General features: G+C 36.1%; 9 protein-coding genes and 2 pseudogenes across 11 annotated transcripts; 4 read left to right on the top strand and 7 right to left on the bottom strand.

Moving 5' to 3' along the window:
* Window positions 1–894: 894 nt before the first annotated feature.
* On the bottom strand, window positions 895–5788 carry LOC143588007 (AT-rich interactive domain-containing protein 4-like). The gene is made up of 15 exons (XM_077069128.1): window positions 5614–5788; window positions 5338–5511; window positions 4789–4842; window positions 4605–4693; window positions 3825–4101; window positions 3523–3579; window positions 3334–3365; window positions 3097–3229; window positions 2836–3009; window positions 2171–2749; window positions 1957–2094; window positions 1791–1889; window positions 1600–1700; window positions 1286–1376; window positions 895–1202 (listed from the first exon to the last, which is right to left on the bottom strand). The coding sequence occupies exons 1-15, from the start codon at window positions 5761–5763 to the stop codon at window positions 1104–1106; spliced, it is 2247 nt and encodes a 748-aa protein (XP_076925243.1). The 5' UTR covers window positions 5764–5788; the 3' UTR covers window positions 895–1103.
* A 2746-nt stretch (window positions 5789–8534) lies between these two features.
* LOC143588025 (uncharacterized) lies at window positions 8535–9281 on the bottom strand. The gene is made up of 3 exons (XM_077069146.1): window positions 8985–9281; window positions 8783–8910; window positions 8535–8689 (listed from the first exon to the last, which is right to left on the bottom strand). Exons 1-3 carry the CDS (start codon window positions 9135–9137, stop codon window positions 8617–8619), a joined length of 354 nt encoding a protein of 117 aa, XP_076925261.1. The 5' UTR covers window positions 9138–9281; the 3' UTR covers window positions 8535–8616.
* Window positions 9282–14261: 4980 nt separating this feature from the next.
* LOC143588015 (uncharacterized) lies at window positions 14262–16012 on the top strand. Its single transcript, XM_077069137.1, has 4 exons — window positions 14262–14493; window positions 14571–15006; window positions 15124–15205; window positions 15791–16012. The coding sequence occupies exons 1-4, from the start codon at window positions 14262–14264 to the stop codon at window positions 16010–16012; spliced, it is 972 nt and encodes a 323-aa protein (XP_076925252.1).
* A 1847-nt stretch (window positions 16013–17859) lies between these two features.
* LOC143588026 (proteasome subunit alpha type-5) lies at window positions 17860–20603 on the top strand. Its single transcript, XM_077069147.1, has 9 exons — window positions 17860–17903; window positions 18048–18129; window positions 18222–18302; window positions 19301–19414; window positions 19493–19594; window positions 19704–19762; window positions 19855–19957; window positions 20070–20135; window positions 20262–20603. Exons 1-9 carry the CDS (start codon window positions 17890–17892, stop codon window positions 20352–20354), a joined length of 714 nt encoding a protein of 237 aa, XP_076925262.1. The 5' UTR covers window positions 17860–17889; the 3' UTR covers window positions 20355–20603.
* A 228-nt stretch (window positions 20604–20831) lies between these two features.
* LOC143588028 (alanine aminotransferase 2-like) lies at window positions 20832–22708 on the bottom strand. Its single transcript, XM_077069148.1, has 3 exons — window positions 21543–22708; window positions 21376–21450; window positions 20832–21299 (listed from the first exon to the last, which is right to left on the bottom strand). Exons 1-3 carry the CDS (start codon window positions 21660–21662, stop codon window positions 21087–21089), a joined length of 408 nt encoding a protein of 135 aa, XP_076925263.1. The 5' UTR covers window positions 21663–22708; the 3' UTR covers window positions 20832–21086.
* LOC143588016 (alanine aminotransferase 1, mitochondrial-like) lies at window positions 21737–23322 on the bottom strand. The gene is made up of 8 exons (XM_077069138.1): window positions 23239–23322; window positions 23032–23082; window positions 22904–22954; window positions 22760–22825; window positions 22440–22685; window positions 22259–22369; window positions 21964–22176; window positions 21737–21892 (listed from the first exon to the last, which is right to left on the bottom strand). The coding sequence occupies exons 1-8, from the start codon at window positions 23320–23322 to the stop codon at window positions 21737–21739; spliced, it is 978 nt and encodes a 325-aa protein (XP_076925253.1).
* Window positions 23323–23996: 674 nt separating this feature from the next.
* LOC143588017 (pectinesterase 1 pseudogene) lies at window positions 23997–25835 on the bottom strand (annotated as a pseudogene).
* Window positions 25836–28216: 2381 nt separating this feature from the next.
* LOC143588008 (pectinesterase-like) lies at window positions 28217–31498 on the bottom strand. The gene is made up of 2 exons (XM_077069129.1): window positions 30396–31498; window positions 28217–29071 (listed from the first exon to the last, which is right to left on the bottom strand). The coding sequence occupies exons 1-2, from the start codon at window positions 31426–31428 to the stop codon at window positions 28380–28382; spliced, it is 1725 nt and encodes a 574-aa protein (XP_076925244.1). The 5' UTR covers window positions 31429–31498; the 3' UTR covers window positions 28217–28379.
* Window positions 31499–32485: 987 nt separating this feature from the next.
* Window positions 32486–34081, bottom strand: LOC143588018 (TATA-binding protein-associated factor BTAF1-like). The gene is made up of 6 exons (XM_077069139.1): window positions 33950–34081; window positions 33420–33514; window positions 33095–33312; window positions 32966–33020; window positions 32806–32887; window positions 32486–32712 (listed from the first exon to the last, which is right to left on the bottom strand). The coding sequence occupies exons 1-6, from the start codon at window positions 33999–34001 to the stop codon at window positions 32486–32488; spliced, it is 729 nt and encodes a 242-aa protein (XP_076925254.1). The 5' UTR covers window positions 34002–34081.
* Window positions 34082–53914: 19833 nt separating this feature from the next.
* On the top strand, window positions 53915–56893 carry LOC143588010 (pectinesterase-like; annotated as a pseudogene). Its single transcript, XR_013145015.1, has 2 exons — window positions 53915–55027; window positions 56072–56893. The product of XR_013145015.1 is annotated as a pectinesterase-like (transcript).
* An 8411-nt stretch (window positions 56894–65304) lies between these two features.
* LOC143588011 (putative ubiquitin-conjugating enzyme E2 33) lies at window positions 65305–68339 on the top strand. 2 transcript variants are annotated; one of them, XM_077069130.1, is made up of 10 exons: window positions 65305–65430; window positions 66004–66131; window positions 66280–66334; window positions 66408–66446; window positions 66536–66599; window positions 66671–66732; window positions 66809–66848; window positions 66950–66977; window positions 67149–67240; window positions 67908–68339. In XM_077069130.1, exons 2-10 carry the CDS (start codon window positions 66075–66077, stop codon window positions 68176–68178), a joined length of 708 nt encoding a protein of 235 aa, XP_076925245.1. In that variant the 5' UTR covers window positions 65305–65430; window positions 66004–66074; the 3' UTR covers window positions 68179–68339. The 2 variants fall into 2 exon arrangements, with proteins under 2 accessions (XP_076925245.1, XP_076925246.1); XM_077069131.1 differs by having other exon boundaries at window positions 65311–65430; window positions 66007–66131.
* The last annotated feature ends 1721 nt before the right edge of the window (window positions 68340–70060 follow it).

Raw genomic sequence — 70060 nt, forward strand, 5'->3', positions numbered from 1 at the left:
ATATAATGTCATGACTCAGGAGCTGATATACTGATATAAACCATCGTTGATTCTTTCTAATGCATTTTGAAATTTGAAGTAGTTTTAGTTAGAATTATTGATTTGAGATTTATAAACTTGTAGTAATAATCTGAAAAGCTAAAGGAAACAATGTAATTAATATTATTCGAGGCTGACTCATGATTGCATAATGGGCCAAACTCTTTTTATTTATTTGACTCTATATTTTATATTCACGTGATTACTTTGGTGGACCTAAAAAGTTTTTTTTTCCCTACTGGTTAATCTAAATAAAATAGTTCAAATATGATCTGCTTTTTACTGTTTCTTATTTAGCTTTTTTTATAGATTTAAAAGTGAAAGTATTATAAAATGAAGTCATGCTTTTAATACTATATTTCATTTATATTACTGGATTAAACTTGTGTTCCTTAATTTCTTTTAAAAAAAGCTCATCACGCAGGTGAGTTTTAACTTTTTCTATTGACATTGTTGAAAACATAGTTCTGTTCAACATAGAGTATTTTTTGGTATCATAAATTATACGAGTGCCAGTATCATGCTGGTCCAGTGATGAAGAAATCCAACTGAAGATTGGACCGACTGCATTCTCATCGCATTTCAGAGAGATATCCCCTCCCACCCAGGCCCCAGCTGTTTGAAAACTGAAATGAAGCTAAAAAAGGTCCTCTCAAAAGCTGCTTCGTTTGTAGTTTACTGCAAGGCCCACTTAAAACTACTTTCACTCGTACCAAAAAAATTTAATTTAGACACTTCATTGATTAATAATAGTAGCAAAAAGAAACTTTTGCTAAACAATATCACCATCCATTTATATAATACTATTAATTATTAAGTGGTTTAGGTAAAAAGAAATTTCAAGATTTAAAAAATATTTTTAATTTGTGTTGACCTAGTCAAGGAAGTAAGTCAAGTAACTAGTTACTATATAAGAAATGAAAACATTCTACAAAATGGTAAATATACATATATTACACAAATACCCTCATCTCATTAAACCACTCTTGCTCATAATACAAACAAACTACGGCGATAAGCTAGAAACACGAAAAGCAGAACAAGGTTACATGGTATAAATAACTTTAAGAATATCCGTTGCTGCTTTTGGGCATTTTCTTCGTGAAGTTAGAGATGCTGCATTGAGGACATATGTACTCTAATCCATCTGTTTTCGCATAGTCCTGCAAAAGCATAAACCACCACCTCAATACAAACACTACTTTCTTCTTTCTTTTCTTATGAAGCAAACCAGAACATAACTTACCTTAAACGGTCCAAGACCCTGCCTTCTGTCACAACCAAAATGGGCCCACTCGCCACATATCCCACAGTTCACCCAATCCCCAGCTGCACTACTGTTATACATTTGAGATAAATCACTATGTTAACATAACCAACCACTAATCATTCGGGTGTTTGGGATTGCTTATGCTAATAAGTGCTTGTAGTTTCTTGATATAAGCAAGCACTTAAATAAACCAACTAGCTTCACTTATATAAGAAGTCAGTTTGGATAAGCAATTCCAGACACCCTCAATAAGCATTCTAACAATCAAACGTAGAAGAAATTATAACGACCTGTGACACAACAGGCAGCACTCCCCGTCCACATCATCATGTGCCAATTCGTATTCCAAAAGATAGGTCTCATAATGTCTCTTGAGTGTATTTCCAACACCCTACACCGCCATTTAAGGTGCAACTTTAGAGAGTTTAACAAAATGATAAAAGAGATATTAAATGGCAATTTATAGTTAAAACGAGATTACCGTCATTCTATTTGTAACGGTGTGGTTCCTCATCTTTGAGAACACCTGACCTTTCCAATTAATTCCATTGCCAACATGAAAGCCACCTCTTGAAACCACCTAAAAAGGGCAAAAAGGTAAATTGGTCGTTTTAAAATGAATCAAGGATGAATGTTTGATAACTCACCTCCCTATATAAATTGTAGAGGTCCAAACGCTTTGCATTGAGTATTGCATCAGGAAACTCAGGTAGGCCGCCTTGAGGTATAAGACGATTATGCCCTCGAAGGATTAAGAATTCCATCACATCCGTCAAAAACTCCTCCTGAAAGAGTATTTAGATTAAATGTTTAGAGCATTTTTTAAATATGATATTTTATACGTTCAGAAATGCGACTAACCTCGGAGCAAACATGTATGGGACTTCTGTGGCAAGCATGTTTCTTCAAAGGAAGTGGGTTTATTGAAACATGCTGTTTGGCTTGATACGAGCTTGATAATGACTTGCGATGAGCCACAGGGGCTGATCCTGCATTATTGTGTCTGCTAGAGGGCATAGACGAGACATGGGTCTTCACTTGTCCTCCAAAATCATGTCCGTTTGTCTCTGAAATCCCCGCAAACGGTAGCATTTTCTGGTGGCGAATGTGAGGAATTGGTCTCAGCGCAGCAACTTTCGGTTTCTGCCTAACCACAGCATACCCATTCCCTGATTCCATTCCCGTGTTTTCTTCTTTAAAAGTAGAAATCAAACCGTTATTTCGTTTTCTACTCGGGAGAGGTTGTTTCATCCATACAGGAATTGGGGGATGGGGATTGGTCATGCTGGTGTGGATATTGTTTTCTAGTTTTTTACAGAAGAAAAGCAATCTGGTTGCATCGTCTTTCTCGAATGAAGCAACAGCTAACCCCTGAACACCAGCAACACCAAGTGCAACTAAACTACAGTAAGAAACATCCGGTGCTAGTTGCCTCAAAACCTGAGGATTTTATAAACAAAAAACATTATTGGTGGTGGTGGATAATGACGAGAATGAACTGAAGTGAGAAGATAGGGGAGATGAACCTGTGAAGCCCATAGAGGCACCTTCATAGAAACTTCAAATACTGTGGCTCCACAAGCTATTGAAGCAGATTCTCGAGGCTCGCAAACAGACAGTTTGTTTTCATCAGAGCTGGATACTGCTTGAAATAATCGACTTTTATCAATCACTTCACTTTTTATATGATTTTCTAAAAGCTGAAAACAAACACCTCAAGTTTCAGAAATCAGTGGGAAATAAGTAAAACATAAATAGTAATATGATCACTCATGCTTAGTGAGCACCTGATAATCAAAGCATGCCTGTGCACTTCCTGATACCAAAAGTGATATATATGCGGAACTACAAGTTGAAATATCACATCGCATGGTCACCACGGCTCGAGAAAATGTTCCTGCCTGAAGAGGTGGAGGTGCACTGTAACACAGAAAATGCCACATCAGCAGTGAAATTCCACAAACAGTAATAAATTGCTCATGTAACTGATAATGATTGCGAAGTCTAGAAATGTATCAACACACCTAACACGATTGTGAAGTTTACTCCCACGCATCTGAACATAAATAAGGCCATTAGTACTCAATGTAATCAAAGTAACATGACCGGTGCTGATAATAACAAAAAAACAAGATAACGGCTAAAAATAAATATTTAAAGAGGTATTTTGAGATGGTAGACTATGTGAAATATAGTAAACAGCATATGCTTACTTCAATACTCAAAAGCGCATTCAGTCCATCTTCCAATGGTTCCAATAAAGAAGCATCCTGAACACACATAAACAGATACTCAGCTTAATAGAATCAGTTTATTTCACTGTAACTATAAACTTGTAGTTCTGAATCCAACAAGAATAATCAAATAGAAATACACAATATTTACAATAGCTTATTTCACACCAAAATTAGCAAATAAGAAATATTAAGCATAAGCATCATTTTAACATAAGCTATCCCAATTCCCAAACAATCTAAACTGTTGACTTGAGAAACAAGCAAGAATCTTTGCTTACCAGTGTAGATGTAGATCCACAAACAAGAAACCTGACATTTACATCATCATCGTGTATCTTAATTGCAGGAACGCCCTCGGGATACTTTTCATCGTCAACTTCACCCCCTGCCTCTGGTAGAGGAACAGTGATCTTGGGTGGGTCGCCAAGAAGGGATGGACCCAATGTGTCATGATCATTCTCGGAATTATTAGGAAGCACACGGTTGTTCCTTACACAGTATAGCCTGAAGGATGAATGTGCTAGCTGGAAAGCATCCCAAGTATGACTTGAAGAACTGCAGAATAACAGGAATGTATTATTAGAAAATGTCAACAAAAAGTCAAAGCTACAAAAAAACTGATATGGACTAAATCTATTCACTAAAATTTTTATTATTAGAAAAAAATTGAACAATGTTACCATGATAACAAGAATGTATAATAATATTAGGGTTAATATGATAAAGACCCCTGAACTTGTTAGTATTTGACAAACATGTTAATTTAATTGTTACTTTCACAGTCAGCACATAGGCAACAAAGTAGGATTTTTGTGCTGATCTAGATATCTTTTTTTGATGTTTGAGTTTGAGAAAATGTTAAGGATTCTGCATGCCGTCAGCATTGTGAAAAGATGCCCAGTTGGCGGCAATAAGTGCTGACACGGCAAGACCGGCCTTTACCATTAATTTTACAGGTTTGTATAATCCTAACATGTCAGAATTCAGTTGCAGGATAATTTTCATGCAAAATGAGAGAGTACGTGATATGTTAGCCCTAACGTTAAGTTGATAATTACCTTTGTATCACAGAAAACAGTGCATGTCGAAAATGGCAAGCTGCATAACATGAAAACGAGTTCTTCCAGTATATCACATAAGGAATCCCCTGTTGAGATGAACCCACACAATATTAACTTCCAAATTATCATTTGGCAAACTCAAACTAAAATGAAACATTTTATTTCAAGCGATCTCCCTCACCTTCATGTGCAGCGCCTCTGCTAGTTCTTCACCATCTGGGATTTCCAAATATACCTAAATAAAGAACCAATGAGGGAAAATTAGACCAAACTAAGATAACTATTTTCTCTGGGATAAAAACTAGTTATGCATGTTTAAAACATTACTAAGAAGACCTAACTCACTTAAAGATGCATCCTTTCAATAATTTTTTTCCATATTTAGCAACCAAGTTAAATTATACACAAACAAAATTACAATTTATTACAGCTTTTAACAACCAACCACATGTTAACAAATATTACATATAGATTGTTGGCTGCCACATATGCAAAAAAATGGTAACAAGAAAAAAAATCAATAAACCTATCCACAAGTATAAAAGCATCAATTTTTTTCTTTCTAATGAAGCAAAAATAAGTATCAAGTGTCTAAAAACTACGCTGTATATGTAAATACATAAACTTTGGTCATTTAAGTGGTATATGATATACATATGCATATAAACCTAATGCAGTAGTGAACAGGGAGGATATAAATGCATATATATAACAGATGATAGAGGCATACAGTTGTGGGCAAAGTGGAAGCAAATAAGGCTGGTAAATCCTGTGCAGCTTCCCAGAGAAGAGATCCAACTTGATCATTTATAAGCCTTTCTCCTTGCAGGTACACAATGTTTGGTTGTAGAGAGTCTATAGCCTTACGAAAGTCATCGGCAGTAGGACTAATTAGAGTCTGAACCTGCATTAAGGAAGTGAAGTTGTTAGTTGAGTGATTAGGTAGGTAGCTAGGGTATATGAATTGGATTAGAGCATATATATATGTATGTATGTATGTATGTACCTCTAAACGTCCAGAAGAAGTGATATCAGGAAAGGGGAATCTGAGGGCAGTGGCATCATCATCATCATCTTTGTTATTATTATTGGTTTGAGATAACACAGCAAGCATGCAACAGGAGTGTTTAGCAGGTCCTTGAGCATGAAACATCATCTTCTTCTTCAATTCAATTCAATACATCAACTCTACAATATCATGAAATCGAAATCATTACAAAAGAGAGGAAAGAAGGATTAAATCAATATCCAGGAGGAGATGAGAAATTAGAGAAGCTAATTACCGAATTGTTGACGGAGGATCGTGCCCTAAATCGAGAAAGGGGGCTAATGGATGAATGAAAGAGTAAAGTAATAATAATAATAATAATAATAATATGAATGAAACCCTAGTCCTTAAAAAATCAACTCTTTCCTCACCACCCACCCAAAATTAAAATTATAATTATTTGGAAAATTAATAGAAAGAAAAAACTAAAAAGAAAGAGAAAATCAATCGTGTCTAGTAGTAAAGAATCTCCTCTACATCTTTCTATGACTACTGACTATTAAATTACACAAAAAAAAAAAAAAAGATTTAAAAATCCTCTTCCTTTTAATCAAACACACATCAAACAAATGAAATAATAAATATTATTAATTCCTTGTTTAAAAATAGTCATCACTCAAATTTACATTATTATTATTATTATTATACTTTATATCCAATCCAATCATTTATGATCACACACCTACCAACTCAAACTCAAACCAAAATGATTCATTCACGCAACACAGATGCAATGACTCATCCAGATTTCTATAAAGGATAAATTGTAGTAGATTTGAGTGAAAACAAACAACAGCAGCATCCGATCATTTGCTGTCTCGTCTTCTTTGATTTCTTTCTGTAAAATAAATATATAAATTATCACTAGGTAATAATTGTTTCTCAAAATTCCGGTTTTCCTTCTTGCCTTCCGACGTCTTCTCCAACCGCAGTGATGGCGTTTGCACCGGTGCACCAATTTTATTATTTTTACCTTTTCTATATTACCTTTTTCTATACTCATAACTAAATTTTTTTTTTAAAAAGTGAGATTTTTTTATAAAAAGGCCCGTCACGTTGCGACAGTCGTAAATTTAGTCGTATTGATAAGGTTTGTAGCGGTAACGACATTAAGCCTGATAAAGTAAACGTATAAAATAGTATGGACAATCATATATGTTATGATACAAAAACACATTTAAAACAAAGTGTAGTCGGTTAGCAAAACAAAGTCCAGATAAGACACCGAAAGATAAATTTATCAACGTCCAAATACAACATATTAACATATTTAGAACAAAAACTCGAGTTTTGATTTGTTTTATGTTTGTATTGTTCTCACCTAAACACTTGGTTGCGATTTGCTACTTCCGTTATGTTGTGTGTTTTTCATTCTAATAAGGTTTGTAAGGATGATTTGTTATTTCTAATTCCAAAACGTGACATGTGATGTTGATTGCAAAAGTTTTTAGTTTTTTATTTCACAACTATTACATCATTGATTTCCATTCTTTGATAAAAGATTTATAGCTTGAAAAGTAACGACTTTATAGGGTCAAATGGATTAATGTGTTCAATTCATTAAATCTGTTAAACTACATTATCGAAAAATAATAGGTATGGTTATATGATCCTACATCCGATCCTTATTAGCCGATAACTGTTACAGTTAAAAAAAAAATGCCATAAGGTTTTATAATTAAGGGACTATTTGGGAGTCTCTTAATAGCCATTAAGTCTGGATCGTTAAAAGGTAACTATTAACATATAACCTTTTAAAAATTCAGACTTAATTATCTCTTAACCATTAAAAAGTTATTAACTAAAAAGTAGTCTCTTGATAAACAGCCCCTAAATGTATTATTCCTGCATGGCTGCATTCACATATTTTAGGCCAATCTTATTTCCATGGCTTTGCCCAAAAGGAATTCAGCCCATCAATAATTAAAGCCCAAAAAGATTTAACCCATCAAGAACTATAACCCAAAAGAAATTCAACCCACCAGAAATTATGTCCTACCCAAATCGGGTGTTGCTTAGATGACCCGACTTGAGAATATCAAGTAACCCGAGACCGACCCACAATCTAATGGTCCATTCGTCCGGTTCCATTTCCAAGGATTTACCCGATGCATAAATGCGTATATGTAACTACCTAAGTAAGTACATATTCAACAAATTTATGTTTCTTAGATATATCGTATCTCATAAACTTGTGAAAATAATTACAACAATGTGCGCATGTACAAGTAGTGTATATGAAAATGTTCATTTAGGTAAAATGTTATCAAAGCAATATTTTTTAAAATAAATCTCGAACATTTTGAAATCCACATACATTCTAGTTACATAAATAGCATAATGGTCACAACGATTCTCATAATTCTAAATATATTATTAGTTTTGTAAAATAAGTGTTATCTTAGTGGTATAATCCATTTATAAATATTTTATTTATACCCTTAATTTGTTCATTTAAATATTAAATTCCATACCCTTAATCTGTTAATTTAAATATATCAAACAAAAATGAGTGTTTCATTCATCTTTCTAGTATTGATTGACGCCATTAAATCAAATCAAATCATCATATAGTTTATTTGAGGGGATGTGTTATTCAACACCCTTTATAGGGTGTATATAGAGATAATCTATGTATTAAGAGAGTGTGTGAATATCCAAAAAAGGTGTATGAATAGCCATTGTCTATTTGAGTGCCAAGCTAGTTGAATCACGGGAAAGGAAACTTAAATAGGTAGAACTCATGATTCCTTTATAATAACTTTCTTATTCTTGACAGAGACTATATATACAGAATTAACATCCACCAAAGCACTAAGATTCAACGAAGAATGATTTGAGATCAATTAAAAAAGAAAAGACGGTTGATCTATATATACTAAACTGAAAGCAACTATATACATATTGGGATATTAGAATCGATCGATGTTAGAACATATGAACATTGTTTGCCTTCCTTCGTCAACCATGACTAGCACCTTTTGTAACTAGAAGCAAGCTTCTTTTAAGGCGATCAACAATAGCTTCTCCATCTCTGAGATTCAAAAATTCAATTAAGATTTATGAGTGTATATATATCTTAAGTTAATAAAGCTTCATAAATAAATAATAATGTATATTTTGATACCTTGGATGACTTGAACATCCAGAAAGTGATTGTTGATGTAGCCTTGGGCCTTCATCATATCCTTCACATATTATCTCTCCTTTCTCATCTTTGTAACACACTAGACCGCTCGATTCGTCTTCAAAAACCTGTTACATAATTAATTTCCAATTAAACATCATATGAATACAAATAAATAGATTAATTTGATCTTGTTGCATACCTTTTGTAGCTTGATATTGGCTTTAATCTGAATGGGATGAGATGAAGGTCCTTTTTGTGAGCCTGCTTGTGCAAGCATGAAGACCATGTTGGAAGTTGATTTAGGCTTGTTATGATTAACTGCCAAGGGCATATATGGAATTCTAACTTCCATGGAATTAGCCCAAAAGGTATAGACTATAGATTGGAATAAAACTATGTGATTTATTTACTTCACCACCATTGCTATAGGTAGGAGTAGAAGAATATATATAAACTTCAAGTGGCTACTAAATTACTAAATGGTCCATTTGAATGGGTCCAAATGACATTAGATTATAATATCTACACACAATAGGAGTTAAAAAGATTAAACAAAGCTCACGCATAAACAACTAATGGAGGCTTGTTAAAAGATTAATAAAACAAAACTAATTAAATAATATGTACTTGTTGTGTGGGCAGGAATGTAGGATTTTACATGGTCGAGATTGATTAGTATTGAATTCTATATTAGTGTGTTTTCTGTTTTCATCTTTGAGGTCTTGAGATGTTGGTTAATTTAGGATGAAATGTACATTTAAAACATCTACTAGACATGATTCATTCACAAAAAATTGAGATACTTTTCCTATTCTTATCGTATCCATTAAGTTGATACATCTTCAGTTTTAATCTCCCTGTGAATATATATAAAAGTTACAACCTGAAATAATAATCTAAATTTAAATATATACAAGGTATAATTTTTTTAGGCCATATTTTGTTTTCTTATATAACAATATCGGAAAAAGTTAGGATTGCTGAATCGTAATAATCTCAATTTGATCTATTGGCCATGATTAATCTCAATTTGGAAAACGTTTAGAGACGGTCTCAACTTTGAACTTATTTTCTTCCCGTGATCCCATTATAACTGAAAGTTAACCCTATTAGTTTTTAATAACAACGGGTGCTTATGTGACAAATAATAATAATAATAATAATAATAATAATAGGTTTTTAGCAACCTCTTCTATTTCCTTTCCCGCTCTTTAATAATCAAAATGGGGTTAATTTTCAATTAATATGGGATTGATGGTGGAAAATACGTTCAAGTTTAGAATTGTTATTAAACATTTCGTGACTTAGGATTAATATCGACCAATAAATCAAAGTTGAAATTATTAAAATTCAATTTTTCTAAAAATAATAAAATTTTAAAACAAACAAGTCGGGTCCAATCTCATACAGACTCAGATCATAGATTAATAAATAATTACTTTACTTGATTTTCAATTTTAGCACGTTAATTTCATTTGTACGTTAAACTTTCCCAAATATAGATATATATGATGAGGCTATAAAACCACTATACCCCTAAAATAAAAATCGTCTCCCTGCTAACATGACGCCACGTATCGAAATCGCCTTAGTTTGTAACCATCCACTACACATTTCCTAAAAGACAAAAGTCTCATTCTCAGCTCACAAATAGCTTTAAGTATCTATCAATGACTCATGCTTTGCCACACATACACTCCATTATTCGTTACATAAGCAAATTGTGAATGTGATTGGTGGATTAACACATCACGACCAGCTTTGTGTTTATTTATTAAGTACTAGTTTGAGGCCCTGTATTATACGGGTAATTAATGAAAAGTTTAAACTTTAACCATTAAGTGAAATACTATCAAGAAAAATGATCATATATTGTTAATACAATTACAATTTACATTAAAATTACATAATTAAAATTGCACAAATATATTTAAATGTGTAAAAAAGTATAAATCAAGTCATAAATATATATGTTTCTAAAGCATTTTGGTCTGAGTTATGAAAGAAATATTGAAAACTAAATATTGATCTTGTTATTGCTAAAACCCTTTATACTACGCACAAAAAAAAAGTCATATAAATAAATGACAGATAATTCATATAGTAAATCGTTATATATATGAATTATAATTATAATATTCAATTTCAATGATTTAATGCTAAGCACCAAGATATGTATATATAATAAGTATTCTTCATGTTTGCAAAATTTATACAAAATTTTTGGGGAAATTAAGAAAATACACATTTTTCTTTGTTTAAACGCATATGAGAAAATTTTAATACCAAATTTGAAACCAATCTTATATAAAAAGTCATATTAATGAATGAATCGGTTAGGCTTTATATTCAATTAAAATATTAAATTCATATATTAAAATAACTTAAAAGATAAAGGACCATATATTGAAATTGTTTGAAAAAAATGTGAGAAAGGCTATAAGATTGACAAGTGACAAAAGTGGTAGTCTTTTATTATAAGAGATAGATACTAAAATAATTCGAATGTGTTAAAACAAGCTTAATGACTTTTGTAAAAAACTGTTATAGAAGAAACGCAATAAAAAGTTAAAATAACAAAAATCAATTATTGAAGGAAGAATACACGTTGCCTCTTTTCTTTGTTCACCTAAGTCTTGACTTTTGGAGTTTGACATCTTTAGTGCACCCGAAAGGCCAAACATAACTCAATATAAAATCATCACTAAACATGTTATTGCATGTTTAATAGGAAGAATTAGTAAAATACACGCTTCATCAATTTCTTAATCAAGTAATTAATGATTAGCTAACTAGTTATTTTTATATCATTAAGAGTATGATTAATTACATATAAAAGTAATATTTCATCTAGTTCATGTCTTGATCATAAACATTAATAGAATCAAAATCACTTACAGTCATTCAGTGCTTGTTTGAAAATGATCATCTTTAGATTTAAATCAAATTTGCTTATAATCCCGGGTTGCTTGCTATGTCATACCACGGAAGTGATTAAAGACATAAAACAATCTAAGAGTCTAAGACCAAATAAGCACCCAAACTATCTGATAGTTTGTTTGTACATGTAGTTGTGTGAACTCAAGTTGTGTTTGTTAATAGCTTTGTAGTGTTAGTTCTTTGAGTTGTATTTGCTTTTCATCCTTGGTGTTTACGCAGTTTAACTTATTGAGTATGAGTTCTTGTTTTTTTCCTTAAATCATGGTTTTAGTTTTTTAAAGGACTTAAATGACCAAAAACTTAAGAATTTAAACCATGGTTTAAGAAAAAAAAAAACAATAACTCATAGTTAAATTGGTTTTTCGTTAACTTTAAGAATGAAAAACGAAATTAACTCTATTTTTTATGTTTTTTTTAAATGGGGGTTTTGTAGCTTTTATTATATTATAGAAAAAGGTGTGTGCACACAATTCCTCATCGTGACCATAAAACATTAACACTGGTATATGCTAAAAACTTAAAATTTAAAATAGTTAAGTGAGTTCGCGTTAACTAGAATGCACCGATATGTCTCATCATGTATTATTGCATATCCATAATCACAACATCATCTAATATTGTATTTACATCTTGTGAATGCTCTTGTTGTCTTTATAAGAGCATTTTGATGTAGCATCACCATTCTAAATCTTCATGTGAATATTAAGCTTGAACATTAACCTCGCTCAACACCTTTTTGTGCTGCCTCTTACAACCTCTTAAAACTTTATTTTCATTTTCTGTGATTGCCATGCATTATGCATACGACTTCACTACAACAAACCAAGACGGGTAGATCCCATCAAGTAGAATACATCCACGAATGTAGTATCGCATGCTAACCTGAATGGACACTATGTCACGGCTCCATGCATTTCATCATTAAATAATGGCGATTGACGGAGAAAAACATTGTCGTTTGATCAAACATGAGCAAAGTATGTATGCCAAAACCATAATGCATTTGGCACCACTGCTTCGAGAGAGATCATCGGGTATTAGTGATTACTTTTCATATATTGGCCTCGTAAATCGTTGAACATATCCTTCAAACGATATGTGTACGGTCTTTTGAACTTATTTGATCAAGTGAATCAAGAACACGAACTGGATTTGCATAACCTTATGCGTTTCTCTTTATTAATAATAAACAAGAGCGGAATACAACAAAAACATTTGATGGATTTATATTACTCTCAATACTATACTACTACTCAAACAAGCAAATGTAATCAAACTAAAATTATAATTTATTTAATAACAAAAAAAAAAAGACAACTTTGAACATTTATTCAACTTGGTCAATGAATTATAGATCTCATCCAAACAAATATCCCGTACCACTCGTATGCTTTTCATACTAACCATTCGGGTCCTTCAAATTGGTATTGCACCAGTTTTACATAGTTGATGCTACGTTGTAAAAGATTGCAACGTCCTGGATAGTTGACCTACGTAAGAACTCTTTCCGTATAACTTAATAATCGAATTGCAAAAGTATTTTAGGCAATCCTTTTGGACATGGCTAAATATTCATCGTATTGATCATGAGGATTACCGGTTGCGCGCTACCAAACCGTCGATATGTATTTTTGTAACGCTATGAAACTCTAGTTAGACCTCATGTCGTAAGCTTTTTGAAACCATTCAAAGTTGGTCTTGATTTCCCCAACAATTTGTAAAAATAATCTTTTCTAGGCAAATGAAATCTCATTCTGAACATCTCGGCATCTTACTTTGGGTCTTTGATTAAATAATCATTCAAAGAACTTGATGTGCCAATTCACGATGTGGTACATATCTTTTCTTGGATCATGCCATATGTTCAAGTTCGACCGCAACAAACAAACACTTTGGACGTAAATTCAATACCGCTAGAATCGAATAAGTCGGAAGATAGGGGCATACCACTTGAGTCGGTCGGGTTGCGCGGACTTCTCGAGCTGACTCGGGTGGTCCCCGCACTTTGAAAAGGAAGTTTAGTAGACTCGATAGAAACAATTAAATTTTGTTGGCTTCCTCACCGGTCACTTCCATCTCCAATTGTAAGTGGTAGAGAGAGCATAGGGTAGAGTCTAGTTTTGTTTTCTTGACGAAGGTGTCTGTCTGTCATGTGTGTTTTTATAGATACACGATGTGTGTTCCATTGACCCGTGGACCATATTATTATTATTATTATTATCCAATTTCAAACATAAAAAGAGCACCTTCAATGCCATATTATATATAGCTAGAACAGATTCCTTTCCTTGTTTGTTTTCCAGCACAACAGTATCCTCTGAAGTCTATACTATACTCAACTCTGTTCACCACGCCTACTAACCTGTCCTAACCTCTTCTCTTCATTATTTATTGTTATTAATTATTCATCTCAAAACACATATATATCCAATCCAACCAACCACCTTCATTCAATTCACCATCTTTCCCTTCTTGAGAAGAGGAGGTAAAGGTAAAGGTAAAGGTAAAGGTAATATATTACCATCACAAATTTTCTATGGCAAAGACTAATAATAATGTGGTTGAAGCTCCAGCCACACCGGGTCGACCCGTTTTTAGCTTTAGTGTTGGTGCTGGTTCAAGAAAGAACTTCCCTTCGAAATGGGATGATGCCCAGAAGTGGCTTATTAGTGGCCCACCTGCTCATGTCTCCAAACACCAACATCACCATAAACCAATATTCACCGAGGACCAACCTTTCAATGATCCGCCTGACATACTTCTAAAAGGTTGCCACTAATTCATCTTACTTAGATATGTTATATTATGGTCATATATAATTCTTGAAATATGTCTTTGTTGGCAGATAAATTAACAAATGCTGAAGAAGCACAAGACAACCAGTTTTCAAGATTCAAATGTGTGGTGCCAATAAACCAAGGATTCGTATTGAAAGATGTATCCACGGAAATGGTTGTTGATGAAGAAGTTAAAGAGGGGTCATGTCCCACGCCGTACAAGAGTGTGTCTCCGCCACGACACACCACACCTGCAAGCATGTCAGGTCCATTAGCATTATTAACGAATACCTCCTTGGAGTTACAAGAATGCCATTTAGCTAAGTTACAACCGGGTACTGGTCATTGCAACTGGACCTCTAGGGAGGAGGAGGAAGAAGATGTGTCCAAGAGTTTGAGACATTTTGAGATTAATAATAATAATAATAATAATAATGATGAATGTCCAAAAACCATTCCACCTTGTGCTTGGAAACAAGAACAAACAGCTAGATCCCACCAAAGGTAACATGTTTTCTTTTTTCCCTAACTTAGTTTGTTTTTGGAATTGTAATATTATTATTTGAAGATGGAAACTAAAAAATTAAACTGAATTAATTAGTGTTCTCATGTGTAATGTAGGTACCAAAGAGAAGAAGCAAAAATTGAAGCTTGGGTAAACCTCCAAAATGCTAAAGCAGAAGCCGAGTCAAAAAAGCTAGAGGTACCTAAAATTAAACATCACTTTAGGGGTGCTTATAATTCCTTAACGATAAAATAAGCAATCTCAAAGACCCTATTTATTTAATCAACGTAATATAATTATTATTTTGGTGTTGGTGGCTGGGAAAGTTTGTCTAAATGCACCCACTGTTGACCACAGTTGGAGGGCTTTGTCCCAAGTACATTGAGCCCTTCACCACTTTCTTTCTTGCTTGCTTCTATGGAATATGAATATGCATGCTAGTACAAGATTTTATTTTTTAAACTTTATGCTAGCTACTTTCCAAACCCATGTGAACATGCTTAAAATATTGTATCTTGGGAACTCAAAACTCAAACGTGGATATCAATCCCCAAGCTATTACACTTCCAAAGGTATATGCAAACAAACAAAAGCCACTTTCTTGGTTTCTTGTTTATTGTGTTTTAATGTAATAATAATAATAGCAACCATGTCCTTATTTGGTACTTTAAAGAAACTTATTCTTAGTTGCTGTTTAGATGATTAAAGCTGTTTGACTGAATTTAAACTAGTATTTTAAATATGTAATTGATATGGGTTAGTGGATTTGAACTTTACTTATAGGTAAAGATTCAGAAAATGAGATCAAAATTTGAGGAGAAGATGATGAAGAGGATGACAAGTGTTCATAGAAAAGCTGAAGAAATGAGAGCAGCAGCCCAATATGAGCACAACATGCAACCTCCAAAGTCAACAAAGAAGTCAAAGGACCTCAATGAAAGCTTGCATTTTTCTACCTCTTGTACTTGCTTTCCATGTAGCCAAACGGTTAAAAGAAAATTTTAACTAGTTTTATATTTGTACCTTTTGGATGCCATGAATTAATATTCAAGTTCAAAGAAAAACAAGTGTTCAAAGTTAGTGAAATTGCAATAAAAGTAGGGGAAAATTCCCATAATAGTCCATTTAAAGAATGTGTTTCCAAGATTATCTCCAATAATTGAAGTTTTCAACTTTGTCCATTTGTTATCTCGTCGCCGACGACATGATAGCGAACACCGACGATGCGATACTGAAACAAATAGGATAACGACACATGGCCGGAATAGGTCGTCGACGATGCGTTATGTTGTTGCTACCTTGTTACACAAGGGTTACACGATGCGTTAGTGATAACGCATCGCCGCTACCCTACGTTAGCAACATAACGCATCGCCGCTACCCTACGTTAGCAACATAACGCATCATCAACACAGATTCCGGCCACGTGTCGTTATCCTATTTGTTTAGGTAACGCATCGTCGGTTTTCGCTATCATGTCGTTGGTGTTCGCTATCATGTCGTCGGCGACAAGATTTCAAAGGAATAAAATTGAAAACTTGAATTATGAGAGATAAACTTGGAAACATTAACTATAATTGGGCTATTTTGGGAATTTGTGTGGAAACCCAATAAAAGTAAGATGTGTAGTGTAGTCAATTCATGTACAGGTATTGGTGCAGAATGTATAAGTAGTTGAAATCCTTATTCTTTATATATGTGTCAGATTAGATTAGTACATGTGTCCTGGACTGTACTGTAGTGTACTAGACTAGATAAGAAGTTAATTGAGTTCAAAGTTTTACCCATAAAATACATGGTGAAACCCATGATCTTGTAGCACAGTCTGGGACTGAGCTGGTAAATAATAATAGTCTCCTAACTATTATTACACTGCCACTGTGTAGTGTAGCACATGGTTTCTCTCTGTTCAAATAACAAGATTCACGGGTTTCTGACTTACACAACGAAATAGTATAAAATAATAATCTTTATACTTGTCATACGTGAGTAGTGTTATGCAATAGTTATTGACTAGTTTCAAATTGAACAAATATACCAGTAAGTTTATTATTAGTTACATTTGTAAATAAATAAATCCAATAACAACCAAACATATCAATCATGCCATTAAAATCAAAGAAAATTTTAAGCATAAACGTATTCGAAGCTTCAAGAATTAGCACCTCAGAGGTTACTAGATTCAATCGGTTTTGCGTATAGACAATCTGGCTAGCGAAACTTGTTAACATACAAAACATAACACTGATTAGGCTCGTCTGAGAGAGAGAGGAATGTCTTTTCTCTGACTACCATTTGACGTGAAAATAAGCGATTGTTATTGAGAGAATAAAAGGAACGTGAGAATTTAATGAATAGATTGTGGTTACCCCGTTCTAGTTTCCACACATAGGATGAGTTGCTAGTAGAGACACATGCCGTTGGCATATGGGACCTGTTTATTATGTCTGCACTACTGATAGGTTTCTTATTCCGCCTTGAACGTGATTCAGGCTCAGCCCTGGCAAATAAAAAAAATTGTAATGAAGTGAATCGTGGGCCCACAAGCTTATTTCTTAAATGAAATTGATTAAATGGGCTAATCCAACCCAGTTTAGTTTGGTTTGGTTTGGTTTGGTTCGGGTAAAAAAAGCTGATCCGAATTTGGACCCGGTCTAATTAACGAAAAAGAACGAACCCAGTGGTGGCTTGTTTTGCAAGAAGGTTGCATAAAGCCAAGCCATAAATACTAATAATAATCTAATCGGAGCTAACAAATTCATCATCATCAATTGGCAATTGGTACGTGTTCATTAATTCAGTTATGTTATGCTTCTAGTTATCAATTTAAACCCTAATTATGTGTGTATGCTATCTGTTAAATTCAATCAAATCGAAGGAAGATGTTTCTAACGAGGTAAGTAAATGCATTTGATTAGAATCTGTGTTGATTGATTGATTGATTCAGTCAGTGTGTATTGATAAAGGTGATGTATTATATATATATATATATATATATATATATATATATATATATATATATATATATATGTATGTATAGGACTGAGTATGATAGGGGTGTGAACACCTTCTCTCCAGAAGGAAGGTTGTTTCAGGTTGAATATGCTATTGAGGCCATCAAGGTCAGCTGCTTTCTATTCTATGTTATTTTCAAAACAAAATTACTTTTTATCTTATCCATCAAATGACCATTGTATGTGTCTGTGTGCTGCAGTTGGGTTCTACGGCCATCGGGTTGAAGACCAAGGAAGGAGTTGTTCTTGCTGTCGAGAAACGTATTACCTCGCCACTCTTGGTATGTTGTTTATGTGTCTTTGAGCTTCATCACTAGTGTTGTAGGCTTTTAATCATTTTGGCACATCTATCTTTGTTCATACTATATGTTTTCGGTCATTTTTGTAATTAGTTTCTTTGTGGTTATTTCGTGAATTTATCTAATCATGTATCTTGGGCGTAGTGGTTGATGGAAATTTGTGCTTTATTATCACTAATAGTATTTTAGAATGATCAAACAGTTATATACACCGTCTCCTCACAACCATAGTGTGGGGTTGTGTTCAAACCTCATAAAATTGTATTTGTGCGGGTTATTTGTCCTCATGAGCTTACCTAGTATTCTTTACACAGAACAAATTTCTTTTCTACATTGTTGCTGCTGTCCGCTTGATGTGGCTATTCTGAAATGTTTTTTTTAATATGCTAGGGAATATTTTTTAATATGCTAGGGAATATCATTTTTTCAAGTGGATACGGTTTTTTTGTATTTACATTTTAGTATTAATCAGATCCACACTTTAAGTAGGATATTGCCTGCTATATTCTACTCTGCCTGTGGGTTGTGGTTAGTACTTTTACTTTCCAGAATGTGGAGGTATGGAGAGCAATACTTCAATTAGGGAATAATAATTCACAACAATTTGGTTCGCTCCTTAGTTTCTGGTGCTTTTTGAAAGTGGAAGACAATAGATCGTATTAGCAAAAGACTTGCTTTTCAACTCTACAATGAATTGTGGTGAAAGTTTTTGATAGAAAATACATAGAATAGTTGAAAGGAAACATACCACATTTTGCAGCCAGACTTTAGTCTTTTGTGTTTATGAAAAATCAACAGGATCTAATTTTGAATTTATTAAGGGTCCATCGGGTCATGGATTGGTATTACTGTTGGATACAAACCAAAACGTTAATACTGCATTTGTAATGGGAATGTGGCATTTTTTTCATATGGTCACTGTAGAAACTTATTCCTAGTGAGCCAATAATGGACATTGATGAGAAAATCACTCATTGCAGGAGCCTAGCAGTGTTGAGAAAATCATGGAAATTGACGAGCACATTGGCTGTGCCATGAGTGGATTAATTGCAGATGCCCGTACACTCGTTGAACATGCACGAGTTGAGACTCAGGTGACACTAACATCATCCACAATTTTATTTACGTGGAATAAGTTTTTCATTAATAATGATTTTGTTCTCTCATTATAGAATCATAGGTTTTCATATGGTGAGCCGATGACTGTGGAGTCCACTACCCAAGCTCTGTGTGATCTGGCACTGCGCTTTGGTGAGGGAGATGAAGAATCTATGGTTAGCTACTAACTATACCATCTTTAAACTATTGTTTGTATACGGTTATGATTATTGAAATACTCCAATTCTGTAAGTATCAATCTTTAAAATTTCTATCTTTTTGCAGTCTCGACCATTTGGTGTCTCTCTTCTTATTGCGGGCCATGATGAAAATGGTCCTAGTCTGTAAGTATCAACATTATATCTTCATGTTAGTAATCTATAATAACATGAAAGAAAAGAGAAGAGTATAAGTTTTTTTTTTAAATTATATACAGATACTACACGGATCCATCAGGCACATTTTGGCAATGCAATGCAAAAGCTATTGGCTCAGGATCTGAAGGTGCTGACAGTTCTCTGCAGGAGCAATTTAACAAGGTCTTATACAATGTTCATTTCTATCAGCACGTCTACGCAAAATGAATTTTTTTTGGTTAGTAATTAAGAAGTATTAATTGCTTATGGTGTTTGCATTTATGGATGTTTTCAGGACCTGACTCTGAAAGAAGCTGAAACAATTGCTCTTTCCATCTTGAAACAAGTTATGGAAGAAAAGGTCAGTTTTTAGCCTAGCTTAGAACCTTATATATTTTTTTATCAGTGATTTGTTAATATTCATTATTCAATTTGATTATGATTATATTGTGTTAGCACTGAACATTTTCTGTGTTCCTGAGCTCAGGTGACTCCCAATAATGTGGATATTGCGAAGGTTGCACCTACTTATCACTTGTACACCCCAGCTGAGGTTGAAGCTGTTATCAGTCGCCTATAAAACAAGAGTCTTATTTGATCAATCGTAGACGGTCTCTGTTTGTTTTGTACTAAATTGTTGAAATTTTATCCTGCTTCCCTTTGGTATTTGAACACAAGGCCCTTGTTATGCTTATTGGTGGAGGCCTGGGCCCTAGAACTTATGTTTCAACAAGCCAAGTAGTTTCTATGAGATTATGTCCAACTTTTATAGACCCTTGTTTCGTTGCCATCACCCACTTCATTATCTATTTTGTCTCCCGTCTAGCGTGTAATATATCTATCTGTATATAGTGTAGATATGGGTGTTTGATGAGAAAATTAGTACTCTGGTGAAAATGTTGCCTTTTGAAGTTAATTGCTTGAAAAAAAATTGCAGAATAACAAGAATATGTCCAAATAGTAAGAAGGATGGAATGTTATTGGATTCATCAAAAAATATTTTTGGATATATCTTAACACTTAACAGTATGTTGCCATCTGGTCCGAAACATGTAAATCATTCAAGAAATAGATTAGTAAAACACAACGTTCCTCTTGAGTAACTTATTCGCAAAGGCAACCATCTTCTCTCGACTCTAATCACGGAACTCATTCATGAACTTCGAGTGGAAGTCTGACAACCGTGAAACTATGGCTGGAATCTTGTCCTCCTGAGGCAATATTGTGCACCTAAAATGCCACGTTCCCGGGACCTGAACACCCACCATTAGTAGCATGAAATAACAACCAACTAAAAGACGGATTTGTGTAACTATCTAACCTGACCGAAACCACTTCCTGGAACCACAACAATCCCAGTGGCATTAAGTAGACGGATAGCGTAGTAAGCGTCTGGTGCTTTGTTAGCATCTTCTGCTGCTTTTATGGCTTTCTTTGGCAGATCAATCCGTGGAAAAAGGTACATTGCTCCCTCTGCTTTGTTGCAAGTAACACCCTTCAAGTTGTTAAATGCATCTTCCAACGTCTATCAACAGTTAAAAAAAACAACTTAATTCAAGCTTCAACTATTTCCAAATCCAAGTTTCGTAATTTCAACTGACCTTCGCACGTCTCGCCAGTGATTTCAGGATTCCATCTCTCTCAGACAAATATCCATCATAGGATTTATCTCCAACCTGCAAGCATGCATATATTAATATATTATCATTACATAAACCTCAAAATATGCCACTGAATCTTTTCATGTATTGGCAATAAGTATGTATACCTTAGGAGGGCTCATGACAAGGCTTGAAAGAATTTGACCAGAAATATTTGAACAAAGATTCACAGATGCCACCTTGTAAAATTGTCCCCTAACATCGGAATCAAAACCGGTTATCTCCATGTAACCACCTCTTTTCCCACACTCACCATGATATCCTGAAAATTACAAGACATTGTTTATTTTATATTTTACTTCTAGTTCCAACAATTTAAAGAACTAGCTAGTATACCTTTAGACACCGACTGAAAAGAAACCAAGGGGATATCCTTGTCACCATATCCCATAGAACGGCATACCTTTTTAAACGAATGAAATTTCTTGTCCGGTGCGTAAACGTTCTCCTGGTATACCTGTGTTTATGTATATCATATTAGTAACAGTGTCCATGATATGATATGCAATGCAAGGATAGATTGTTTACCTCATCTGCTAAAAGAACCAGACCTTCTTTCTTGCAGAATTCGACGATCTGTCGTTGGTTTTCCTCAGCAAGAACCTGCCCCGTTGGGTTCCCGGGATTAATTACAACCAACGCTCTAACGGTAATACCATTTTGTCTGGCAGCTTCCAACTGCTTCTTCAGTTCAGAGATCTCAAGTCCCCACCCTGTTGCTTCATCGAGATAATAACGAACCTGAAACATCCGCAAAGCAAGTTAGAATAATAACATTTATGATATAACTTTTAGTAAAGTGATAAATAATAACTAGACATACAAGGGTGCCACCATGAAGGGCAATGGAAGCCGAGTAAAGCGGATACTGAGGAATGGGACATAATATTCCATCATTATCTGATCTTATTAACAACTGCATCATCATATGGACCTGGTAAAAAGGAAAATGATCAAATTTACTGTTTTAAAATGACATTTTACATCAAACACTACAATTTTACCCCTGGACTTGCACCGTCTGTCAAGAAGATATCATTTGGATCGGCAGGAAAACCATCACGTTCTTCAATACCAGCGGCTATGGTGTCGCGCAATCCTTTAATTCCCTGACTGTGACTATATGCACCAGTAGCTCTTCCAGGCATTTGATCCAAGATCATTAATGCTCGTTTTATGGAATCTGCACTAAACAAAGTGTTTGTTTCCTTCTTGTCCATTAAGGCAGGGTGATCACATAATGCGAGAACCTGGGATAACATAACATAACACACATGAGTAGTGCCGATTACTTATCATGACAGTAAAGTTGCAGCATCCCAACCTCTCGGAAGAAAGTTATCGGCTTTTGACCAAGTGACTGTGGATTTCCAATATTACAGTAAAGTATCTGCCAAAGATGAGGAATAGGTAGGTAATATTGCCATCAATGTAAATAATAATATATAAAGCATGCGTCAAGTTATACCTCCTGAAAAGGATGATCACCTGGATTTGCTTGCAAGTCTTGTTGTAATTTCTGCGGGAATCAAACATAACAAGATTTATTCATAGACTGAACACTCATTGTATCAATATTTTAGCTGATGCAATTACCTGAGCCAAAGAGACGATCTCACCACGAACAGCATATTCACATTTTAATACCTATAAATATGAGCAAGATCTCATCTGTAAGTTACAACGTACTCAAAATTCTACCAAGTACTAGTTACTATTAACCATCTAATATTATATGCCTTGTGATCTTAAATGTATCTTTCTTAAATCGTTAAACAAAACGACAATAAGACAGAAAAAAACAGACTTAACAGCTAACAAAATGCATGCAACCTTAGGATTGAGGGAATCAACGGTAACAGGTGGTGTTGCAACATTTGAAGCCATGATTGTGTAAGAACGAAAGGACGAACGCCGCGATTTAGTATTTGAAGAGGAAAATGTTGTTGTATGATAAGGATTCAATTTCACAACGGTAGGGATCAACCTTTTTGCTCTTTCACCCACGAATTTCCGCATTTGGAGACACCAACAATCCAATGCGTGCTTTTGCTTTCGCTTTCAAACACCACCCCAATTCAAACTCTGATTCGCTCTTCGTTATTTCAATTTCTACCCTTAACCTTTCTCACATTTAACAAGATATCCCTTTGCACTTTTACCTTTTCAATATTAAGAAATAATGGTTACTAAAAACTCAATGTTAGACTATGAATCTCTTAATTTTAGTTGACATTATGATGCTTTAAAACTTTAAATGAATATTGTTGAAAGAAAAGGGTGATGACTATAATAGATGCATAACATGAAGGGTGATCAATTTAAATTATGCATGTGGTTGGGCTTGGTCATTCAGTTTAAGTTGATTCCGTTATATATGTATGCCCTTCACAATTTGCCATCAATTTTCTAACCTTTTTAACAAATTTTTAAAGAAAAAACTAAAATTATTCTTCCAGCAAATAAAGTTCATATGTTTCTTTCTTTTAAACACACATATTGCTATAAACAGAAACATGTAGCATTCCTCACAAAATAAAATTAACAAGAAAATAAATACAACATTAAAAGGATTGTTTAGTTAACAGTTATCTTGAACATCAATCAAGTGGAATCAAATGTCACTTGTGTTTTAGGTAACCAAGTTGATCCATCAATGAAAGATCCAACATTGAATTTAGCCGCTTGGGCACTCGTTAACGTTGGCTTATAACCCGGCCAGTTAACCCGTTCATCAGTCGTGGACCCAGGGCCAGTGTTCCGGTACTCACCATAGAATATAGTCGAAGGTGGTTCCACACCCTGGTCCCATTCTGCCCAACCCAACGGATGCAAAAACCCGCCGATACTCGACTGCATGACCACAGTCGTCGAGTAGTCCTTCCACGGCCTGCCCAGGTACGTCAGGGCTGTAAGATTGTCATTGTCTAGAGGCGTTATCTCACAGTTCTGAATCGAAATGCCAGTGTTTTCATTAGGATCTTTTTTCCCTTGAGCTGTGATGGTTACAAACTGCTTAGGTAATGGTTGCCGAGGCATAATCTTGCAGTTTTGCAAGACCACTGAGGAGTCCCCGAAGATGAAGTCCACGGTGCCAGTGATGGTGCAGTCGCGGTAAAACTGACGGTTACTGTGTGGATAAAGGGTGTCTTGGAAGGCATCAAAGGAACATCTGTAGAAGACTGAAAAATCTGAACTTGATCTCATTGCAACTGCTTGTTCTTTGATTCCACCTGCTGTGTTCTTGAATCCTATGTCCATTGCTATGAACCCTTTTCCTGATACACCTATTCATTTATTCATTCGGAAAATAAGTATTTTGCTTCATTTCAATTTAGTTAATTTGCTTTATGTATGTATCGATGTAAACACTATCTTTAAACAAAGGAATGAAAAATCATCATTTATTTAAGTGTAGTTATGAGATGGAAGATTGTTGGTTATATACCGAACGTTGCAGACTTGAAGGTGGCGACTCCATCGACTTTATTTAAGCTACCAGAAACAATGGTTTTATTCATGCCATCGCCGTAAACCATGACATTCCAATACGACTTGCTCAAGACAACATTCTCTAGATACTCTCCTTCCTTGATGTATATAACGAACCTGTCCTTGCTCTTCATTGGGATCATCTCAATCGCATCGTTGATCGTCATCACATCTCCACTTCCGTCCTTAGCCACCGTCACATTCGGCCTAGGCTTGTCTTCTTGAAGCAGCAGCCTCCTGTGCGGAAACTCTACTTTAATTTCCGTTAATAACTTACGAAATATTTTGGACACTATAGCCAAACTGTTGCTTGTGTACTCGGTCGAATTACGCATTTGAGACTTCATTTGTGTTAGAAACTTTGAATCCATTTCTTCTAGAGAATCCAGACATGTTTCCTGGTTGGTTAAGGCCGCGCTCAGCCACGTTTGCAAGTCGTTGAGTTTCAACAACTTGTCATTGTCTTGTGTTGAGGAAATGGAATCTTGGAGATTCTCAACGGCTTCGTCTAGCACGGTCGTGCATACCTTTAACGCCTCCTTATCATTGGCATTATTAGTAGTCTTGATCAAAGTTTCGGGCAAGGAAGACAGAGCGGAGAGTGAATTCAATGCGACTTGTAACGAGAGCTTAAACAGGTCTTTGGGGTCGGTGGAGTTGGATTTGGAAAGGCTAGAGTAACAGGATTCTGGATACTGAGTCTGGGTACAAACGGCCTTGATGGACTGAGCGGGTGAGCTAGGTGTTTGTGTTTGTATATTATTATTGTTATTGCGTTTGTGAATGACGGTTCCAGCGACGGCTCCAATGATTACGGCAAGGAGGAGGACGGTTGAAACGAGGATAATGACTATGCGCTTACGTGATTTGCGATGGAAAGCTGCCTGATGGAACTTTTCGTAAGCCATTGGTACGTAATGGTGGAAGTGATGAAACAATGAAATTTATTTAGTTAGTTAGTTAGTATGGGTTTTTAAGCGTTACGATTGCTCATTTATATATGTGTCCGGAATTGTTCAACGAGGCTACTGTGAATAGACAATTTTTGTCCTTTGACCTTGTATGCAAATTAAGTTGTAAGGTGATATATTATTATAATAAATATATATAAATTATGTGCGAGTGGAAAACCGGCCGATTATATTATCTTCTGACAGTTTGTAAATATGGTATCCAAATGCAACCGCGTAATGCGTTTTCATATCAATTCTTAGAGGATGTTTGAGATTGCTTTTTTTAAATGTTTATTGCTTTTTGGAGAGATAAAATGTTCAAAATGCCCCTTCAAAAGCATCTAAAAGCACCAAAGCACCAATTTGGTATTTTTAGGTGCTTTTGAATGGGCATTTTGAACATTTTGCCTTCTCAAAAACAATAAGCATTTTAAAGAAGCAATCCCAAACATGCCCTTAATAACATGGGACAAATAAGTTGTAGCTACGCTACGTAGGTGAAAATGACCGTAACCAATTGTATATTAATGGCCAAACTCATGTTATGAGTCAAGGAATCATAAAACATTCCAATACAATAAAATGAACTGCGACTGAGAATAATACATGAATAAAAATTTCGTGTCGTTATCTTTTAGTTTATTATAGTTTAAACATATCTAGCATGAGTAACTCCGTCTTTCACACTTACTAAGTGTGTATTGGTCTCACATAGGTTTCATCCGGTACCTATATATACCAACAACTAGATGAATAAATAGCCAAAAAAGACCGACTAGAAACATCTATATAGGTGTTGTTTTCTAATTGTATGTTAAAATATTCAAATAGCTATAAACTTTCTAATTTAAGCTGGGTACAAAAAGACCGCCTCTACAAACTGAGTTTTGTCATATCGAAATTGATTTGGTTTCGGTTCGTGTTTAGAAATTAGAACTTGGTTTGGTTCGCAAATCGTTTCCGATGTTCACCTCTCTATGGCTATATATTAGACTAGAAGCCCAGTTACAATATAAGATGTGGGCGTACCAAGCCCTAAGTAGAAAATACATTGGTTAAGCCCATCAAGTCATAAATACAATATAGCCTTATGAGAAGCTACACTACACCAGAGAAACGGGGCCATAATTTATTGCAACATGAAAACTAAAATTAGCTTATTACTTCACTTTGAAATAATTGTTGAGACTTTTTAGATTTATTTGGATTAACAAAATTTCTTATTATTTAGATTTATTTAAGAACACATAAGTTTTGTGGTCAAGTTTTAATAAATGAAAACTGTATTCATAAGTAGCTTTTTATGAAATAAAAAATCACAAACTTCATAGTAGAAAACTTTTGTGGTCAAACTATAAACTTAAAATTATATACAAAAGTTTTGTGACAAATCTATAAAACTGGAAGTAGTTTTTGGTCGTTCTAGAAATGTTCCAGTTCATATATACAATGTAATGATTCAAAACACTAGCATTTTTTTTCTCACTTATAAATAGCATAGTTGGCTTATACATCATTCATCAATTACTTTAATCTTAATTAGTGTTGAATCACCACTCTTTTGTCACCACTCAACCTTTGTTATGCATGTTAATCACTTTTTACAAAGATTTTTTTTACACAAATAAAAATAAAATGTCCACTTGGTACCACATCATCTAAAACCTTCAAAATGAATGTGCGACGAGCGTGTTGTTGGTCAATCCATCATGCATATTTGCCGACGTTAAAAGAGAAAGGGGGGCGGGGGGGTTGCCACACCACATCACTTGTCATCTCATACACAACGCCTTGTCCCTTCCCAACACACACACACATAATATATTACCTAAGATTTAAAAGGTACATGAAAAGATTGATGCATGATATTGATTGGGATTGGCACCTGCTCCTAGATCAATGATATAAGAAAGACACTACCCTTTGTTAATATCTTAGGTGATCTCTCGATCGGTCACACATATAAAAAAACATGTCACTAACAAACAATAAGTGTATTATCTAAAGTCTAAACCAATTGTAGTTACATTATAACAAACATACTTTAATCAATACCACGCATTTTTGCCAAGATAAAAGGGGCTAGAATGGTGTTCACGTTCACTACACTACTGCACTTGTCATCTCATAGTCATACACCACATCTTCTCCCGACACCCATAACATATGTCCTTAGAGGTAAAAGGTGTACATGAGAAGATTGATTTGTGACATTGATTGGGACTGGCACCTATGCCTATGTCCATGATATATTAAATAAAACATGTGGATCGGTCTCATATATAAAACAAATCATTACAAACAATACGTGTATTGTCTAATCAAATCGTAGCTACATGCTTTATGATAAACATATTTAAATAAATACCCTGGATATACATAGAAAGCAAATACAATACAATACATGAACACATACAAGATGTGATGCTCCTTAAAAGACCTTCACATATTATTCATTCGGTGCACCCAACACTTGACTAATTAATTAATGTAGTCGATCTACAAACCAAGAGAAAATGGAAAGCCTGTGCTTCTCAACCAACTACCTCCACCAATGAAGTTTCCTGGGGTGAACCCTTGAGCCTCTGTAGAACTAGTAATCACCTTGAACCCTTTCCATTTAACTCTACCCGAAGTCCCGGCCCCGGCCCCAGTGTTCTGGTACTCACCATAATATAATGTGTCGAGCGCAAAGTTCCCATCCCACTCGAACCATCCAGCTGGTTGGACCACATTGCTGATTGTGGATTGCATCACCACCTTCCTCGAATACTGCTTCCACGGTCGTCCTAAATACGTTGGAAAACTTGATTGCACCGGTTGGAGGTCAGAAGTGGCGCCTATCCTGCACTTTTGAATCACGATCCCAGTGTTCTGGTTAGGGTCAGTGCGCCCTTGTGCCGTGAACATATTCTTTTGACCTGAATTGGGGCGGCGTGCGTGGATGTCACAATCTTGGAAAACGGCGGCAGCATTCCCAAAAATGAAATCGACAGTACCAACAACCAAGCAGTTGATGTAGAACTGACGGTTTTTGTGAACGTAAAGGGTGTCTTGATACGCTAACATGTCACATTGATAGAATGCTGACAAATCGGACCCTACTCGAAGTGCCACGGCTTGGTGATTTGAAGCACCGGCCGTGTTTTGGAACGTTATACCCCGTGCCAAGAACCCATCACCTACAATTGCTGCAACAACACGAAACACATTTATTGATTGAATAACAATCGAATAAATTAAATTAACTAATTAATCGATATCTAAATCGAATTATAAAACTCAAAGTTAATGCTAATTTAAGGAAATGCTTTTTGCCAGTAGTTTTAAAAGTCAAAAGACACGCTGATTGCGGATCTCCATTCTCCTGTAACCTTCATCCGGATTTTTGTCGTTTTAAATTTCAACAAATCTAAAATCTATTTTATATACTATGATGATTCAGTTTAATTATAAACCAAAATCATGTCATAAGTGCAATGAACCATGTTTTTTCTTTTTTTAAATTAAAATACCGTGTTTTTTTTATTTATCTATCAATCACGGACTTACTTTGTAAATATGAGACGGTACCAATAATGCGAGATGGAGGTAAAAGTTTACGTGGAGTCCATTATAGAGACACATGATACATAAAGACGATATGAGTGGATAATTTTCATTTTCAAATATGCTTTTAGAACATGCATGCGGATATGCTGGTGTGCAAAGAACATACGAGTATAATTTAGCATGTGTTATTCCTTTATATAAGTTAAAAGTTAAAATAAACAAACCTTAAAGTCAGTCAGAATAATAATAATAGAATACATAAAGAAAGGAATACGATCATTTGAAGCATGTATAAAATAATAGTACTTGTATATGTTATAATTTGTCCTCGTCGATGAGGCTTGTAATCATATCTATCGTCTATATATTCGTGTGTTACTTGATTACTTTTGTCCAAAATATTGCTTTTAATTATGTAAAGTCAGCTTAATTATATATATATAACAAACAATTTAAATAGCTGTCAACTTTTTGTACTGCTTACTTGTAGACTTTTTTATTTAAGAAAAGGAAAAAAGAAATGCGAATGTACTTCGTTTTTATTCCCAAGTGTATCATCTATATACAATCATCTTTTTATAATAACTTTTCATAACAATTATAATATTCTCATTTGTAATCACAATAAGCCGTCGTTTCTTTCTAGCTAGAAAACTAGGGGAAAATGAATTAAATAAAGGAAAAATCATTAAATCAACCGATTTTTATCAATGATTTAGGTTTTAACTTTCTTTCTTGAAAACATTATTCTACTTTTTTCTTTTTTTCTTATATAAGTTTTCACGTATCAAAATTTGACATGATGCAATAGATTTATATCACCCGAGAATAATTTTGAAATCTATTGCATCGATATTGGAAACATGTCAAACATTAATTGATTGACAATTTTTAAAGTCAATGCTATTTTGTAAATCTTACAAATTTTTTTTAAATAAAATAAACGAGGTATAAAGAGCTCACCGACGGTGGCGGACTCGAAGGTGGTGCTTCCTCCTTTTACGCTCCGACTACCCATGATGATTGTGTTCTTCCTTCCATCTCCCAAAAACATGATGTTCGTTTTCCCTTTCGGCACGTCCACATTCTCCCGGTACACCCCAGCCTTAATCCTAATCACGTACCTTGAGCTGCTCTTTGACGGTGCGGCCGCCACCGCAGCCGACACCGTCTTGTAGTTCCCACTCCCATCCGCAGCCACCACCACGTTGGGCGTCACCGTCCCCGACTGCAACAACTTCCTATCTCCAATCGATAACCATTCGGGCCATTCCGAATTCTCTTCCTCTTTCAATTTTCTCCCATTCAGCTTCTCCTCATTCGCCAAATCCGTGTTGGTCATATTACAAATCATTGCCAATGCATTACTACACATCTTCTCCACCTTCTTCTGCCCTTTTTCGAGCTCTTTACGAACCTTTTTATCGGCACCGTCGTGAGAGAACCCGTCAAGGCACGTTTCCTGGTCAGTGATCGCCGAGCTCATAAGCGTCTTGAGATCGCTAGCATGCTGCTTCAACGACTTCTTGGTTTGATACTCTTCTAAATCCTTTTCCACCTTTTGAAGCTCGTCCAACGTTTCGGACACCAGTTCCAGACAATCATGAAGAGCGCCAACCTCGCGAGGCGTGAGGCCTTTGCGAGTGGTGAGCTTCTTTATCTGGAAGTAGTTCTTCTCAACAGCAGTTTTAGTTATATTAACCGCAAGCTCGATGACGTCCTTTTGGGATTTAACTTTGTTGGATACATCCGGGTGGCTCGTGATGGTAGAGTAGCATAGCTCTGGGTATAATGTGGCGCTGCATGAGGATTTTACGATGGCGTGAGCTGTGGAGGCAGTGATGCTTCGTGGGCTGGCGTTGTTGGAGTCGGAGTTACGAGATTTGACACCGACGACGATGCCGATTAAAGCCGAGACTAACAGGATCGAAACGAAAGCGATTAAGAAGAGTTTTTTTCTTTTGTTACCGGCGAGCAAATCTTTGATTCGGCTCATGGTTATAATTTTATTAGCTAGGTGTAATTAAGAAATGGATTGGATTGGTTAGGAGGGAGTATGTATGTTTGGCAGAGGTGATATTGATCAAGTGCATGTGTTCCTTTTATTTGCGGATTGCGAATAATTAAAAGCAAGAATTTTCAATTCATGATATATTTATTTATTTATTTTATATTATTGCTTTAGTTCATTTCTTATATTAGAATACCGACAATAATTCTTAGAGGGTGTTTGGTACAGAGAATGGAATTGTAGAGAAATGGAATTGCAGAGAAAGAGAATTGGTCTGGAGAATGAGAATTGACTGTTCTGTTTGGTAGTACAGAGATTTCAGTAGAGAAATATAGCTGAGAACCATTTCTCTTGTTTGGTACATAGAAAATAAACAGAGAATTTATATCAACTTTATCATTAGCACAAGTATTTTTTTCATAACAAATATTTATTAAAAATAAAAAACATATAAAAAGATGCATAAATTCCAACCAAAATATGCATTGATCAAACCAATTCACATACAAAACATAGTTTTTAAGCAAAAAACATCAACCATAGTTAAAACCAATTCACATACAAAATATACTTCAACCATACACAACTATCCCATTGAACCATCGGTATACAACTCGACCATCTCAATTTTCTCTTCTATTGTCAACGCAAGAAAAGAACATCCTAGATCCACATCTTTACCAATCAAATGAGCTGCTTTGAACCGTTTTTTCATAGTGATACCTGGTAAAGCTTTCAACTCATCACTAACCTTTTCATAGATTTCACGAGCCTCCATACCTTCTTTGCTAAGTTGTTCACCCACCATCTCCCCAAATCGAAGCAAAACTTCCTTGATATCTTTGCAAGACTCTCGATATATCTCATCTACATCCGTGCTTCTACCTCCTTACCGAATATGGTACACAATTTGTCATAGAAAGGAAATGACTTGTCACGAAAATTCACAGCACCTTTGTGAGACTACAAGACAATTACAAATAAATTAGACTAAAATTTTAAAATCTAAAAAATATATTTTTTAGAATATACCTTCACGTATTCATTCCAAACACTTAAGTTTTGAGGAGTTTCTTTGACGAGCACTTTCCCCCTCTGATCTGTAACCAGGAACCACATCTACAACAAACTGCTGGACATTACGCCCCGGTCTTTGTAGGTAAAAATCAGATGGTACACTGCTTCCAGCGGGATTAGGTTTATGCATCACAAGATCTTCGTCTCCAATCAAACCTTGTACATCCGTAAACAGCTCACACACATCCAAACCTGCTATCAGACATACAAGTTTAAAGCAATTCAATAAAGAAATTATTTCACGATGCAAATATAGCCAAGGGTAATAGCACATTTACAACTCACCCATCCGCCGCTTTAGGTTTTGCCTTTGTTTGGCTAGTCTTTCTTTCGAGTTGCTGCCAGAATCACTTGCAAGGTCATACTCCTAAAACAGAATAATCAATATATCAAGATTAACTATATCCACAAGACTCTAAGCTAAAAGTTCAAAAAAATACAGTACCTGTCCTCTGGAAGCCAAAAGAGCCCCATGTCCCAACACTTTAGAGAGTTCAAAGCTGTCAATAAAAAATGTCAGATCAATAGCTGAAACAGAGCAAAAAATGGGCGTACGTAAGGGACCAAGAAAAACCTCTGGAATGAAGTGCTAGCACTTATTTTGGGGAGAGATGTTGGCCAAAAAACAACCTCTTCAACAGAACAGTTTATGCAAGCCTCCTTCATCTTTGTCTCAACAAGATTAAAGAGATCAGTCATAGATAAATGCTTGAAACATCCAGCAATTGCTCCAATGGCATGAGCCGCCGCAACTCTGGTATCCCAGTTTTTGCTATGAAGATATTGTGATACCTGAAAAATGCATTAAGCAATAATCAAACCAATTTGAATGCACAACCGCCATAATATGTCCCAAACTAAAAAACAATACTAAAATAAATCAATGCAGTAATACATACCTTACGTAGCAAAGAGCTTAAATCTTGAGGATGTAATTTTGCAATCTCCCCTATCTGGCGAGCTGCAGTGAATCGTGTGGCTTGTGTCGAGCCAGCTTAACAACGGTCAAGAAATACAAGTAGCCAGCATGAACATGAAAAAGTACACATTTTCACTCTACCTTATTTCAAGCTAATATTAACCTAACTCTAGATTAAGCTGCTTCTCTCATACCAAATCCAAATTGTGACATTCAAGTTCCAACCGTTAATTATGTCAATCTGCTGCATCAGATAGTATCACCACTCTAAATCCATCTAAACTATATATATTAATGATTTTTCAACTAAACTCCCATATTGCATGATTAGGCATACATGCATGGCACCTAATCACTTTTTAAACAATTCAAAGGCAAGTCGGTTATGAAACCAAACTATAAACTTATTGCTAAAAACTCATCCGTTTTCCCACAAAATATGCATTTACAATATAATAATGATAATAACAACAATAAGCCTAGAAAAGAAAGATTGCAATAAAAAGATACTCTCGAGTAAAGTCAGCAACCGTTGGAGGCGAGAAGATTGTTGCTGTGCCATATCTCTTAATAATTATACCACTCACAACATTTCTCATTCTACCAAAAACAATAATCTTTCACAATCCTGTCAAATGATTTCATTCCTCTCACCAATACACAATCCTACACCAACCAAAAATTATAAAAAAATATACAAATCAACATCCAAACCTAAATAATAATAATAAATACATTCCAATCGAATTACACTAGCAATACACAGCATTATCCAATAACTATTAACAATTTCGTTATTATAACGATCGAATCGTTAGCAGTGATGGTAATATACAGAAATAAGAGAAATTGAACGTACCTTAGGGTTTTTTCGTGAATGGAATTGAGAAACCTAATAATAATTAATAATAATAATAATAATATTAAGTGTGAAGCATTCGATTCAATTGACGGTTATCGGCGTGGTGACGTGGCGGATGTGTGTTACGGTGATGGTGTGTGTGTGTGTTGTACGGTGAAGATGAAGAACGAATGAGGGTTTCGGGTTATTATTATTATGATGATGATAACTGAGATCGGTTCTTGGATTGGAGATGATTTGTGGGTGATTACAGGCTGCAAGTCGATCGGGCAGGGAGAGGCGTGAGAGAGTGAGGCTGAGAAATGAAACCTGGAAATCCAATTCTCCGCTTTTTGTAGAGAAACAAATTCAGAGAAATGGAAATGGTTTATTTCCATTTCTCACCTCTTTCTTTCATAAACAAACAAGAGAATTCTTTCCAATTCCATTTCTCACCCCTCAATTCCCTCTACCAAACACCCCCTTATATTAATGCCTAGGGTTTATTAATATTAAGAGGGTTAATATATATTTTTTAAAAGAAATAAAACAAAAAAATACTAATTAGTATTGTATTTATTAAAAAAATATGAATTCTTAACTTCGTTATCGTTATTAATATGCTAATGATCCTCAGTCTAAGCGGTTGAGATGAGATACTCAAATACTTTATTTAAAAATAGAAGGATCTCACTTGTTACAAAATAAGAGTTCCAAGTTAATACAATGGTCAGTGAATGATCCAAATAACTGTTAAAATAATCACGAATAATAAAGTTCTCTTATTTTAAAAGACATATGATGATTAATTATCAATGTGGTCATTAAGTTGTATATTTGTTTAAGCATTTGAGATGTTTTGAAGTATGTTATTGACGAGTAGTTTGACAGGAAATTAGGGTGGCAATTATGAGTCAAATATATTTATTAAAATCTTCTAGTATTAAAGACAACGGTCCATTAATTGAGCCAAAATATGGTAGGGGTACTCATTTCATATTTATCCCTTTGTTTGATTCGCTTCTTTTTCTTGTCGGCCCATGTGATTTTTAGGTGAAGCTTTTGAAATCAAAAAAATAGCCAATTAGATAGATAGGTAGATCATTTATCCGAATTAAATACAATAATAATGGTCCCTCCACTACATTTCGAAGATCTGGAATCATATGATCGTTATTCGGCTTTTCGCTAGCTAGCTAGACGATGTTTTCGGCTGCTTTTCCCATTGTGACATGCAAATGACTACGCGCTTTGTTCTTGTAATCCATTGCTTAAAATAAATTCATAACCAAAATTTAAAACGAGCATTTTTGTTTTTATACTTATTTGGATGAAAGTACAATTGTGGCCAAACGTTAGCGACGAAAAAAAATCTTTTGATAAACTATTAAACAACCCCACCCTAGTCTTCAACATTCAATCGCTTCCACTCCTGAAATTCCAGTTGTCTTTTTCTTTTAGAAACTTTATTTTATATAACACAAACCGAGTTACATCTGGATAATGGGTAAGCAAGCAACAAGCTACGCCGTTATCCCCTTTTGAATCGCAAAGCCTATTCTACTAAATATAAATCCTTGGTTTTTCGGGCTCTGCGAGTCACTGTGGACCACCTTCTGCACCCGCTCCAAGAAGCGAACCGCCTCGGGAGCTAGGGATCCAAATATGTCGAAGGCAAATGGAATGAACACGTGCTGATTCTCCAAACACGCTGCCTCATGCTTAGCAACCTTCCTTGTTGTCTTTTCAAAAGTAGGGGATGATAATGGGTCGGGTTTAGACATTCCTAAACCCACACATGGTATATGGGGTGGACCCGACAAAAAACCCATCAGGTGTCTATCGGGTTTTGACAATTTACAAATAGTTAATTAAATCGGGAAAGTAACTATTAATCAATTGCAAAAAATAATTATCTTAAAATGTTGCCAATAACTAATGAATTACAACAAAATTGTTATAAACAAGTTTTGACGAAGAGTGAACTGTGATTTTCGTCCATGTGGTTTATCCAAATCTGCGATATTAGTCCAATAGTTTCAAATTTGCAATTTTCGTTCTTGTGGTTTCGTTTCACTTGCAATTAAACTAAATCATGTAACCACGTTAAGTATGGTCGTTAAACAATCAGCGTACTCCTCACATGAGGGGCAATTTTGTCATTTTCCCCCCCAAATAAACCCTAGACCGAATTCACAAGCCCCTTCACGTGAAGGGTTGGGGTATATTTTGAAAAAAAAAAGACAAAAGTGCACCTTGTGTTAGAGGGGCATGCTAATGGGTTTAACTGCCAGACTTAACGGGGTTAGTGAGATCGGATTTAATTGCAAGTGAAATTAAATCATAGAGATGAAAATCACAAATTTCAAACTATTGGACTAAAAATCGCAGTTTTGGACAAACCACATGGACGAAAACCGCAGTTTACTCTTTGACGAATATGCAATTCTTCAAATTTCATTTGATACATTCAATTCTACCAAAAGATATAAAAAAATCCACCACAAAATAAATAATAACTTTGAAGGTATATTATATGTGAAGTTACTCGGTTATATAATCGAATAAGTAGCGCTATGTTATCTGATAATCGGGTCGGGTAATCTGGCATATCACAATTCCTAAACTCGTCCCAAACTCATGAAAATTTTTAAAGTAATCTTAAACTTGTCCCATACTCTAACGAGATGGGTATTACATGTCCCAAATGTTTCAGATTTCGGGTTTTTTCATCGGGTTCAGGTTTTATTGACATCTCTATCCAAAAGGTTAGGGACCAAATGTTAGGGACGACTGAATGTTTGAATGATGAATGCTAGGGTGGGCTTTATGATGGATCCATGTAGCAGACATGTCACGAGGTCACAATACAATCATAAGCAGAACTTGCATGATACATATGAGATGTTTTAAATCCATAAAACAGAAATACATTAATCTGACCATAATTTCAATAATTTGACAAATGATTGCGATTACAAATTAGATAAAAGATTTACAAAAGAATAAAGGTCAAGTCGTGGGACAAGATGCCTTTAAATTGTCGTCAATCACTCCCCCTTACCAAACTAAATACTATTATAAGTCTCGTTCATCACATGTACGTTGTCAATATACTTAAATTATATTGAGACTAAAAAAATATTATAAGAATTTAATAAAAATCAGTGCCAACCAATCAACGATATTAGTTTGGTGGCAACATGAATTACTGAGTATGAATCTAAACACAGTTAAGAAAAATTAGTTTATTCTCGATTTTAATTGAAACTCATATAGTAGGGCATCTATTATGGGTGGTGTGTGTGGAAGCTAAACTCCTCCGCGTGAAATTCACATTACATGAATATATGTAAAGAAAATATACGTTAGTTAATAACCGGAAATATTTTTTTTACCCCGATCCTAAATATATCATATTTATTTCAGGTTCATCATGTTTATCATTTTTTTCTCTCTAAAAAAAACAACTCACTTAGTGAATTTTGTCTCACAATTTACATCAGTTTTCAAAGCTTCCACATCTAAAATCTAAATAAGCCGACACCATTTAACAAACACCAAATTACCATTTCAACGATTTAAAGATGAATATTATTACATTGTAACTCTCTTGTGATCATACCGTTGAACAAATATTTAATGATTTAATTGAAGCACCTCCACATGGAAGCCAATAATATAATGGATCATCCCAAGCATAATACGGAAAAAAACAAAATTTTCAACTTTAAAATCATTTCTTTGAATTGAAAGTGATCACGGCTGATCTTAAACTAATATAAAAATGCATAAATTACAATTCTTAAAACAAGCTTATGTGATCAATTTTTTTTTTAACCAAAATTTACACCCTATTGTATTTCATAGAAACATCCAAACGATTTACAATGAAGTGGCAAGTGATCAATTGACATAGACATTGATAGGAAATCCATATTTGAATAATATACCTACCATGGAATTTTAGTGTTTTAAAATTAAAAAAAAAACAAAATGTTAAATTAGGGAATTAAATTTACAAAATATTGATTAAACTGTTTGCAGTGGAGCAATTTTGATTTTTGAGACGTCAAAACCTTGCTACGTCATACTTTGACGCCCCAAGCAATGCTATAGGTGTTCACATAGGGTACCAAAGTTTGTTTCGCTAAAGCTTTAACAAAAATGAGGTGCGTGGGAGATGGGGTCCATCCCCAAACAGCATAACACAATGTTTATATTTTATTATTTAATTTAATTTTAGTTAAAGCCACTACACCAAAGTAAAATGATGATTTAGTGAAGCCTCGACGAGTACGTCAAAGTGACATAATAACACTTTTAACATATATCATATGTTAAAACCACTACATAGCCTTATAGTTAATATATATACTTTCAAAAGCTACTAAAACCCACATTTTCTAATTATATCGCTACATCTACATAATTATCCGCCATCATAATCAAACCAACGGTTAGACAATAAGCTTTTTTATCAATAAAATAAATATTTCTTGGATCTGTATGTGGTAAATTGTACACCTCTCTTTAATTTTGACATCTTTTAAAAGACCATAAACATTAATTAATTAATTAATTATATGAATACAAAAGAATGAAATACCTACAAATAGAATGACGAAAATCGTGGCGAAGAAGATGCCATCCGGAAAGAAGAAAAAGAAAGGATATAATTGATTCAAAGAGTCTTTGTTCAAAGTAATGTTCTTTTGTGTATGCTATTCACTTTTATTTCTTCTTTAAGCCTACAAGCTATTTGAAATATTTAACACCACTATTTTTTTCTTTGAAGTAAAACTTTTGTGATGACAAACTAATTTTATCTTGTAGAAAAATAATTAATATGGATAATTAGGAAACTAATTATTAAAGGTTTTCATTTTGGTATTTTAAATGAACTCAAGCATCACCCAGCTAATGTTTCATGCCTGCCTTGTATTTTTAACTTGTATCTAAATTAATTTGGTTTTTCTTACAATACTTATTTATTTCTTTCCTATAGTTTCAATTAGTTAATGGCATTTCTCATTCCGCCTATAACTACATTACATATATTATAAATATTTCTTGGTAAGAAAATTCGTAATGACATCACTAAAAAGTGAAAAAAACACATTGCATCAATATGACGTAGACATGAATACTTTCCCTAAATTTGTAAGTGTATAATGGTTTTATTACACTTCATTGTTACTTTATTTGTTTTAAAAAGAAATATGAGATGCAGGGTTATTATTGGTCCATTAAATTAAATACACAAACAAACACTCCCCGCACACCACCATTTGCCCGCCCAAAAACGCCCACCCTAGCGGTGTGTGGGATGTTATTTGGCGGAGTTGGCAAGGGGTGTTCCGTTTACGGATGACTAGATTGATTGTTTCATATTGGAGTGAACATTTTTAAAACTTGCATATGGTGACATGGTGTGAAGAAAATACTCAAATAGTAAAGTTGCATTTCAAAAGGAAATAATATCTGTTTGCACCGACGGTTGTGAATTAGGCAGTTAAAGTGACTGGGCTGGTATGAAGTTGGGCTTAAGTTGAAGATTATAGCGGGCTTGTGTATAAGGATGCAGACCAAATATAGAACACTTTACATAACAAAATCATGAAAAATGAAGTGTTTTTGTAACAACACGTTTTTCTTAACAAAATTTAGCTACACATTCATGATTGGTCGCTAGCTCCTGAAAATTTTAATTTTATATAAAGGTCAGTGGGTTCAATTTTTTGTTCTCATAAAACCAGTGGGTTCAACCGTTAAAAAAGACTGGGTTCGTTCGAAATTATCTTGTTATACATTCTGTGTGAAACGCGAAAATGAATATGGCGCTTGAACCCAATGGCCAATACCATATATGTAGCTTCTCCCATGGTCTATAGTCTCTTGACCAGGTGGCATCGAGTGTTATCGTTACCAAAGTGGTGTCGATTCGAGTCATACAAATTAAGTATGGAATTCAAATGTAAACTTTGTTGTATTAAGGATATTTTACATGAAAAATAGTGGAGCAAAGTATAGATTTATAAAGTAAAATCATTATTTATAAGAAAAGATAAGATTATAAAGTTTTCAAAGTCAAATATGATAAACTGGAAAGGTTTCAAATAATGGATACTGATAGTTGGCTAGTTGCCTTTATTGCAAATTTTTTGTTCAGTTTACAAAAAAGGAAAAAAAGAAATAAAAAAATCTTTACAGCTAAATTAACCATATGAAATAGGATCATTTTCATATTAATTAGCTAGGTTTGATGAACCATAACTGATGGCTCGGTCCCAGTAAAAATAGTTGATGTTTGATTCAATAAATAAATACGCATTTTACTAGAAATAAAATTTGTTCTTAGTTATTATTTAATATATAAAAGCATAATTAACATTAACAAGATACCGACAACAACAAATGAGCCAGGCTTTACAGCTAAGAAACGAACTACAAAGTTCACATCAAAAGTATAATATATTTTATAAATGCCATTTTAGATATATTGTATCTTTATTTCTAACTCCGAATGCAAGTTGGTGATAAAGTGCCAAATAAAAAGACGCTCTTTGTTTATTTAATCAATTATTTACTGAAGAACGGTATCAATTATCAAAGGAAAAGTAATTTATTTATCGATAATGACACAGGATAATATACTAATTAATTGTACAACAGTACTATAGGTTTTAGTCTTAACTTTTATTCATTTTTTTTGGAACGACATCTTAACTTTTATTCTACAAATTAAAGTTATTAATTGTACAACAGTACTAGAGGTTTTATTTTTGACATTATTAAAGGTCAATCGTATAATAGTACAGCTAGTACGAGGTGATGATAGTGGAATACAATAGGTAAGATAAAAGATAGATCGTTATTATTTTATTGACTAGTTTGGTTACCTATTGGATTTCTTATCGTACACGTGATTCATTTTCATTTATCAAATGATTATATTTTTTTCATTAACTCATAATGGTACATTGTATTCCGTCTGTAATTTTGAGTACTTGTGCCACTAAAGTTACGAATAAAATGTTTTAGATATTTTCCGGAAATATAAGTTTGAATTGTAATGTATAGAAGAGAATAACTAAAATGAGAATAAAAATGTGTGGATTTGAAAGGCTAGGTGTAGGGTCCATTAGAGGGACGTGCTCTTGCCCTAAGACTAAACGTAGTGGGCGAGAAAAGTGAAAGTTTTGGGACGATTTTTTGGAGGAACACCGCCCGCCCCCCCACCCGCGATAATTGGGCGAAAATGGGCGGGGGGCGGCATATATTTGTCGCCTGTGAGTGTTTGAATATAATAATAAATTAATAAATGGACCGTTTGTAACACCCCGACCGATGGCGGATTATACATCGGGGCGCCACGTATTGTTTCATTACTCGCGACACTATTTGGGTGTCAATATTTAATAAATACAGTTTCATTGCGCACGCGCAGAACATGAATCATAAAGTAACATAAATCATATCATAACTTAAAATATTCAAATAACATAACTTGTCTTGTTATATTTTAATCTAGGTCCAAACAAAAAGAAAACATCCTACGCGTCCAAGAGATTCCCAAAAGCAGCTACAGCAAACCTGAACATGTGTTAAAATAAAACGTCAACACTTGCGTGTCGGTGAGAAATCAAGTTTAATAGATATAAATAGATAATAATAATAAACACTGCGCGCAACATGTGCTTAACTGGGGTTTAACATAGGGTGTAATCAGATTGTGATCAAGCCTTAGATCATAGCTCATAGTTCAATCCGTGCTCCCAATTGAGCACAAAAACAAGAAAACATACGTGCATGTGTAACAAAACAAGAAAACCGTAAACGATAGGTCTCCCGTGTTCATCTAATGGATCCATGAAAACTTCGGAATAGGCCGTCAAAGCGGTTAATGAGTCACACATACAAATAAACAGCCAAGTAAACGTCCATAACACATGGGGTTTTGCGCACATAAATTTCATAAACAAGTTTAAGACTCAAGTTGTACGAACACATGAACATCCCAAAACGTTAAAAATAAAAGGGGATTAAGTACGAGATTACTCACCTGAAAAAGGTATGTTGAAAGATGATGCAAGAAACTAGCACAAGTTAACCTATAAATAAGAGGTTATTGGTTTAACGATTGGTTTTTATGTCTTGAATATATGCAGTAAGTGTCGATTTTTGTTAGTTAAACAAATTAAAATAGAATATATATTTATATTTACCGAGATTCTGGGCAGAACAGAAGAGAAGACGGAGGCAAAGAGAGGCGCTGAGGATCTTCGGCAGAGAGCAAAGGGAGAAAGGTTTGGGGAGTGTTTAAGTGTAGTGTGTGTAGTGTTAAAAACAAGAAAATAGCTTAATTTATAGGAAAACCCTAGGGAACACAATCCCTTAAAAGGAGGAAAAGATCTTATCAAATCAAGCAAAAGATATAAAAAGCACAAGAAAACAAAAGCAAAAGATATCAAAAGATATGCCGGCAGCTGCAGGGGATGGGGAAAAGCTGACAGGTTACAGGTCAAAGCATGGGAGGTGACAGGGAAAACACTGTTCAAGACATGCAAAAGAAGATTTCAAAAGATTATGTCAGTCACTTTTTCTGTCAACCAATAGGATTGGTGCGCATGCTGCGCCGAAAGTGGCTTTTCGGACAGATGTCGGAACTGACCTAAAGAGCTCAAACAAAAGATAAGATATCTCAAAAGAATACAGGCTGACCTAAACAGAAGAAAAGACTTAAGGTCTAGCGCGAGAAGATTCGAGCGCACGCGCGAGGGCGAAGGCAGACAGAACAAACCTTAGCGCGCCGCGGGAAGAACTATAATCCTTAGCGCGTCGCGGGAAGAACTACTATTCTTAGCGCGCCGCGGGAAGAACTATAATCCTTAGCGCGCCGCGGGAAGAACTACAATCCTTAGCGCGCTGCGAGAAGAACTACAATTCTTAGCGCGCTGCAGGAACAGTTCGCCTCGCGTATCGCAGGAACAACTGGTCTTCACGCAGGCTTCCTTGTAAGGAGTCGGGCGCGTGGAGCTGCGCGGACATCCTTAGGCGGGAAGAACCAAAGGACAAGCAAAGGGTAGAGAAAAAGGGGTTCCGGTCTCAAGGGTTAAGCAGAGGGGCGGGACGGCGACAAGAGAGAAAAGGAGGCGGGACGGCGACAAGAGAGAAAAGGAGGCGGGACGGCGACAAGAGAGAGAAAGAGAGGCGGGACGGCGGAAAGGGAATTATTATTATTAGTAAGTAATATAAAAATATATATATATATATATATATAATTTATTTAATGTTAAATTTTACAAAGATTAATAATCAAGTTTTAAATCATAAAAAGAATCGGATTCGAAAACGGGTACCTGGGTCGGGTCGGATTGGGCAGTTGTCACAGTCTCCCCTACTTTAAGAAATTTCGTCCCGAAATTTATCTCGGAGTAGGTTGCGCAGAGAAAAGGTGCGGGTGCTTGATCTTCATCTGATCTTCCCTTTCCCAAGTGAACTCGGCTCCGCGCTTGGACTGCCAACGAACTTTAACAATAGGGATGCGACTGCGCTTGGTTTGCTTTACCTCGCGATCCATAATCTCAACAGGCTTCTCAACGAAATGCATAGACTCATCAACTTGAACTTCATCAAGTGGTATGTGGAGGTTCTCGTCAGCTAAACATTTCTTGAGATTGGATACATGGAACGTTGGATGCACATTGCTGAGCGCGGGCGGCAGGTCAAGCTTGTAGGCAACTTTTCCCACCCTCGCAAGAATCTTGAATGGACCAACATAACGAGGTGCAAGCTTACCTTTCTTCCCAAAGCGGACAACACCCTTCCAGGGCGACACTTTGAGGAGAACAAGATCACCAACTAGAAATTCGAGAGGCTTTCGCCTGCGATCTGCGTAACTCTTCTGTCGGCTTCTGGCAGTCAGCAGATGATCACGGATCTTGGCGATTTTATCGGTTGTCTCTTGAACTAGTTCGGGTCCTGTGATTTGAACTTCACCCACTTCGTTCCAACAAATCGGTGAACGGCACTTTCGACCATAAAGTGCTTCAAATGGGGCCATACCGATGCTGGAATGATAGCTGTTATTATAAGAGAACTCGATCAGAGGTAGGTGTGAATCCCAATTACCTCCAAAATCAAGAACACAAGATCGAAGCATATCCTCAAGGGTTTGGATGGTTCGCTCAGACTGTCCGTCAGTCTGAGGATGATATGCAGTACTCATGTCCAAACGAGTTCCTAACGCATATTGGAGAGATTTCCAAAAGCGAGATATAAAACGGCCATCGCGATCGGATATGATGCTCAAGGGAGTACCATGACGGCAGACAATTTCCTTGACATAAAGATGCGCAAGTTGTTCAACACGGTAGGTTTCACGAATGGGCAGAAAGTGGGCAGACTTCGTCAATCGATCCACTATTACCCAAATGCTATCATGTTTGCTTGCGGTCAAGGGTAACTTGGTGATAAAGTCCATTGCTATACTTTCCCACTTCCACGTAGGAATTTCAGGTTGTTCGAGCAAACCAGATGGGCGTTGATGTTCAGCTTTTACCTTAGAACAAGTTAGGCATTTAGCTACGAACACAGCAATATCCTTTTTCATACCAGGCCACCAATAAGAAAGGCGCAAATCTTTGTACATTTTGTCAGCACCAGGATGAACGGAATACCGGGTTTTGTGCGCTTCACTCAGTATGACAGAGCGAAGATTCTCATCATTGGGGATCCAGATGCGATTAAGATAACAGAGAATTCCATTCAGGTTAGGGACTAGATGTACTTCTGCACCACACGCTAACTCGGCGCGTAGGTTGCCTTTGCTGATCGATGCGCGCTGCGCGTCGCGAATGCGCGATTCAAGATCGTTTTGGATCGGCGCGAAGCGAAGCTGCGTGCGCGGCAAGATACAGCTAAGTTGGCTGGGTTTCCGGCTGAGCGCATCGGCTACCACATTAGCCTTTCCAGGGTGATATCGGATCTCACAATCGTAATCGCTGATGAGTTCGTTCCATCGGCGTTGTCTCATGTTAAGTTCCTTTTGATCAAAAATGTGCTGAAGGCTTTTATGGTCTGTGTAAATGATGCACTTAGTCCCATAGAGGTAGTGTCTCCAGATTTTTAAGGCAAATACAACTGCACCAAGTTCGAGGTCGTGAGTCGTATAATTCTTTTCATGAATTTTAAGTTGCCTAGACGCGTAAGCGATAACCTTGCCTCGTTGCATAAGTACACAACCGAGACCTTGGTTGGAGGCATCGCAATAAACGACAAAATCGTCAGTACCCTCAGGTAACGTTAGAACAGGAGCTTCGCACAACAATTGCTTGAGCGCTTGAAAAGCTTCTTCTTGCTTAGAGCCCCAAATATACGGTTTGCCTTTGTGCGTTAATGCTGTTAAAGGCAAGGCGATTTTTGAGAAGTTCGCAATGAATCGCCGGTAGTAACCAGCTAAGCCCAAAAAGGAACGGATTTCGGTAGGAGTGGACGGCGTAATCCAGTTCTTGATTGCTTCAATTTTGGATGGGTCGACATGAATACCCATCTTGTTTACAACATGACCAAGAAACTGTACTTCATCCGACCAGAACTCACACTTGGAGAGTTTGGCATAGAGTTGTTTGGTTTGAAGCTTTTGCAACACCAACTGAAGATGTTGTTCATGCTCGGCCTTGGTTTTGGAATACACCAGAACGTCATCGATAAACACGATCACGAATTGGTCCAAGAAATATCTACACACCCGATTCATTAGATCCATGAAAACAGCGGGTGCGTTGGTTAAACCGAAGGGCATGACCAAGAATTCAAAATGACCGTAGCGGGTTCGAAAAGCAGTCTTGGGAATATCCTCTTCGCGGATACGCAACTGGTGATAGCCAGAACGGAGATCGATTTTGGAGAAACAAGAGGCACCTTGGAGTTGGTCAAAGAGGTCGTCAATACGCGGTAAGGGATACCGGTTCTTAATGGTGAGCTTGTTCAGCTCGCGGTAATCGATACACATGCGAAACGAACCATCTTTCTTTTTAACGAACAACACCGGAGCACCCCATGGCGAAGAGCTAGGGCGAATGAATCCTTTATCGGTCAACTCTTGAAGTTGACTTGCTAATTCTTGCATTTCAGCGGGTGCAAGTCGATAAGGAGATTTGGCTACGGGGGATGCACCAGGGACAAGATCAACACGAAACTCGACTTCCCGAACGGGAGGTAAACCAGAAAGATCATCGGGAAAGACATCAGGAAAGTCACGCACGATGGGAATTTCAGAAAGTTTCTTCTTTCCTTCATCGGGTTTGACCACATTAGCTAAGAACGCTACACAATTCTTCCGCAAGAGTCTTTGGGCTTCAGAGCATGACATAAGTTTAAGACCGTTAGATGGTTTCTCGCCGTAGATATGAAGATTTTCACCATTTTCCCGAGGAATGCGAATCAACTTCTTGGTGTAGATTACTTCGGCGCGATTTTGCGAGAGCCAGTCCATTCCAATAATCACATCAAAACTTCCAAGAGGCATGGGAATGAGGTCGATTAGAAAATCGTGTTCGTTAAGGTTAAGCGTACAATCCTTGATCACAGAGTTTATTAAAATAGTTTCACCATTAGCCAATTCAACTGAAAAGTTTTCGTTTAAGTTTACTCGCGGTCGCGCGAGTTTTTGTTCAAATGCGCGAGAAATAAAACTTCTATCGGCGCCAGTATCAAAAAGTATAGATGCATATTGTCCGTTAAGTAAAAATGTACCATTAACCACGTCATTATTCGCTTGCGCTTGGTGCGCGGTTATATTAAAAGCTCGGCCGCGCGTCACTTGGTTTGAAATTTGGTTAACCGGATTAGCTTGCGTAATTTGTACTTGCAGTCTCGGGCACGCGTTCCGGAAATGACTGGGGTCACCGCAGTTATAGCACGACCTAGGTCGTGGATTAGGGTATGTTGGTTGTGAGTTTAGCGGGTAAGTTGGTGGTGTTTGCGCGATTGGGTTGGCGGGAAGGACTCTACAGTTCTCAGCAGTGTGACCAGTACGGCCACATCGGTTACACTGTCGGCACGGGACTTGAGTTGGATGGTGAAGTCTACAGGTTGGGCAAAAGGGTTGGTTTCCTGTGTAAGGTTTCTTAGTTGGCGGGGTAGGGAGTGCGGGATTGGTTAAGGCATAGTTATGGACTACAGGGGGTGTTGGGTAAGTTGACAGTGGGTTAGGAGCGTGTACTGGAGGTTGGTAGGCGGGTTGCTGGACAACAAGCGGGTTGGTAAGCGCGTAGGCTTGATGATTGGGTCTGCGCTTACGCTTGAGGTTGTTACGGTTTGAGGGTTCTGGCTTGGTTTCTGTTGGTTCTGGGACAGTCTTGGTGGGTTTGGTCTTTTCGGCTCCCCGCAGGAACAGGGTTCCTGCCCTGACATGGTTGTCGCTGAGTACAGCGGCCAACTCGATGGCGTCAGAGAGGGTTGCTGGGTTCCTGGCCCATACAGAATCTTGAATTTCCATGGGAAGACCCCCAAGAAACTTCTCGATGGCTCGGCGGGAAGGGGTAACTAGGTGCGGGACAAGCAAACTTAGTTCGTAGAAGCGCATAGCGTACTCGCGCGCTTCGCCACTGTACTGCTTCAAGTTCCAAAATTCCTCCTCAAGGCGCTTTATTTCGTTGGGAGGGCAGAATTCTCTAGTCAAAAGTTCCTTGAATTCCTCCCAGAGCATGCTACAAGCAGCCTCTGCGCCACGCGCGTGAGCTACTCCGTTCCACCAAGTAAGCGCCCTTGATTCTAGGACACTTGAGGCGTATAATGTTCGTCGGTCTGGAGGGCATTGGGTATGGAGGAAGGTGTTCTCAATTTTCTCGAGCCATTGGAGCATTACGGTGGCTCCTTCTAGTCCTGTGAATTTCGGAGGGTTACCCGCATTAAAGGATTTAATATTGTATCCGGAGGGGTTAGGATTATTTTGGTTTAAGGCTTGGGCTATCGCGGCGGCCATTTCCTGGGAACGTTGCTGCCTACGTCTGCGCGCGGCTTCTCTCCTCTGATAACGGCGAGATAGCGGAGGCATTCTATAAAAGTTTTAATTTTTGTTAATATCTTGGTATGGGAAATCGTTTTAGCGCAAGGTATATCGTCGCAAAGCTTGTTTCGCGGAGTTGAATGCTATTAAATTTTGAAGTAATATATGAATTTAAATGCAAACTTAATACAGGTAATGAATTCGAATTGAAAATCGACAATTCATGCATCACCATGACTTTCCGAATTCTCAATTTAAAATATCGAGTAAACGAGCATTGAAGGTTGACAATTCATGTATCACCATGACTTTTCAAATCTTCAATTTAAAACATAAAGTTAATGGTAATTGAAAATCAACTATTCATGTACCACCATGACTTCTCGGATTTTCAATGCTAATTCTCAACAACAAACGAATATGTAAGTAAAGAAATAAATTGAAATTTAACAATAAAAAAATCGAAAGATCGCGAAATAAACATGAAATCATGTGCTGCATATACGCAAGCATATTTTATAAATATCGAGTAAATAACAATTAGCGCGCGAACATGAGATATTTCTCATGCGCGAGAAGGGACTCTTAGGTATTCTAGGTCGTTACGTCTAACCACCTATCCTAAAGTCACGGAGCTCTGATACCAATCTGTAACACCCCGACCGATGGCGGATTATACATCGGGGCGCCACGTATTGTTTCATTACTCGCGACACTATTTGGGTGTCAATATTTAATAAATACAGTTTCATTGCGCACGCGCAGAACATGAATCATAAAGTAACATAAATCATATCATAACTTAAAATATTCAAATAACATAACTTGTCTTGTTATATTTTAATCTAGGTCCAAACAAAAAGAAAACATCCTACGCGTCCAAGAGATTCCCAAAAGCAGCTACAGCAAACCTGAACATGTGTTAAAATAAAACGTCAACACTTGCGTGTCGGTGAGAAATCAAGTTTAATAGATATAAATAGATAATAATAATAAACACTGCGCGCAACATGTGCTTAACTGGGGTTTAACATAGGGTGTAATCAGATTGTGATCAAGCCTTAGATCATAGCTCATAGTTCAATCCGTGCTCCCAATTGAGCACAAAAACAAGAAAACATACGTGCATGTGTAACAAAACAAGAAAACCGTAAACGATAGGTCTCCCGTGTTCATCTAATGGATCCATGAAAACTTCGGAATAGGCCGTCAAAGCGGTTAATGAGTCACACATACAAATAAACAGCCAAGTAAACGTCCATAACACATGGGGTTTTGCGCACATAAATTTCATAAACAAGTTTAAGACTCAAGTTGTACGAACACATGAACATCCCAAAACGTTAAAAATAAAAGGGGATTAAGTACGAGATTACTCACCTGAAAAAGGTATGTTGAAAGATGATGCAAGAAACTAGCACAAGTTAACCTATAAATAAGAGGTTATTGGTTTAACGATTGGTTTTTATGTCTTGAATATATGCAGTAAGTGTCGATTTTTGTTAGTTAAACAAATTAAAATAGAATATATATTTATATTTACCGAGATTCTGGGCAGAACAGAAGAGAAGACGGAGGCAAAGAGAGGCGCTGAGGATCTTCGGCAGAGAGCAAAGGGAGAAAGGTTTGGGGAGTGTTTAAGTGTAGTGTGTGTAGTGTTAAAAACAAGAAAATAGCTTAATTTATAGGAAAACCCTAGGGAACACAATCCCTTAAAAGGAGGAAAAGATCTTATCAAATCAAGCAAAAGATATAAAAAGCACAAGAAAACAAAAGCAAAAGATATCAAAAGATATGCCGGCAGCTGCAGGGGATGGGGAAAAGCTGACAGGTTACAGGTCAAAGCATGGGAGGTGACAGGGAAAACACTGTTCAAGACATGCAAAAGAAGATTTCAAAAGATTATGTCAGTCACTTTTTCTGTCAACCAATAGGATTGGTGCGCATGCTGCGCCGAAAGTGGCTTTTCGGACAGATGTCGGAACTGACCTAAAGAGCTCAAACAAAAGATAAGATATCTCAAAAGAATACAGGCTGACCTAAACAGAAGAAAAGACTTAAGGTCTAGCGCGAGAAGATTCGAGCGCACGCGCGAGGGCGAAGGCAGACAGAACAAACCTTAGCGCGCCGCGGGAAGAACTATAATCCTTAGCGCGTCGCGGGAAGAACTACTATTCTTAGCGCGCCGCGGGAAGAACTATAATCCTTAGCGCGCCGCGGGAAGAACTACAATCCTTAGCGCGCTGCGAGAAGAACTACAATTCTTAGCGCGCTGCAGGAACAGTTCGCCTCGCGTATCGCAGGAACAACTGGTCTTCACGCAGGCTTCCTTGTAAGGAGTCGGGCGCGTGGAGCTGCGCGGACATCCTTAGGCGGGAAGAACCAAAGGACAAGCAAAGGGTAGAGAAAAAGGGGTTCCGGTCTCAAGGGTTAAGCAGAGGGGCGGGACGGCGACAAGAGAGAAAAGGAGGCGGGACGGCGACAAGAGAGAAAAGGAGGTGGGACGGCGACAAGAGAGAGAAAGAGAGGCGGGACGGCGGAAAGGGAATTATTATTATTAGTAAGTAATATAAAATATATATATATATATATATATATATATATATATATATATATATATATATATAATTTATTTAATGTTAAATTTTACAAAGATTAATAATCAAGTTTTAAATCATAAAAAGAATCGGATTCGAAAACGGGTACCTGGGTCGGGTCGGATTGGGCAGTTGTCACACCGTTGTGAAACGGTCAAATTTAAAAAAAATATTAAAAATTAAACAATATATATAAACATACACCCTTCTTCTCCATTTTATATCCATTTTATACAGAAATCATACCCAATTTCTTACAAAAAATAAACAAAATGAATCCTATAAACAACCCGAACCAACCGAACTACCAACTCCCTGCTTTCGGTCAAGCGTATGGTTCGCAATCAAGCAAACCAAACCAACCGAAATACCAATTCCCTGGTTTTGGTCAAACGTATGGTTCGCAATCGAGCCAACAGAACCAACCGAACTACCAATTCCCTGCTTTCGGTCAAACGTATGGTTCGCAATCAAGCCAACCGAACTTACAATGAAACCAACCGAGCCAACCGAACCAACCGAGCTATCCGTATCAATTTTTCGACCCGAACCTAAACATGTACGCCAACTTTCTCAGCCCCCAAAACATATTGCCGGCGTTCGGGTCTACACCACCGGAGTCAGAGCCGGTGATGGTACCGGATACGCAAACGTCACGGGCCTCCGGTTCAAGCAAAAAGCCGACCCGTAAACACAAAAAAAAACAACCGGGGAAGACGATGGCGCAACGTGATCCATACAAGCATTGGAACGAGGAGGAGGAGGTGGCCCTTGCAAGGGCTTGGATTAACATTTTGGAGGATCTCGACGTCGGTAAGTTTTTTAATATTAAATATTTATTAAAAATGTATTTAGTGTTTATTAAAATATATACCAATTGTTACAAATAAATTTAATTTATAGCTAACTTTCAAGCCACCGGGGTGTTTTGGAAGAAAATATTTGAAGCTTGGCTCGCGATAACCGGTAAACCAGAAGACTACCGGGGAAAAGAAGCGGTTCAAGCCCACTGGAAGGGGCTTAACGCCGATTGTCATAAATTTGCCGGGATAATTAACCGGTTGAAGGGGTCCGGCTGGCGTAGCGGAAATAACGACGTCGACATTATAGGTCAAGTCTTGAGCGACTTTCGAGCTCAGGGTCACACTGTTGAGCGGCCCGGGAAACCGTTCAAGTATTTGAGTTCTTGGGAAAAGCTACGTCGTTGCTTGAAATGGAATGTGGTACCAACTGTTCCGGCCGCCCGACGAGCCGGCTCATCCCGGCCTTCAAAAAGGTCGAAGACATCGTCGTCGACAAATCCGAGCACACCAAACACACCCTCCGATGCTCGTAGCTTCTTCCTCGACGACACGGTCAATTTACCCAACGATGTTGATACCCTCGACGACGAAGAGGTAGAGGAGTTGCCTCGACCACGCGGGAGATCGAGGAAAAATAAGGGGGAAGGTTCGTCGTCAACACGATTTAATACGGAGTCAGTTGAAATAAACGAGTTGGTCGGTCGTTTGGAAACAAATGCCACAGTAATTGGAGCCGACATTCGAGCATCCAACAAACAACAAGAAAAGCTGAACCAGACGTTCGAATTAAAACAAATGAAAGAAGACTACGAATCCCTCAAAGCGGAGGGGTTTCACGAGGATGCCGCATTATTGATGCAACGCCGACGTGAAAAAATGCGAGAATATTACAAATATTAGGTTCTTTTTTTTTTAGTTATGTTTTTTTTTATTTTTTTCTTTAGTTATGTTTTTTAATATTTTTAGTTATGTATTTTTTTTAGGTATGTTTTTTTTGTATTTTTTTTAATTTTAGTGCATTTTTATTTAATTATTTAAATAAATTGGTTTTTATTTAATTAGTTTAATTATAAAAATAAAATAATAAAAAAAGACACTGTGGGCCCAAATTGTAACCCCTAACCATTACACCTCAAAAACAAATTTCCACTCCATGCTAACTGGGCGTCACGTGTCACAATTCGCCCTCAATTATAGCCCCTCCACTACACATAGCCTAAACATGCAACAATAAACGAGGTGGGACGCATACGATGTCATTCAACACTATGAAAAGAATCACCCGAAAACCATAATAATATATCCCTCAATAATATATTATCGTGTATTTTGAAATCACTATTATTTATTTGTTGATGGCAGACAGAGAAGTTTTGGTATACAATAAATATCACAACCAAATGTATATATCTAATTATATACGTTTGAGTTACTGTTTCTGTCAAATGTAGTATATGACCTATAGATTAAGCTTTTAAAAATAACTTAACTTTCATATATTTAAGTTAACGTAAGTTTAACATGTTAGCTAAGTACAAGTTCCGGTGTTTTTTAGACGTTGGCATATATTTATTAGTAGAAACTTTTCATACATTTAATGTATGTTTTTTTTTGTTAGCTGCGTACAAGTTCTAGTGTTTTTTTAATATGATTTACGTTTAACAAATCAGTTCAACATAATTAGAATTAGAGGTGATTATCAGCTGGTTAGAATCATACCAAAACCGGAACCATAAATTAAGGTACAAATACGAGAACCAAGAACCAAACCAATTAAATAAAATAAATTCAGATCCTGATGGATTGTTTTCGAGGATTCACATGTTTAGATAGTACAATGCTCAACCCTATGATCAGACCACCATATATTATCGTGTATAAATTTGTGAAACATGTGCACTATTTGGTTTTTTATGCATTTATCTAGCTATTAATATATCTTTTGTTGAATCTAGTAACAAATCAGTCCACACACTCCATATGTCATCGTACATGTATATAAAATGGTGAATACATGTACGTTTCCCGGTTTTCCATGATGGAGTATAATATATTCTATTACATCGCATAAATTGAATTTTATTAATTACACTAAAAATATGTTATATATAATAATATTCGTGGCCGCCTCATTTTATTGAATTATGTAATTTGCGGATAAAAGCACACATGCATTCAACCTCCACCACACTTGTTACCTGTTACGTACATTTCATTTCATTCATTCGAATATATATCCCCTAGCTTAAACTATCACAATCATATAATGTCGTCCGTTAAAGATGCATTCGCCGGAGTCATGGACTCCGGTAAGACCATCAACTTTTCCAACAAAAAATCAAAGCAATATTTGTTAACCGCTTTTGTTTCAATCCTACTTGTATCGGCTTTAATCGGCGTTGTAGTCGTCGGAGTCAAATCCCGACGTCACTCCAGTGCTGTTGACAGTGAAGTTCACGCACTCGTGAGATCCTCATGCAGCAGCACACAATACCCTGACGGACCTATGCTATTCTACCATCACGAGCCACCCGGATGTAAATAATAAAGTTAAATCCCAAAAGGACGTCATCGAGCTTGCGGTTGAAATAATCGAAACCGCAGTGAAGAAGAACTACTTCCAGATAAAGAAACTCACTACTCGTAAAGGCCTCACGCCACGTGAGATTGCCGCGCTTCATGATTGTCTGGAACTGGTGTCCGAGACGTTGGACGAGGTTCAGAAGGTGGAAAAGGATCTAGAAGAGTATCAAACTAAGAAGTCGTTGAAGCAGCATGCTAACGATCTAAAGACGCTTATGAGCTCGGGTATAACTGATCAGGAAACGTGTCTTGATGGGTTCTCTCACGATGGTGCGGATAAAAAGGTTCGTAAAGAGCTGGAGAAAGGTCAGGTTAAGGTGAGGAAAATGTGTAGTAATGCATTGGCTATGATTTGTAACAAGACGGCCACGGATTTGGCTAACGAGGAGAGGCTGAATAATTTTAATGGGAGGAATTTGAGAGAGGAAGAGGAGAATACGGTGTGGCCCGATTGGTTATCGGTTGGAGATAGGAAGCTGTTGCAGTCGGGGACGGTTAAGGCGAATGTGGTGGTGGCGGCTGATGGGAGTGGGAACTACAAGACTGTGGCGGCTGCGGTGGCGGCTGCACTGTCAAAGAGTAGCTCAAGGTACGTGATTAGGATTAAGGCTGAGGTGTACCGGGAGAATGTGGAGGTGCCGAAAGGGAAAACGAACATCATGTTTTTGGGAGATGGGAGGAAAAATACGATTATTACCGGAAGCCGAAGCGTCGTAGGAGGAAGCACTACCTTCGACTCGGCTACCGTTGGTTAGAATCTTATTTATCTCGTACTATTATTTCACTTGAAATGTTTATATTATATTTTCATTTTGATCAAGAATGAATATAGGAATACTAATGTACCTTAATTATAATATCAATATAGAAATATAATTCATCATATACAAAAGCATTGTTAATGATCTCAAGTTAAAAATAAATATACAAATTATGAATGATATGATTGGCCATTGTAGATGTAACTGAATAACTGCTTGGTATTGCAATAACATATTATAACATTTGATACTAGTTAAAAGAATGTCTAATTGTAATTAATTTAAATTTTTTTTATTTTTTATTTTTGGATGATAGTAAGTTTGAAGGCATGTGATAAATTTTTAAAATGATTTTGTTGTTGTATGTTCTGTCTTCCGGTGGGTATGCCTCATTGGCTACACTTCACCAATCAGATCTAAAGGTGAAACAAGTTAGCAAGTACGACAAATTTCAAAAGGAGAAATTAAAGAAAATAGAAATTCCACTACCAATATCATAGCTTTATTGCAGATAAACATAACATTTTCTTTTTTACTTAAATAAAAAAAAACTTTTACCGGCAGGTATGTCAATCTGGAAATATGTTATAAAAATTTAGCTCAGTAACGTTGCTAATGTAGGATAAAAAGCTTATTAAACAACATATAAAAACGACCATATCTAATATATATATATATGGTTTTATTTGCATACAAGGATTAAATTAAACAACGTTTTGAAAAAATAAGGATAAGATATGATTGAAGATACATCCATCCGTGTTAGCAAAAGGTTATCAAGCCAAGTTGTCAGCTTTGTCATTTTTTGTTTTTCGACAACTAGAATTTCCATAAATTAAGCAGCCGAACATGTGCTGACATATCCACCATACACAAATTAATATTATTCCTATTCATTCCATCACCAGAAAACCTTAATCAAGTTCAAAGTGGTGGGCCCGTGTTATTAATCAAAGACGAATCACATGCTATTGTTTCTTGGTTAATATAATAAAATTATAGAAAATTATTTATTTTTATTTTCTTTTTACAGCAATCGTAGGTGATGGGTTCTTGGCACGTGACATAACAATTCAAAACACGGCTGGTGCTTCTAATCACCAAGCCGTGGCACTTCGAGTAGGGTCCGATTTGTCAGCATTCTATCAATGTGACATGTTAGCGTATCAAGACACCCTTTACGTTCACAAAAACCGTCAGTTCTACATCAACTGCTTGGTTGTTGGTACCGTCGATTTCATTTTTGGAAACGCTGCAGCCGTTTTCCAAGATTGTGACATCCACGCACGCCGCCCCAATTCAGGTCAAAAGAATATGCTCACGGCACAAGGCCGCACTGACCCTAACCAGAACACTGGGATCGTGATTCAAAAGTGTAGGATAGGTGCCACTTCGGATTTGAGCCCGGTGCAAGGGAGTTTTCCAACGTATCTAGGACGACCATGGAAACAATATTCAAGGACCGTGGTGATGCAATCTAGCATCAGCAATGTGATCCACCCAGCCGGATGGTTCGAGTGGGACGGGAACTTTGCACTGAGCACGTTATACTATGGGGAGTACCGCAACACGGGAGCCGGGGCGGGGACGTCAGGTAGAGTAAAATGGAAAGGTTACAAGGTTATTACAAGTGCTACTGAGGCTCAAGGATTTACACCAGGAAACTTCATTGCTGGGGGTAGTTGGTTAAAAAACACGGGTTTCCCTTTTGCTCTGGGTTTGTAAAACATTAGTGCAAATGTTGTACTACGTACGTACGTGTGTTATTGATGGTTTTTAATTTACGGAGCATCTTGTATTATTTATCCCGAGCAATTTGATTATATGAATAAAGTAAGTAGCCTTTTGTTTGGCACATGGAATATTCTTGTTTTTGGAGTAATTAAGTTTGCATATTAATCTAGGGCTGTTCACGAGCCGAGTCGAACCGAGCGAAGGCTTGCTTGTTGCTTTGTTCATTTATAACCGAACCGAACCGAACGGCTGAAATTCGAATCGAGCGAAAACCGAAACGAGCCAAAATCGAATCAAGCATTTTTCGATCGAACATCGAGCGATTTCGAGTATTATTTATTTCTTTTTTACTTTAAAGTTTTCAATAAGAAATAAATTTGAAGGTTGTAAATAATATATTTTATATATGAATTAGTAGTTTTTAGACAAACGTGTAATATATTGTAAAATTTTTATTAAAAATAAGTTTGAAGTGAGATATAATGATAATATAAACAAACTTCTAGTATACTAAAAGCTTGAATCGTACAAATAAAACAATAAAATTGACGGAATATGAAAAATTTAAATGGGTAAAAATAATTGTAAGCTTATATTTATGTGTTTTGTCTATATATTTATATATTTTTTTATATATAATTATATATAAAATAAATTAAAAATATTCGAGCCGACCCGAACCGAGCAGCCCTTTGCTCGTTGCTTGGCTCGTTTACAAACCGAACTGAGCAGAGCGGCTCGTTTTCAATCGAGCGAAAAAACGAGCGAGCATTCGAACAATTTTCAAGCGAGCGACGAGCGGTTTGGACGACCCTGTATTAATCCATCATCATGGTTCATAGTTGTGGACTAGTGACTTGAAATTGTAAGCCCAACAATTACAGAGCCCAATTAATTCGGCATTCACATATACTAACATATTTGGTTTTAAATATGTTACTTGGTTTACGGTCCAAGTGTCAAGCTGGATTAAGATAAAAAAAGAAGATCCAGCATAATTAATTTTATAAAATATCTAAACGAATGGGATTCAAATATAACTTGTAATACGGCAATGTGATAATATTTAAAACGCCATTTATACACCGTGAGCTGTGCTTTATGTTTTGCATCCTAGCAAATGCTCACTACAAAAATATGAATTAATTCCCATTTTTGGGTCTCTCAAAGCGTTTTTTAGTTAATTCATGTATCGAAAATCATCTTATACCCTTAATCAACATGCTGTAATTATGATATTGGGAATTTCGTATTCACATTCCAAAGTTCTAACCATGCATGATTCACATTCCAAAAACAAAATATATATATCAATTTGCAAACATGTTAGTAGTTAAGGTCATCTCTTATGCTTTAATCATTAATAATCATAGTGCAGGGGCTGGTTATGTCAATATTCATAGTTGACAGTTTATGAAAGCAATTAAAAGTTTTTCTAAACTTCAGGGGTAAATGTGTCAAGATGGTGAAAAGTTAGTTAGAAGTCGTTGGTGTCTAGGTTTGGGAATATATATAGTTTTGTAATTAGGGTTCATAGTTAGTTTTCATTCCTGTAATTCTTTTTTCAATTCAAGTTGTATAATCATTCGATTAGTAATAAAATCGTTACAGTTTCGTTCTTGATTCTCGTCTTCTTTGGTGTAATTGCTTACAATTGGTATCAGACCCCTGGTAGTGGCTCCTGATTCAGATTCAAAGAAGGTTTAATTCGTTCAATCGTTTGAACAATTGAAGTTACAGTCATGGTGTCGACGAAATTCGATCTTGAGAAATTTGATGGGAAGAACGATTTTGGTTTATGGAGAGTGAAGATGCGAGCGTTGCTGGTTCATCAGGGACTGGTAGATGCACTCGCCGGAGAAGCTAATCTTCCGGCGGAGATGACCGATAAAGATAAGAAGGATTTGTTGGAGAAGACGCATAGCGCGATTATTCTGTCACTCGGTGATCGGGTTCTAAGGGAGGTCTCGAAGGAAACCACTGCAGCCGGCATCTGGGCGAAATTGGAAAGCTTGTACATGACGAAGTCTTTAGCAAATCGTCTGTACCTAAAGAAACGGTTGTATACGTTTCATATGACGTCTAATAAGAAGCTTGAAGATCATACAGACGAGTTTAACAAACTTGTCTTGGATCTTGAAAATATAGAGATCACTTTAGAAGATGAAGACCAGGCATTCATCTTCTTGGCTTCTTTACCTCACTCATACGAGCACTTTGTCGATACGCTCATGTATGGCAGAGAATCCTTATCAATGGAGGATGTTCTTGCTGCCATGAACTCGAAAGAGTTAAAGAAAATGAATGATGTTAAAGAAGATACAAGTGATGGTTTATATGTTAGGGGCAGATATGAGGTTAGAGGCTCTAAGACAAAGAAGCAGTCAAGATCTAAATCCAAAATAAAGAGACGTTGTTATGTTTGTAATTCAGAGAAGCATCTGAAAAGGGATTGTCCATAAAGAAAGAAGAATTGTGGAGAATTTGGTTCTTCGAAGGGGCATAACAATAATGTTTCAGAAGGCTCCTCTAATAGTTATGATAGCTCTGATGTAATGAATGTCTCTAACAACGAAGGGAAAGAAGGGTGGATTCTTGACTCAGGATGTTCTTTCCACATGACACCTGTTAAGAGTTTCTTTAAAGACCTAAAGTTAGAAGATCAAGGTGAGGTGAAGCTTGGTGATAATAGACCTTGCAGAATACTTGGTTTAGGATCTATTACTTTAAAAAATGAGTAATGGAACAGAAGTGGACATCAATGAGGTCAGGTACATTCCTAGTTTAAAAAGGAGTTTGATCTCATTAGGAACTTTTGAGAAAGCTGGGTATTATGTAGGGTTAAAAGATGGTAAAGCCAAGGTTGTAAAAGGATCTTTAGTTGTATTGACTGGAACTAGGAAGAGTAATAACACTTATTAGTTAGATGGTGTTGCATTACAAAATGATGCATCTGTTGTAGTGTCTAAGTCTGATAGTTCTTTAATATGGCATAAAAGATTTGGCCATTTAAGTGAGCAAGGTTTAATAGAACTTAGAAAACAACAGATCATAGAAGAGTTTAAGGTTAATGATGTTGGTTTTTGTGAAACCTACGTGTTTGGAAAGAAAAGAAGGGTCCAATTCTCTAAAGGTAAACATATATCTAAAGGAGCCTTAGATTATGTTCACTCAGATTTGTGGGGGCCTGCAAAGGTTAGTACTCTAGGTGGAGCTAGATATTTTTTGTCCATAATAGATGATTTTTCCAGGAGGGTTTGGGTTTATCTACTTAAACATAAGAGTGATGCTTTTCCTAAGTTTGTTGAATGGAAAACTTTAGTGGAAACCCAAACAGAGAAGAAGGTTAAGAAATTGAGGACAGATAATGGTCTAGAATTTTGTAACCATGAGTTTGATCAATACTGTAAAAGGCAGGGTGTGGCTAGACATTTAATCGTGCCTGGAACTCCTCAGCAGAATGGTTTAGCTGAGAGGATGAATAGGACCTTACTAGAAAGGGTAAGATGTATGAGGTTAAATGCTGGAATGCCCAAGGGTTTTTGGGGTGAATTGGTCACTACTGCTGCTTATCTGATCAATAGATCTCCATCAAGAGCAGTAGGTATGAAGACTCCAATGGAAAGATGGACTCAGACTGTAGTCATCTTAGAGTTGTGGGGTCTATTGCTTATGCTCATATAAGTCAAGATAAACTTGATTCTAGAGCATTGAAGTGTATATTCTTGGGATATCCAGAAGGGGTAAAGGGCTATAGGCTTCGGAGGTTAGATGATAATAGTCCAAAGATTATAGTAAGTAGAAATGTGGAATTTCAAGAAATGGTGCTTTATAAGGATGTGGTTGGTGGAAATTCAACAAGTCATGGTCTGGAGGAGCACGGGAAAGTATTGATTGAGGTGGAGCCTAATGAGAAAGATGGAGGGTCTACTTGTACTGATATAGGGGTAAATCAGGAAATGACTAGTGACACTTCTAGTCATAATATTGCAAGAGATACAACAAGGAGAAATATACAGCCTCCAATCAGATATAGGGATAATTTAGACATTTCTGCAGTGGTCATTATGGCTGCAGAAGAAGAAAGTTTATATGAACCTATGTCATATAATGAGGCCATGTGTTTTAAAGAAAAAGATAAGTGGCGGGCTGCTATGAGTGAAGAAATGGCTTATTTGGAGAAAAATATGACCTGGGAATTAGTGGAAAAGCCTAAGGATCAGAAACTTGTGTCGTGTAAATGGATATACAAGATTAAAGATGGTATGCCAGGTGGTGAAGGACCTAGGTTCAAAGCTAGATTAGTGGCAAAGGGGTTCACTCAAAGGGCAGGCATTGACTACAATGAAATCTTTTCTCCAGCTGTTAAACACACTTCAATAAGGGTATTATTGTCCATTACTGCTGCCTATGATTTAGAATTAGAGCAACTAGATGTAAAGACGGCGTTCTTACATGGTTTTCTTGATGAAAAGATTTATATGAAACAACCTACGGGATTTGTAATTGAGGGGGATGAAGATAAAGTGTGCTTGTTAAAACGATCGTTATATGGCCTTAAACAGTCCCCAAGGTAGTGGTATAAGAGGTTTGATGAGTTCATGTTGACTCATGGTTTCTTAAGAAGTTCATATGATAGTTGTATCTATTTTAAAGAAGGCATAGTGGACATTTCATCTACTTGTTATTATATGTAGATGATATATTGTTGGCTTGTAAGGATTAAAGTGAAATAGAAGCCACTAAGAAATTTCTGATGATGGAATTTGAGATGAAAGAGTTAGGTGAAGCAAGGAAAATTTTGGGAATGGAGATAATCAGAAATAGAAGTTTGAGACACTTGAAGTTAACACAAACTTCGTATGTTAATAAAGTGTTAAAGAACTATGCTATGGCAGATAGTAAACCAGTAAAAACTCCATTTCCTGCTCATTTCAAATTGTCTTCACAAGATGCTCCAAGTTCAGAAGAGGAGATAAGGTACATGGAGAAGGTACCTTATGCTAGTGCGGTTGGGAGTCTTATGTATATGATGGCCTGTACAAGGCCAGATCTTGCCTATGATGTTAGTGTGATCAGCAGGTTCTTAGCAAATCCGGGTAAGGCTCATTGGGATGCTACCAAATGGGTTTTGAGATATTTGCAGGGTACCAAGGATTGGGGATTGAACTTTGGTTATCATGCGGATAATTGTCAAGGTGGGGTAGCAGGGTATGTAGATGCAGATTATGCTAAGGACTTAGATCAGGGAAGATCAATCACTGGTTATGTTTTTAAAGTGATTGGTAATGTTGTTAGTTGGAAAGCACAACTTCAAAAGGTTGTTGCTCTTTCCACTACCGAAGCTGAGTATATGGCTTTGACAGAAGCTGTAAAGGAAGCTTTGTGGCTGAATGGATTAGTTTCTGAGCTAGGGGTAAAGTTGTCCAGTTCAGATATATTCTGTGATAGTCAAGGTGCTGTTCAGTTGTCAAGAAATAATGTATTTCATGAGAGAACAAAGCACATTAATGTGAGAATGCATTTCATTAGGGAAGTGATTAATGCAAAAGAAGTCAAAGTAGTTCAAGTGAAGACCGAAGAAAACTTTGCTGATATGCTAACTAAGGGGCTGCCGGGTACCAAGCTTGAGTTATGTGTAAAGGGACTTGGAATTGGTTAATGAGATGGCTTTAAAGGTGGAGATTGTTAGTAGTTAAAGTCATCTCTTATGCTTTAATCATTAATAATCATAGTGCAGGGGCTGGTTATGTCAATATTCATAGTTGACAGTTTATGAAAGCAATTAAAAGTTTTTCTAAACTTCAGGGGTAAATGTGTCAAGATGGTGAAAGTTAGTTAGAAGTCGTTGGTGTCCAGATTTGGGGATATATATAGTTTTGTAATTAGGGTTCATAGTTAGTTTTCATTCCTGTAATTCGTTTTTCAATTCAAGTTGTATAATCATTCGATTAGTAATAAGATCGTTACAATTTCGTTCTTGATTCTCGTCTTCTTTGGTGTAACTGCTTACAAAACATAATAAAACAGTACTAGAATAGCTCGATCGTATCATTGCAATATATATATACTCAATGATCTATTTAATTAAACGTACAAAATCCTATATATTACCTAACAAAACTGCTTGAAATGATCAAAGGGTCCATATCTTTGACCTCCAATATATATATATACAGTGTGTGTGAAATTTAATTGATTACTTATTCTGTGTGGGATTTGATCTGCTTGGTGGTATCCTCCTGAAGCTTAATTGATTTGAGGTAATAACAGTTTGGTTGTGAGATCAGGGGCGGATCTACGGTTAAAATGGGTGGTTTCTCGAAACCACCCGAGTTCTGAAATAATAGTGTATTTATGTATAGAAAATAATACAGGAACCACCCTATAAATTAGAAAGGAACCATTTCATTAACATATTAATCGCTTGTCTGGCTGGTAGCATGTTGGTTTTGTGACCTTCGGGTCACAGGTTTGATTCCGGATTTTGACTTATTTTTTTTTACTTATTTACCCTAACATCAGTTAGGGTTTTATCATAACATAACCAGCCACACCACACAGCGCCTCTCTGCAGCCCCAGCTCCAGCCCCATCCTCTTGGCCTCTTCAGACTTCAAACCTACCGCCGTCCCCATCAATCCGCCGGCGCATCTCCACCATCCCCGTCAGTCCGACCCTCGAATCCTCCCACTTTGAACTTTGAAGGTAAGTTTACATTCATTGTTAAATGTTAATTGTTCTTGGTTTTTTTGTTAAATGCTAATTGTTCTTGATTGTTAAGTTATTTGTTAAATTTAGTTTTAATTTCTTAGACTGTTGGTTTTAATTTGTTAGTTTTGTTAGTTTCTTAGTTTTAAATTTGTTAGTTTGTAATTGTTAATTTGGAGGTATTTTGAATATGAAGAGATATTTTCAAAGTAAACCATCGAACATTGGATCATCATCTTCAAGTTACGATTGCAACGGACAAGTGTTGAAAGATGTTTTTCTTCAATGAAGAATGTGAAAACGGATTTGCATAATAGGATGGGTGATGAATACATGAACAATTCTTGCATTTGTTACATTGAAAGGGAATTCCTCTAACAAGTTTCGGTTGAAGAAGTAATGCAACGATTTCAAAAGATGAAAACTCGTTGGGAACAATTATAAGTATTTTTTTTTAATTCGTAAAGACTATTGTATTGATATTATGTGTTTTTTAATTTCTAATGACGGTGTCTCTTTTATTATTTATCGTATTTTTATTATGTAATGAACTTTTCCCGAACTATTGAACCGACCCGAACCTCAAACCGACCCTAAATTTTTTATACCTAACTCTATGAAATTGAAACATCTAAAAGTAGTGCACCACCCGAAAAAAATTCCTGGATCCACCACTGTGTGAGATCTTGGATCTTTGACTGGATTCAAATTCAAGCTAGTTGCTGTTAATGGTGTGGTCATATGATACATCACGTGATAATATATGTATTATATATCAGCATCACCTATCTTGGAGTGTATGCGTCGATTTGACTGTGTGTATTATACGTACCTCTTAATTTGGGTTCCCCCTTAATTAACAGATGTCACCGTATGATCCAAGAAAACTACTTCATAACATTATAAGTTTCTATTAATTAACAATAATATTTTGGAAGAAGTGGTGTAAAAAAGTGGGAATTCATAAGTTCAAGTTTCACATGTGACAAGAAAATAGAGGTTTTCAGGTTGAGTTATGGTTTTTTTTTCACAAATAGTGACAAGAAAATAGAGGTTTTCAGGTTGAGTTAGGGTTTTTTTTTTCACAAATAGTGACTTTCCTACGGAGAGTGGAATGAAAATGATCGGGTGAGTTAGTGATCCATCAATGATTCAAATAGCCATTAAAAAAGGTGGTGTAATTTATCTTTATCTTGTCTAATGGTTTGTTTCCGTTGTTCTCAAGTTAAAAAAATAGGAATGTGAGCGTGCCATGCCACATAAACAAGTTGGGCGAACGAAAAACAAATGAAAACATATAAGATGTAAATCACAAGTTTAAATTAAGCCGAGAGTGTTATGTTTTAACTTGAATTTTATATTCAATTCAAGTTCAAAATTGCAACTAGTATGATGTATTTTTACTTTTCTGTAAAATGTTTAATTAGAAATAAGTGTAAAACCGCATATTTAATTTGCTAAATATACTGTTTCAAAAACGTTTAAAATTATGATGATGGGAGGGTCTCTCACGTCAAAGAAGAGCGTGCTAAAGGAACAACACGAGGGGGAAAGACGTGATGGTCAAGAGTCAAACTCTATAGCAAGGGAACAAAGGAAGGAATTACAGACGAAACGCTAATAAGAAAGGCATGGGTTTGCCAAGGAAAACCGTTTTAGAGATGAAAACACATGTACGAAATTAAAACGTTTATTTATTTAAAAGGAAAAAGAAAAGGAAAATTATTAGTTATAAAGACGTAGGAAGGGGGTAATAGTTATACATACATACGTATATACATATCATAATTGACATTTGACATTTGACATCTGACATCTCTGTGTGTCGAGTCGAGTAGAACCCACAAGGCCACACCACAACACAATCAAAGAAAGGCTGGGTTGGATCGGAATGCCCGACTGGCTGCTTTCTTCTCTTCTCATCATTTGATTTGAGGTTCAATTCTTCGTAAGTCTAAATCATCCCTAATTCTAATTAATTTAATCCAATCCTTTTCATTTCAACTCACACACAATTGATACATAGATAGATCTTCCTCTTATATTAGGGCTTCTCCTTTTCCGGTGATCTATTCACCGAGTGAGTGAGTTATTTAATTATAATTGATTATTTAGGGTTTCTTTCTCTACTCACCGATCCATTCGACGGCTTCAATTCCAATAATAATTGCTTTCGTTTTTAAATAAATCTAACAAGCTTTTACCCCATGCTTATGATAATTATTATTATATTATTGGATATTGAATTTTACCTGTGATGGACGGCTCCCAAATTAGGGTTTTCTTTAAGATACATCATCTGCTTGTATTATTATTCTATGTGTATGACAATTCACTAGTTATGATCTACAAAAGTTGTGTTGAATATGTTAGATTGATAAATAAAATATCACCAGTTGTTTTGGAGCGCTTTTTAGTTAAACGTAACGACCTACATGTTATCGACCGTTGGGTTTTTTCATATAGGTGACCGCATCTTATAATTTTGTGATTATATTCATTCCAAGTTTTTAATGGTTAGCAGGCAGTTACGATACTCTCGAGGTGAAAGCTCAAGTAAAGAATAACAAGCGCATCGTTTATATCTATCAGATGGCTGAGAAAGCTTGTGTCAAACGTCTTCAAAAGGAATACAGAGCACTTTGTAAAGTATGTCTTCGTATATCTTTTTTATCAGTTATATTTACATGCGCAGTCCCTTTGTTTTCTCCAAAGTGCTTAATACTTCGTATCTATTTGTCTTCTGCTGTTATTATAAACGATATTATGTTTATTATCTCCCCATTTTCAATTACAGGAACCTGTTTCACATGTTGTTGCCCGCCCTTCCCCAAATGACATTCTCGAGTGGCGTAAGTGGGCCTTTCGTTACTTTATTTTTAGCATATTATTTTTTACGTATGCGTCATACTTTGGTTATTTCAGATTACGTATTGGAGGGGAGCCAAGGAACGCCTTTTGCAGGTTGGTCTCACAAATAAAAAACGTTTCTCATTCTCTCTATATATATATAGCTTAAGCTTATGATGATCTGTAAAATTTTGGTCATTTAGGAGGATATTACTATGGAAAAATCAAGTTTCCTTCGGAGTATCCATTTAAACCTCCAGGAATCAGGTATGTAAATCAGAATTCATGATTAGTATGTGGTTTCCGATCTTCTGATCTAGTAAATTGTGTTTTTGTAGCATGACCACTCCAAATGGGCGGTTTATGACGCAAAAGAAAATATGCCTGTCAATGAGTGATTGTAAGTTCATTTTTAAAGACTAAAGTTACAACATTTAAAGAAGGATGAGTAACGTTCTCTTTAATTTTTTTTCCAGTCCATCCAGAAAGCTGGAATCCAATGTGGTCGGTCTCAAGGTAGTGCTGATTTAACTGAAGAAATCACGTATCTTATTATGTTAATTTTTGTATTTTCCATTATTATTACTATTTTTATTCTTTGTTCGTTTCTCATGCAGCATCCTTACGGGGCTTCTCTCCTTTATGGTGAGTTTCATTATCAATTATAAAGAGTTTCACTTTATATGCCAAGTTTTCAATAAATTCACTCACGTTTTATACCATTTTTCTGCCACTTTCAAACACACCATACATTTTCAGATGCAAATACTTACATATTGTTGCGCAGTGATTTTTAATTGTTATCATCATATGCAGATGGACAACAGCCCTACTACTGGTAGTGTAAACACTACAGTTGCAGAGAAGCAGCGCCTTGCAAAGGCATCTCTGGCTTTCAACTGCAAAAAGTGAGTTCATTATTTCATCTAGCATTACGAATTTTACTCTTTTCCTAATTTTAGCAACTAACTTTTAATTAATCGTCAATAAAATTAAGTTCCACTTTTTATTGATTTTATTTTAGAACCAACCCCCTTTCAATTAATTTAAATTTGTAAATTGTTGATGTGGCACCGGTTAATGCCGTGTCTGCTACCACATCAGAAGACATGCAGAAATGCTTTTATGAGAAAAGTTGAAAATTATTTTTATTTGAGTATAAAACATGAATAGTTTTTTTTTTTTTTTTAAATTTAAAAGTAGTTATTAAATGTTAAATTAGATGCCGTGCAGCATATGCACTCAAATGACAAATAGGATGTCAGATGCCATTTCAGGCAGTTTTGATATGTAAAATATTCAAATGACAAATACGATTCCATGTCAGCTAGTTATGTTAAAAATTGACCTGTCGGTCAAACACGCATTTGTTGCCTCAGTTAATAATAAAATATAACTTGTTCGCTAAAATTGGTAATTAAGTGCGAGTTAGTTTCTTTATTGCATCTAATATAAAATTTGTTGCTAAAATTGGGAAAAAGTATATTTTGTGCAGTTCTCTCTTTCATAATTCATAAAGTATTAAACTTGCACCATTATAACTCACACAATCAATCTTCGTGCCTTTGATTACAGCCCAACATTCAGGAAATTATTTCCAGAGTATGTGGAGAAATATGAAGAGCAACGACTATCTGAGCAGCCTGTTTTAGAAGAACAACCCGTTGTTGCAAAGCAGGAAGAAAATTCGCAGGAGTTGTTGGACAAAAAGGATGAGGTAAAAGGAGTAGAAGCACCGAAAGAAGATGTGAAAGAAGCCAAAAAACAGTCATTTCCGATGTGGATGGTGCTGTTGCTAGTTTCATTTGTTGGTCTTGTAATGGCTTTGCCTCTGATGCAACTTTAGTGTGTCATAAAGAAGTTGGTATAAGTTACAGAGTATATTAAGTTTGGTCTGCTAAAAAATGTTGCAAGTTAATGCTTTTGTTTTGTGTGATGTTGGAAATTTTGAAGTTTAATCCTTTGGATTTTGGCTGTCTATATATAAAGGTGCATGTGTTTGATGTTATAAGGTTTAACCATTTGGATGAACATTTTTATAATGTACCAGTATATCCAAATGCTTAAACGGCTAATGTCTGACTTACAGTATAAGTATTGCTATGTATTGGAACCTTTAAGTTTTGATTATAATAGTCCGGGCTTACGAAAGTTTTTCTTTGAGCCAAGAAATTTTAATCATTGTAAGGTCTACATTCTAGCGTTTTTGAGGGTGTTTGTTACATACGACTCCAGATTACTGGTTGCGTATATGCTTTTACTTGCATGCCATTTATTTCTATTAATGCTCATGTAAACAAGTGCATAGAAGTATCTCGTATGCTCTTTATATGCTTTTTAAGTGTGGATTACAGAGTTGCAAACGAGGTTATATCCAATGCTTCTAACGGGGAAACTTCTTCTAGAGGATGCGAGGCCAATGAATTATCCAAAACGATACAAACGGTTGGTTGGTATATTTAATTATTTGATAGTTACCAAACCTAATATTTCATTTGCTGCCATACATAGGCACTAGGACGTTGCTCTTCGTGTATTAAGTATCAAGTTCACACGAGGTCTATGGATTTTATATATTATCAATTGTACAGTCATGTTGGTGATTTACCAAGGAGGAAGATGGAAGGAGGATGATGGACATTATTGGAATTCTCATTTGCAGATCTGGTACGACGTCACGTTCAGACGGTTTACTACTGGATATTGTTTTCTTTTTTGGTTGGAAGAAATCTAGTGTCCTAGAAGAGTAGGAAACAACAATACACATAACACATTATCTAGATTGAGTGCAGAATCGGATTATGAAACTATAACAAGTGTTTGAGCAAAAGATTATATGGGTTGTCGTCTACTCATAAAACTCGTGGGTGTTTTTAATGGCTCGTTTCACTTATATTGTGATTGTCAATTGATGGAATATCTATATATATATGACAAAATTGATTTTATTTGTAACAATCACATATCAAATTTCTTTATAACTATAAACAAACATAATATTATAATTATTAGGAAAATGATTAGTTTGGGGATTTATTTACTTAATAAAAGAAATATAATAGCAATTAATTTAGCTAATATGAAGTAGAGTAGAATTTAGAAATGAAGGTTAAGCGTTGACTTAAATGTTCCATAAAGGTAAGAAAAGTAACCGGAACATGCGGCGCATAAAATGCCTGCCAATCTGCCAGTATTATTATTATAAGTTACATTTTACAAACCTAAGCAAAGCATTCAAATACTTCACAGCTAATGAATCCATCTTCCTCCACATCAAATATATTAAGATCACATTCTTCATCAGTTATTAATGTTATTATTCTATAGATAGTTTCTTTCTTTGATCAGGGAAGCATTTAAATGGATGAGTTTGAACCCCATTTGGAATTTCAACAGGTATTATATTATATATAATATATTCAATCCCCTGCTGTTACTTACATATATGAACTTGTAAAATGAATATTATAATGTTGGTTGGTTTTATTTTATGATCATATATATCAGTTGTTAAAGCTGGAAGCAAAAGCAAAGCCTAAAAGCTCATGGAAAACTAGTGCTATTTATCAATGGTTGAGATCAGCCCACAAGACAAATATTGGAGTTGACGAACACTCACACTCACACTCACACTCACAGTCACCACCACCGCTGAAAACAAAACACAAAACAACAACAACAAGAAGAAGACAGCGAGGTTATGCAAATGTTTCTGGCCCAATAAATGG

Source organism: Bidens hawaiensis, unplaced genomic scaffold (assembly GCF_021521415.1).
Source record: "Bidens hawaiensis isolate Kalapana, Puna unplaced genomic scaffold, B.hawaiensis_p1.1 tig00035949_1, whole genome shotgun sequence".
NCBI lineage: Eukaryota > Viridiplantae > Streptophyta > Magnoliopsida > Asterales > Asteraceae > Bidens > Bidens hawaiensis.

Coding starts and splice junctions, on each gene's coding strand:
- LOC143588008 (XM_077069129.1), bottom strand. CDS start 31,428: ATGAGCCGAATCAAAGATTTGCTCGCCGGTAACAAAAGAAAAAAACTC. Junction 29,072..30,395: donor CTTCGAGTCCGCCACCGTCG/GTGAGCTCTTTA, acceptor GTGTTGTTGCAG/CAATTGTAGGTGATGGGTTC.
- LOC143588028 (XM_077069148.1), bottom strand. CDS start 21,662: ATGGAGATAACCGGTTTTGATTCCGATGTTAGGGGACAATTTTACAAG. Junction 21,451..21,542: donor TTGTCATGAGCCCTCCTAAG/GTATACATACTT, acceptor GCATGCTTGCAG/GTTGGAGATAAATCCTATGA. Junction 21,300..21,375: donor CACTGGCGAGACGTGCGAAG/GTCAGTTGAAAT, acceptor AACTGTTGATAG/ACGTTGGAAGATGCATTTAA.
- LOC143588011 (XM_077069130.1), top strand. CDS start 66,075: ATGGCTGAGAAAGCTTGTGTCAAACGTCTTCAAAAGGAATACAGAGCA. Junction 66,849..66,949: donor CCAATGTGGTCGGTCTCAAG/GTAGTGCTGATT, acceptor TTTCTCATGCAG/CATCCTTACGGGGCTTCTCT. Junction 67,241..67,907: donor CTGGCTTTCAACTGCAAAAA/GTGAGTTCATTA, acceptor CTTTGATTACAG/CCCAACATTCAGGAAATTAT.
- LOC143588025 (XM_077069146.1), bottom strand. CDS start 9,137: ATGGAAGTTAGAATTCCATATATGCCCTTGGCAGTTAATCATAACAAG. Junction 8,911..8,984: donor CCAATATCAAGCTACAAAAG/GTATGCAACAAG, acceptor ATTATGTAACAG/GTTTTTGAAGACGAATCGAG. Junction 8,690..8,782: donor GGATGTTCAAGTCATCCAAG/GTATCAAAATAT, acceptor TTTGAATCTCAG/AGATGGAGAAGCTATTGTTG.
- LOC143588016 (XM_077069138.1), bottom strand. CDS start 23,322: ATGGCTTCAAATGTTGCAACACCACCTGTTACCGTTGATTCCCTCAAT. Junction 22,826..22,903: donor GTGATCATCCTTTTCAGGAG/GTATAACTTGAC, acceptor CATCTTTGGCAG/ATACTTTACTGTAATATTGG. Junction 22,686..22,759: donor CGATAACTTTCTTCCGAGAG/GTTGGGATGCTG, acceptor ATGTTATCCCAG/GTTCTCGCATTATGTGATCA.
- LOC143588018 (XM_077069139.1), bottom strand. CDS start 34,001: ATGGCACAGCAACAATCTTCTCGCCTCCAACGGTTGCTGACTTTACTC. Junction 33,515..33,949: donor GTTGCTGACTTTACTCGAGA/GTATCTTTTTAT, acceptor ACCGTTGTTAAG/CTGGCTCGACACAAGCCACA. Junction 32,713..32,805: donor AAACCTAAAGCGGCGGATGG/GTGAGTTGTAAA, acceptor GTCTGATAGCAG/GTTTGGATGTGTGTGAGCTG.
- LOC143588026 (XM_077069147.1), top strand. Junction 18,303..19,300: donor GTATTACCTCGCCACTCTTG/GTATGTTGTTTA, acceptor CACTCATTGCAG/GAGCCTAGCAGTGTTGAGAA. Junction 19,595..19,703: donor AGGGAGATGAAGAATCTATG/GTTAGCTACTAA, acceptor ATCTTTTTGCAG/TCTCGACCATTTGGTGTCTC.
- LOC143588015 (XM_077069137.1), top strand. CDS start 14,262: ATGGCAAAGACTAATAATAATGTGGTTGAAGCTCCAGCCACACCGGGT. Junction 14,494..14,570: donor GCCTGACATACTTCTAAAAG/GTTGCCACTAAT, acceptor CTTTGTTGGCAG/ATAAATTAACAAATGCTGAA. Junction 15,206..15,790: donor CCGAGTCAAAAAAGCTAGAG/GTACCTAAAATT, acceptor CTTTACTTATAG/GTAAAGATTCAGAAAATGAG.
- LOC143588007 (XM_077069128.1), bottom strand. CDS start 5,763: ATGATGTTTCATGCTCAAGGACCTGCTAAACACTCCTGTTGCATGCTT. Junction 3,366..3,522: donor ATGCGCTTTTGAGTATTGAA/GTAAGCATATGC, acceptor ATTTATGTTCAG/ATGCGTGGGAGTAAACTTCA. Junction 1,890..1,956: donor TCTACAATTTATATAGGGAG/GTGAGTTATCAA, acceptor TGCCCTTTTTAG/GTGGTTTCAAGAGGTGGCTT.